General features: G+C 49.3%; 1 protein-coding gene and 1 pseudogene across 3 annotated transcripts; one reads left to right on the forward strand and one right to left on the reverse strand.

The window, feature by feature from the left end:
• Positions 1-7,799: 7,799 nt before the first annotated feature.
• On the forward strand, positions 7,800-24,697 carry MGAT1 (alpha-1,3-mannosyl-glycoprotein 2-beta-N-acetylglucosaminyltransferase). Of its 3 annotated transcripts, XM_045823966.1 has the most exons (3): positions 7,800-8,223; positions 21,485-21,658; positions 22,145-24,697. In XM_045823966.1, the coding sequence occupies exon 3, from the start codon at positions 22,261-22,263 to the stop codon at positions 23,602-23,604; it is 1,344 nt and encodes a 447-aa protein (XP_045679922.1). In that variant the 5' UTR covers positions 7,800-8,223; positions 21,485-21,658; positions 22,145-22,260; the 3' UTR covers positions 23,605-24,697. The 3 variants fall into 3 exon arrangements, with proteins under 3 accessions (XP_045679922.1, XP_045679903.1, XP_045679914.1); XM_045823947.1 differs by lacking the exon at positions 21,485-21,658; XM_045823958.1 differs by lacking the exons at positions 7,800-8,223; positions 21,485-21,658 and adding an exon at positions 12,918-13,043.
• Positions 24,698-24,982: 285 nt separating this feature from the next.
• On the reverse strand, positions 24,983-40,612 carry LOC123813087 (annotated as a pseudogene).
• Positions 40,613-70,924: the final 30,312 nt, after the last annotated feature.

A 70,924-nucleotide genomic window follows, 5' to 3' on the forward strand; every position in this document is an offset into this window, starting at 1 on the left:
AAAACACCTGCAGCACAGGTAACAGCATTCTACCTTCTACAAAGAGGTCTTGCAAATGAAGGAGACAAACTGGAGTTTAAACGGGCAAAAGAGAGGAGCAGCAATTCACATACACAGCTGATGACTAAAAACAGGTTCAACTTTACTAATCATCAGTGAAGTACAACTCGAGACAGCAATGCAAAACCACTGTTCTATCAGGTTAACAAAGATGGCAAAGAAGGACTAAGATGGTGCCGGCAAGGTGTGGAAAGAAGGACCCTCCTCCCCCTAATGTCAGAGCAGTGCCAGCTCTTGGTCGGGTGGCAACAGCGTGATTCAGAGGCCTTCAGCAGTGAGCACGCCTTTGCACACCAGTTCTGGAATCTCACCGTGAGGAAAGAATTAGAGCTCTGCATAGAGATATAGCTACAAGTCATTGTGCAAACATGCAAAGTTGCAAACAACCCACATATACAAAAACAGGGACAATGATGGTGCACTTGCATAATGGGACACAAAGCCGTCATCAAAAATGCCGAACAAGTACTTTCTCTGACATGGGAAGATGCTCGCAATATATTAAGCAATAAAAGCTGGTTATGATATGACCCCCAAAATGCATATATATGAACAGAATAAATCTGGAAGACTGACTTCTGGCTGCTGGGTTTACAGATGGTTTTTGTTTTTCATTTATTCGTGGCTAAATTCTTTTCTATAATGAATGTTTCTTTCTTAATAAGTTTTATAAACTGGCAATTACATGAAGGTGAAAGGAAAGGACACTAAAAAATCCTGAATTCATGGGAATTAAACTGTACCAGATCACTGATAAAGAAGCAAATCAGCCCTGACTGGTGTGGCTCAGTTGTTTGGAGCACTGTCCTATACACCAATGGCTGCGGGTTCAATTCCCAGTTGGAGCACATGCCTGGGTTGCAGGTTCGGTCCCGGCTGACGTACATGCAGGAAGCAGACCACAGGTGTTTCCCTCTCTCCCTCCCTTCCTCTCTCTGGAATCAGTAAATATATCCTCAGGTGAGGATTTAAAAAAAAAAAGGAACAAAGGATCATAAAGCATTAGCATTTACCTTGAATTAACTGGATTTACTTTTTTCCATCAGAGGGAATGAGGCCTAAATCAGAAACTGACTCGAGTTGTAGAAAATAGAGTTATAATTTGGGCATACCTGTCTTTGACCTGCGAAACTTGTACCTGTTACATGTGTATAGAAAATATTTGGAAGGATATCCACTACATTTTAAAATGGTTCCCTTCACCAGGGTAGGATCAGAGGAGAAGGGAAGATAACTTTTCCTTTACACAAGTCAATATTGTTGGACTTGTTATAACAAGCATGCAAAAATCTAAATACATTTAAAAAGCAAAAAATGGTTGTAACTATGAAAACACTCAGGAACACAGTGGTCTCCATGGTTGGATGATACAAAATCACAACACAGAATATGTGCACTACGCTTACTATGTCCATGCATCTGCACATGAGGGGAGGCCTGGCTGGGAGCACACTCTCGTGAAAGTAGTTGTTCACACTCATTCATTTAGTCCACACATGTGTGTTGTGCACCTAGGATGGACCAGACACATGGATAGCGCTGCTCTAGGAACCTGGGAGTCAGCAAGGAATCGAGCCACCCAACACGATTCCCTCGTGGAGCCTACGTTCCAGCAGGGATAGACAGCAAGTCATAACCATGGCAGGTATGTCAGCAGCTGGTGGGCACTACAAAAAAAAAGAAGCAGGGTAAAGGAGACTGGTCCCGCAGTGGATGAAGGCAGGGTTCAACTGTTAATCAGGGAAGGCCTCATTGAGGAGGTAAGGCAAAGATTTGATAAGAGGCAAGGGAGGGAGTAATGCAAACAGCTGGAGTTTCATAACCAGAGGGAACAGCCAGTGCAAAGGCCCCCAGGTGGATTTCCGGAGCAGTGATGGGGGCAGGGAGGCCAAGACAGAGTCAAGAGTCAGCAAGGACGGAGCAAGTCTGAGGCAAGCAGGCCAGGTATTCAGTAATGAGTGTGGGGTTCCATAGACTACTGTTCAAACTTTGGCTTTTATCCCAACTGTGGGGTTTTGAGCACAGAAATGCCAGGATCCCTCCAGCTGTTGTGTGGAGACTGGGGTACTGGGGTTGGGGTTCCGGGGGTGGGGACAGAGATCTGCTTGTCCAGGTGAGGGATGACAGTGGCTGAGGGGATGCTGAGCAGTAGGATCCAAGACACGGTTTTGAAGGTAGAGCCAACAGGAGTTCCCACAGAGTGGGTAGAGGCTGTGAGGGTGAGGGGTGCAAGGATGGCTCTTGGGGTTGTGGCCTGAGTGAGGGAAGTGGAGTTGCTACTCATTAGGCTGCCGTAGGTTTGGAGTTGGGGAAGGGCCAGGAATTTATCTTGGACCTGTTATGTCTGAATGTAGCAGCAATATAAATTTTGCTTGCAGAATGTTTTGAGGAAAGAGTCTGGGTAGCAGATATATAAAATGGAGTAACTTTAACCCGGCTTCTAAAATTACTAACATTATTGTAACTGAACAACTAGTGGGGTCCCATCACCTGCCACCCACAGGCAATAACTCTGGAGACAGTCTGGTGGAAAAGAAAATGGAATGTTTTATTTACTTAAAAATATACACCGCAGATTTCTTGATGCCCCACCCCCAGAGGAGCAGGCATGTGGATGGTGGGCCGCCACTGCAGCATAGGGGAGGAATATGGGACGTGTCACATGGCAGCCCCACCCTCCCCACCTCCCAGGACCTGCCAGCCCAAGCCCCAAGCTCCAGGCCCACCCTACAGCCTCAGCAGCTTCCCACATGGGGATGGGGTGTGGGGTTTGCTGCCAAGCCTCCCTGAGGCTCTCCTAATTGAAACCTCCTGCCCTCCTGGACAGGCAGGTCCTGAGGTGCTATGGCAGGGGGGCTGGGAACCCCTCTGGTAATGCCCCCAGCTCAGTAGCCTCTGCCCCCAGCCGTGCACCTACAGCCAGGAGATGGGGGAGCAAAAACAGGGCATTTGTGCATGCTCTGCATTTAAAATACTCACCATTACTCCCTGCTGGGTAGAAGTAGATGGGAGGGTATGTCCCTTCCATCCAACCACCTTCCTAGGTTTTGGTGTCAGCCTTGCACACCTCTTCTGCTGTGTCATGCTCATGTTCTCCAGGTTGCCAGGGAGACACACATCTTCAGTGCCTCTCCACCCCTCCCCAGGGCCGGGGAGGTAGTTCCCCCATTATATTGTGAAGACTGGGGCATGAGAAAAGACTATTCTTGTTCTACATAAGTAGCCTGGGAACTTAAACTTCTTGAACTTTCCAGTGCTGTGTCACTGCCTGGGCACACATCTGGCTACACACTAGAGCTCCGACAACCCTCTAATGACCCTGAGAGACTCACGTGTGCAGGCCACCCAACACCCTCCTGCCCAGCTGCTAGACCGCCTGACACCTGACAGCCACCCTGGGCCAATCCTAGGGCTGGGAACGCAGGACTGCATATTCTCAAGAACACACTTTTTAGTGTAAAAGCTCTTAACTTTTCCTTCTTCAGAACACGTCTGAGTTTTTGCCTGGGTTCCTAGTGTGCAAGCTCTAAGACTCTTGAATAAATCTATCCTTTATTTCTAGTCAAAGCCTCCAGGTTCCTCTGAGTTTGTTCAACAGTTCCTAATGATGACATCTTCCAAATAAAAGTAATTTCAAGACTCCTGACCCAGCAACTGTTGCATTCCTAGTACTGAAAATATGCAAGTCAGTCACTGCTGGTGATATGGAGAAACCACGGGGATAGAAGACAGGCCAGAACACTCTGGAGTCTGGGCCCCAGTTTTCAAGGGACGGGGGAAGGGGACAGAGGCTGCAAACGTGTCCACACTCCTGGAAAGATTCCACATGTCACTAAAGGGATGACACATGAACTCTGGAAGTTAGTAGCAGCTCCTTTAGGACCCAGCTTGAGGTCAAGAGCAAGTGAGACCAATACACGGGGTGGGCAACGGTAGGTTTACAGTTGTTCATATGGAAAATAATACAATAGTAAATAGAACAAGAATAAACTCACATACTAACCACTGCAACCTAATGTCCCACCTGGTAACTACTAGAAAAACCTAGTCTCTCCTCCTGTGTGTCTCCTTTACTACTCACACAGAATACTTCGCTCTGACACCAGCTCGCTGTCTTACAATTTAACTCAATTCTGACCCCATCTACTTGGAAACATCTACTGTCAGATCCCTCAGGGTAAGAGCTCAGACCCGTGAGACTCTGCTCCCCACCCCAACTTCAGCTGCCAATCCCAAGTAGTAGTTCCCCAGGTTATTCATAACTTTTGTACAACGTGAATACAAATCAAAGGTTCCCATGACCCCCACCCCATTGAATTTGATGACTTGTTAGAACAGCTCACAGAACTCAGGGCAACAGTTACACTTCCAGTGTATCAAAGGGTATAGTAAGGGATGCAGATGAACAGCCAGGTGAACAGACACAGGTTGAGGTCTGGGAACATCCTGACCACTGCAGATCCTTCCCGGTGGAGCTGGGTTGCGTCACCGTGAGGGAGCTGGGTTCCCTCACGTACGTTGATGTATTCACACAAACTTGGTAGATCTCCAAACCTCGTGCTATCAGGATTTTAATGGAGGTTTGATAATTGACCCCATTTTCTGCCCTTCTTTCTCAAGAGAATAGAGAAAGGAGAAAGGGGGGGAAGCTGAAAAATATTGGGTTGGCCAAAAAGCGTATTTGGTTTTTCTGGTAAGATGGCTCTAGTAGCACTTTGTTGTCTTCAACTTCATTTGAAACAATTTTGTTAGATTGTATTGTGATAGCTGTCATATCAATGTACCCTCAAAAAAACTCACCAAAACTGGTGAACATTTGTGTAGCAATGTTTTTGGTGTATTATACTCTATTATTTCAAGAAAGGTAAAAACACAACTGAAACACACAAAAAACAATTTGTACAGTGTATGGAGAAGGTGCTGTGTCTGATTGAATGTGTCAAAGTGGTTTGCGAAGTTCCATGCTGGTGATTTCTCACTGGATGATGCTCTATAGTCAGATAGACAAGTTGAAGTTGACAGCAATCAAATCGAGACATTGAGAACAATCAACATTCTACCATGACGGAGACAGCCAACATACTCCAAATACCCAAATCAATGAGGCTATTGGTGAAAATGAAAACTGTGTTTTTTATTTTACAGAAAAAAAACCTAAAAGGACTTTTTGGCCACCCCAATACAGCTTGTAAGCATGGCTGGGTCTTTCCGGTGACAGCCCTGACCCAGAAGCCATGCAAGAGCCCACCCCATCACCTAATCACAAGAAGACACTTCTACCACCCAGAAGCTACAAGGGTGTAAGGAGCATTGTGTCAGGAACAGCAGTTAAGACCAAGTATTAGAACAGATGATGCTCCTAGTGCTCTTATCACTTAAGAAATTCCAAGGGTTTTAAGAGCCTTGTGCCAGAAACAGGAAGAAGGGTGGGTGGGATAGGTGAAGACCAAATACGTATTTCTTCAAATTAATCACATCCCAGAAAATATGCCTGAAGAGTGAGGTCTAGGTTCCAGCTTTCAAAAGGGAGGGGGGTGGAACAAAACCCAAAACAGAGCCTGAAAATCCACTCCTAGTCCTGTCAAGATTCTAGAACATGCCATTAAATGGATGACATATGAACTCCAAAAACTAGCAGAAACTCGCTTTGGATTCAGCTTGAAGTCAAAGGCCAGTCAGCCCCATATATTTAGAAAAAATGCAACCAGGACGATTTCATAACTTGTAACTGCAACTTCTCAAGGAGAGCAAAGGTTTCTTCAGAGAAGACAGGTCTCAGGTGGCGTGCAATATCGGCCCTACTGGCCAGCCCCGACGGGAGCCTCGCGTCCTGCTTCTGGGTTTTCTGGGCAGGGATCCGTGGGCAACCCTGCCTGCGGCCGCGGGAATGGTACCCATGCTCCCCAGCGGCGGGGGAGATAGGCACTTGTTCTGAGCACTCTCACACTTCGCCTTCTCTTTTCACACGTGAGGAAGATCCTGCCACAGCGATTAGTGTAGCAAGAAAGTACGCGATGAACAAAAGAAAACGACCTTCCTCTGGTTCTTCTACAGAGGTCTCAACACACGATGGTAAACACAGGCCTTAATACTTTCTGAATTGTTTTCCGCCGGGAGGCCACCCTCGGGGGAGAAACAGCCGGCCAGGGTCTCCTCCAGCAGCCAGGTCAAACTCGCGGTTGCTAGATGATCTCAGGTCCGAGAGAAATGGACTAAGCTGCCCCGCCCCCACTTCCGCCCTCCTTGCCCCGCCCCTACCCCGCCCAAGTCCCGCAGGGTCGGACCGTCCTAGTATCAACGCACGCGACAGGCTGAAGCGTAGTGACGCACACGCCACGACGCTTCGGCGTGTCGCGGGAGGCTCGACGTGTTGCGCGCTCCCGCTCTCGTCCACACGCTACCCCGCCCCTTCTTGCGCGGCCTGAGCTGTCTCCCCAGCTCTGTTCTCCCCCAGACCCGGCCCTCCCACACCCGGTCTCCAGGCCTGTGGACAGTGACTGTAGAACAATATCAAGGCCTGCAAGACCCACGTCCCATGCTCCCGCGTTGGCGGTGGTGATGGGCTGGGCTTGCGGGGTAGAAGAATAAGGCGGGATGAGGGGAGGTGGCAGTTCCGCGGGCTCACTTCCGGGGGACGGGCGGAAGTGGCTGAGGTGGATGGGGGTGGGCTGGAGAGCGAGGGGAGGGCCGGGCCGCCGGGGGTCGAGGGGGTGGGGCCTGGGCCGGCCGTGGGGACCCGGTGTGGGGCCTTGACTACGATCCTGGGCGGGCCGCGGCACCCTGCTGAGCTGGGGCGGGCGGGATCCAGGTAACGACTCTTCGCAGATAGGGCGAGGGTCGTCTGGGCGGTAGAGAGGTGGGGGGTCAGAGTCTAGGGAGGGTAGCTGTCACCCCCTTCCCGGTGAACCCAGAGCGCGACGATTCCAAGAGGTGGGAGGAGCTAAGTTTTTGGCGGGGGTGGGGGGGCTGTGGATGCCACGCCCCTACAGGAAGGAACTGAGGGCGGGGGGAGAAAGGAGAGAGTGTGAGTGTGTGTGTGTGTGTGTGTGTGTGTTTACGAATAAACTTAGAAGGGAGGGGCGACGTGGTAACGTCCCAGACTGGGGAAGTGGAACACTGTGGTTACTGCAGGCTGAACTGGGGCCTCAAACATTCCAGGAGAGCGCTCTAGGGAGTGGCCCAGGGGAGGAGTTTGGCAGTGATTAGGAATTACATCCCTGCCACGGTTTTGGAAGCGCTGGGAGAGGGCTGGGAGATGAGGGTTAAGAGAAGATAGCAAAGAATGCATGCAGAAGGTGCCAACATCTAGGTCTGGAGTGGATTTGGTTCAGTCGGGAAAGCTAGCAGATTAGAACACTGGACACTTTAAGAAGCTTGGGAGATGTAGAGCAGTTAGTGTGTGGCACCTAACAGAACGAGAGGACAGGATGGGGATGTTCTTTTTCACGTTTCTTAGAAGACAGTCTCCATACACCGTCAGTGCCTGTGGTTACTGTTCTGTCATGAGAGGAGGTGCAGTCCTTTATCCTGAGTCGTGTGTGTGTACACATATTGATGAGGTGACTGTTGTGGGGTGATGTGTGAGTGAAGTAGGTACTTGGTGTATCTTGTGGAGTGTGTAAGGAAAGAGTTTGCATGGTAGATCATCCTAAAGGGATCTTGTTCAGGTAAGGAGTTTTAGGAGTCCATTTGGGAATATAACAGATTAGAAACTGTCATAATGTTTAAATATTCTGCAGGTTAACACAGAACTCAGCCTCTGGGGCCATGCCGGTTCTAAGGCCTGCTGCTTCTCCTGAGCCCCAGCAGAAGACAGAAAGGCTGGTCCTCAGAGTGGATGACTTCCCCTCCCTGATCAAGAGGTGGGGCAGTGCTTGGGATCTGCCCATCACCAGACTCTGGGCTTAATAAGCCAGCTGGATGAAGGCATATAACAGACCCCTGGGAGGGACACGGAAGCCAGCAGTGGGGGGGGAGGGGCCTGGACATACCCCTTCCCCCCCAGACTCCTCCCTCTCAAAGTACGCTGAGCCATGGACTTTGGACTGGCATAAGGAGAGAAGCTGCACTTTGTCTCTGGTTTGGGATTCTCAGTTTTGGAAATGGAGTGCTGGATGGGGGTTTGATGCTCTCCAGGGGAGCAGCTGAGAGAAGAGAAGAAAGGTAAGGTTCCTGCTTCATTTCCCACTTGGTGTCTGGCTGCTCCTGTGTGGGAAGTGTTGAATGGGGTGAGTCGGGGATGCTACTGTGCAACAAGTACCCAGATGAGAACCCTTACCCTGTTGGGTGCTTGAGGACACTTGGCCTCTCCTTCACTCTGAGTGCAGACTTTTCCCCAGTTGCTCCTTACCCAGGAAGGAGTACCTTGTAAGGTTGTGAGTAATGGCAATTATGAGGTTGGGCCGAGGGCACAGAAAAGGAATTCAGCCCTCTGAGGGAAGGTTGGATTAGATTACCTGGAAGGGCCTTTCCAGCACTGAGATAATAGGATTTCGAGTCAGTTGGGGCCAAACTAAGACTCTGGAATGGACCACCCAGGCAGAGGCAGGCTGTTCTGTTTCGGGAGCTAAGTTAACTGCCTTGAGGGGGTGGGTAGGAGGTGATCTGGATATCCTTCTAAGTTTCCTCCCCTCCTTCTCCTAAAAGGGAGTTTAGGCTGAGAAACCTCGTGGAAAGAGCAGAGGGACTGAGCAGGATGGGGCATCAGCAGGACTTGGGTTGTGGCCCTCCCTTTCTGTTCATACAGCCCTAGCTGTGTTTGTCTCCGCGGGGTTCTCTTCGCCTGCAGCGAGGGAGTAACTGGCTTTCCAGGCCCCTCACAGGTTGTTACGAGGAGCAAAGGAAGTGATAGGTTTTGAAAAGTGTCCAGGGCCGTGTATGTCTAACGCAGTAGCATCGACATCGCTTGATACACTTGTGTAATCGTTCCACAGAGGAGAGCTCTGTCTTATTGAATCGGCGTGCTGGCAAAGCCTTAGATGGCCTTAATTAAAAGCCTACCTGAATCTGTCTCATCTTGTTGTTATTAAACAATGCCTGGGATCATCATGTTGTGGAGAGGTGTACGGGTCCAAGAACCTTGAGGGATTCTGGCTCTCAGGACTCTCCGTGACCAGCGAGTCTCTTCAAGAAGGGGTTGGAAAGTCCAAGTACCAAGGCCTCTTAGGGCCAAGCATCCAGTTAGGACATGGAGCTCCGTTTCTTGGGCTGAGCACTGGGCCTTTCCTTCTTGTGCCATGTCCCAGTCTTCTCCCCTGCTCTTTAAGGTGACAGTTTTTTCTGACTGCCATCTCTTAGCCCTTTGTAGTTTCCAGGCTCGCCCCCCAATTAAAGGGGACCTGTTCAGAGTCACCTTCTCGCCTCTGCCTGTTCCTTCCTGGAACTCCAGTTTGCCCAGGCCAAGATGCCTGCAGTCCTCAGTAACGGTAAGGAGAAGGTGTTGGGAGACCGGAGAGGGGCTGGAGCGTTGACAGTATGGAGTGGTGGCCTGGGTGAGGGGCAGGAAACTTAGCTTCTGGCATCTCTTTGTCTCCCAGTAGCTGTGTAAACATCTGGGCCTCACATTCAGTGAGGGGATGGCAACAATAACTAAGGTCATTTGCAAGCTGAAAGTCCTATATTTATGATTTAGTCTCTTTTTCCCCTTCCTTCCTTGCCATCGGAGTCCCTGACTTCCCTGCTGGTCTGAGGGTTGAGCAGGCAGGCTTGGGGTGTTCCTTCCAGGGTCTGATGCAGGGGAGCCCCTTGGAGGCCAGTCTTCTGCTTTAGAAGGTCCAGATTTCAGGGAGGGCATGTCGCTTCTTCCAGCTTTGCCCAGCCAGCTCCTGGTGTCAGTCCGTGCTGAGGCACCGGGACAAGTAGTCCCTCGGGCAGGCGTAGGCCTCGTCCTGCCTGGGGGGACAGGGGCACCTGGAAGCAAGTGAGGCAGCATGGAGCTGCGCTATACCTGTGTGGTGCTTCCAATGTGCACAGTGCCCAGGCTGTGGTGTTGCGGCAGTGCCTGTCCCCACGTTGTCATGTGGAGGAGAGGGAGGGGTTGTTTTCTCAGGTGGGTGTCTAAGGGGAGCTATGGAAACCCTAGCAGGAAGGGAGTGGCAGGCCCAGGATTGCCAGCCGACGCTGTGGTGCTTCTGCAGTGCCCAGCCTGCTAAGGGCCGTGGGGACCCTGCTGCAAACCCCCAGGGAGGGCCACTTGGCCCCTGTCATTTCCACCAAAAGCACTAGTCCTGCCCTCTCCCTGACCCTTCCGCAAGACAGTCCTCTCGATACAGCCATTGGCCTCCCTGCACCGGCACCTTCTCCAGGGCATCAGGATGCGCAGGCCACTTAGCCAGGACCTGTGGTGGATTCCACCAAGTGGGGTGTGTTTTGACTGAACTTACACCCTTCTTTTTTCCAAAAGGTGTAATGAAAAGTCGCACTTCACACACACTTCTCCACAATGGTTGTGCTAATCTTGTCTCCTTTCTTGGATCTCCATGAGTTGAGTTTCTGGGTCTCCGTGGGGCATGGGTATGTTGGAAGGAGGGAAGAAGGGAAAGTAGAAACAACACTGATTTAAAACATCCCTTTTACCTCTTACGGTTTCAAGCCGAGATCTGTCTTAAGTTCAGAGCACTAATTCTTTTCAAATTGTAAAAAAATTCAGGTTATCTTGGGCCTGGTTCATGGAGGGCAGTCTCCTGGAACAGTTTTCTCCTCCTCCTCCTCCTCCTCCCTCTCCGGTCACCTTGTGGAGGGGGTGGAGGTGGGCAGTGTACGGTGCTGCTCCTCTGTTCTCTCTCATCCTGTACCCAGGTCTTCCTGTTTCCTCCATTTTCACATAGTCGAATCTGAGTTTCATCCCCTCCTGGTTGTCTTCTGCCCTTCCCCCATAATCCCTCCCCATGAAACTTCTTGTCTGGAGCTCAGGGCCTCTTCCCAGCTCAGGTGCAGTTTGGCAGCAAATATTTTCTTGCTTCCATCCAAGAATGTAGCCCATCCTAATTCTCTAAAAGCCCTTTCTGCTTGGGACAGTCCTCCTGAAGTTGGTAAATTTGAATGCAGGGCTTCCTGAGAGCCCTGGTATTTGAACAGCGGAAAGTGGCCATGAGAGGTCAGGAGGTGCAGACAGCCCTCCGCCTGGTTCCACTGAACTGCCCTAGGTAGGTTATTGGTGGAGGCGGGGATCTGAAGTCTCACGGGCGGTGGGTCTCCCGGCCTTTCAGCACCCCACTGTGTCCCTTGTCCGGGAGAGTGGTTTTTGCTCCTGATACCTTGGATCTATAAACCACTGTTTCCCAACTTTTTACAATTTTAGGACACTTGATTGTTTTCCTTCTTGCCTTGGCATGGAGTGTGAGTGTGTAGGCCTCCCATGTCCCCTACATAAGGAAAAGCTTAAGAGAGGGCAGAGGTGCAGACACTGGCCACTGGCTGGCCCCTAAGCCAGGGCCCACGTCTCTGGCCAAAGTCCACACAACTAAGCTGGAGACCTCACACACACACACACACACACACACGAAGTGCAGCCTCACTGATGTGTCAACTCTCTCGCTGCTCTGTCAGGGCTGAGCTCCGACGGCTTCTACCAAGATTTCCCAGGTGCCCACTCTGCGCCTGTCAGGCTGGGCACAGACATCTGAGGGTGCGTGAGGACCTCGGCTTTGGAGGCAGGGGTGCCTAGGCCTAAAACCCCTCAGGTGCCCCAGTAGATCTCGAGACCTTCGGCAATTGGCACTTACCCTGAGCCTCAAGTCCCTCGTCTGTAGAACAGGATGGCAATGCCCACTCTGCAGAGCTGCTAGGAGGGTTAAAGGAGAGGGGCTGAGGGAGGGGTCTGGCATGTGGAGGCCTCCGTGTAATTTTGTTTGAGCACCTCGGCAACCTTTGGGACCTTTTGTTTCTCTAGAATCCTGCGCACTTCCGGTTTCGTGTGGAAACACGCTAGCCAGCCGTCTTGAGTAACCTCGCGCCGAAAAGTTTAGGCCTGCTGCTCCATACTGCCGCCCCCGCCCGGGAAGGAGGCGGGCCGGGGAGGGCTTGGTGCCTGCGGAGCGTGTCCTTATCACATGTTAGGTCCGGCCTTGCACTCAGTCCTTCACGGGAGCGTCCTCTACAGAGTAGCGCGTGCCCAGCGCCCCGCCCCCCTTTCAGCTGTAGATACGCACGTCTAGGCTTTGCTGGAGTCTGCCCCCCCCCCCCCCCCCCCCCCGGCACGGGCTACCGCGAAATCCTGTGATCTGGCCCTTTCCTCTTGGGTCTGGTGGTTCTACCCTGGGGACTTGTCTGTCTCGGCTTTCACGGAGGACTAACAGCTCTCATTCCCCACCCCCCACCCCCAAAATGAAAGAGACCACAGCTGGCCCTCTCCTGCTTTTGGCAGCAGGTGTTTCCCCCGCTGGCTTCCTTTCTGGCGCCCTGGTTCCTGTTCTAACGTCCCTGCACCAGGGCCCCTCTGTTGGGCCTGACTCCTCCCCGCCGGAAGCTAGTATTTGGGGGTAGGGGGGTCAGGAGAACTGGCCCCCAGACCCTTGGTCTGGAGTTTGGCGGGCGCACTCCCCAGGGCCGCCCGGCGTCCCGGCCGGGCTCTCCTCCCCGACTCCGCGAGGTTCTGGGCTCCGGAGCGGGGGAGGGGGAGAGGCGGGGGAGGTCCGGGTTGGCGGGCTTGAGGGCTGGGGTCCGACAGCGACCGGAGCGGTTGCAGCTGAGGGCGGAAAGAGGCTTCCTCCGCTTCGCCTCCCGAAGTTGGGGGCCGGGGGGGGGGGGGAACGGGCTGTCGGGGCGAGAGGGCGGGCCCGGGGAGGAGCGGCGGGGGGCGGCCCGCCCCGCCTCCCTGGGGAAGGGCCACGTTGCCCGCCCGGCCCAGGCGTGCCGCGGGGAGGGCCGGCCAGGCGGAAGGCGCCGGCGGCCGCGCGAGCTCCAGGGACGAGCCTGGCGCACCAGGCTTGCTCCCCTCGCCCTGAGGCGGGCCAAGTTCAGAGCCGAGAAGTTGGGGAGACCTGGTGAGTAGGGGCCCAGGGAAGCCGGCGTTCGGCATCTCGGGGCTTGTCCCCGGGAGGGGATGAGGTCCGAGTAAGAGAGGCCCCGCGGGAGTGGTGAGGGCACTGCCCCCTCCGCTCCCCTCGTGTCCCCCGACAGCCCCGTGCCCGCGAGACCCGCCGGAGAGGCCCGGCTGGAGCCGCTGGGCTCCCGCTGCTGCCCACTCCGGAGATGGGAAGTGACGCCCGCGTCCCACGCCGGGAGCCCCTGGCCTCCAGCTGTGGCAGGAAGAGAGGGCGCAGCTGGGAAACTCCGACGCGGGCGTCGTGGGTGCGGGCTGGAGGGGGGTCGCTGGAAGGGTTGACGGCGGGAATGAGAGGTGGCCTTTCCCCAAACCCACCCCAGTGTTCTTTCCACGAGTTATAGGAGTTCTCTCTCCGCAGCCGTGAAGCATAATTAACAATGTGAAAATGTGTAGTGGCAAGAAAACTTTTTCCCTGCTTGCTAACGTGTGTGGAGTAAGGGTCCCTGAGGCCTGCAAGGTCCCTATCTTGAAAACTCTGGAGCAGGGGGACTGTGGCAGGCTGGTGAAGCCCAGGAGGCTCCCCCGAGGTTAACGCTTTCCGCTGTGCTGTATTTAATTAGTCTTTGCTTTAGAATAGCGATTTTCAGACTTTCTCATCTCACGGCACACATAAACTAACTACTAAAATTCTGCAGCACCTCAAACAATATATATTTTCCCAATCTGACAAAAAAATAGGTGTAATTTCGATTCACACTGAATAGCCCTTCTTGTATTGGCTGTTGTCATTATTTTATTAGACAATCAAAGGGAAAAGAGGTCAGTGCCCCTGACCAAACAATCAGGTATTGCATGTTTTACAGATTCTTGCGGCGCACTGGGCTACACACTGGGTGAAAATCTCAGCTTTAGAACATCGCTGGCTGATCGGTTGTCCAGCTCTCTTTTCTGGCCTTTGTAATACCGTACTTGCAGAACACGCAGCCCTTTCTCCCAGATGCCTGTGTCCTCGGGCTCTGCCTCCCAGGGCCGACAGTGCTGCCTGACCCGGTTCCTGGAGGCCATCGGGCTCTCCTGCACCCCTGCTCCTGTGTCCTTCTCCTCGCAATTAAAAGGGTTTTTATTTATTTATTTTTAGAGAGAGGGAGGGAGAGGGGGAAACACCAGTGTGTGGTTGCCTCTGGCACACCCCAGCTGGGGACCTGGCCAGAAACCCAGGCAGGTGCCTTAACTGGGAATGGAACCTGTGACCCTTTGGTTCTCAGGCTGGTGCTCAATCCACTGAGCCGCACCAGCCAGGGCCTTCTTCTCACAGTTAGAAAGCGTGTAGTGTGTCTCCTCTCAGTGGCTTATATGACAGGTTAAACTCATTTCCTGCTTGGGACATTGGGGAAACTGTTATCCTCTTTGTCATCAGAGACCTGGGACCTTGACCACGATCCAGGCCAACCCTCTCCTGTTCAGATGAGGGAACCAGGTCTCCGGGAAGTCAGGTGACTTGCCCTGGGTCACCTGATTTGCCAGGGGGCGGGGGTGGGGGGGGTGTTGCCTTGATCCCTGGCCTTCAGGCTTTTGCCGAGCTAACATCGTGCTCCCACCTTGCCTTTTCTTTTCCAGGGTGAACAACCTGCACCCCTTCTATCCTAGGTCCCATTCTCTAGCCCTTGAATTATTTAGCATACTCTCTGGGACTCCCTTTCAGTTCTTCCATCCTCCTGAGACTATGTAGCCTGGTGCGTGATGCAGGAGACCAGTGGAGGTCTTGCAAAGGACCAGGCAGGCATGCAGTTGGGTCTCCGTTACCTGCGCCATGTTCTACACTTTCTGAGTGCTGTAAGCAGTGGTTTTTAACATGCTCAGCTAAGCAGAGATAAAAGGGAAAGTCTGTCAGTATTCCTTCAACTCCCATACTTTTTAAAAGCTAAATATGTCTTCTCCATTATTGCTCAAGATAAAGTTGAGCAATAGAAAGTAGAAAGTTGACTATCTGGAGTTCTCCCTATTTAAGAAACATTTTTACCAGCTAGAGGGACTGGCTGGAGAATGCTGTGGAATTGGAGTGTTAGAAAGGGACCTCAGCTCCTAGGCAGGCCATCCCCAGATGAAGACACAGAGATCCATGGGGTGGGTGCGCCTGCCCAGTGCCTCTTGGGTTTCAGCTGAGGGTTTTATGTACTAGAAAAGGGCCCTCAGCAGTGCAGGTGTCTTTGTGCTTGGTGATGGGGACCAGCTGTGTTTCACTTCCCTCACAGAGCTACGAAAACTCGAGCAAGTCAAAGCCAACTTTGAGTCTGTGCCTTGCAGGCGGTTGTCATTAATAGAACATGAGAGGCTCAGGTCAGGGCTATGGACTGTTGATCTAGTTTAGAGAAGGAAGGTGTGGCAGACCATATTTGCCCAGCATGCCACACTCATAAATATCCCATTCCATGTGCTGTTACCATTGGACGTTGTCCTCCTTCCACCCAGTGGTGGGGTTTGTGGTTCTCTCCCCAGACCTATGAGGGAGGCACATGAATCAAGGCTGGGCCGTGGAAAGGATGCTTGGCTTGCTGCCTTTTACGGGACTCTCACCGTTGGTCCGCAGCCCGTCCTGTGCAGAGGGAGCCCAGGCCACTCGGAGAGGCCACGTGGAGGGTTCCATCCAGCAGTCCCACCTGCGAGAGAATAATCGTTGTGGGGGGCCCACCCCCCAGCTTTCAAGTGTTCCAGTCAGGGTCGCAGATGTTGTGGAGCAGAGGCAGGCCATCCCCTCTGTGTCCCACTGTCTCAGCCCCTGGCCCGTGGACATGGAGAGGGGACATGGGGTCGCTGCTGCTGTGAGCCACTGTTTCCATTATCGGCAGTGGGGCGCTGGTGAGGAGCAGGTGAGCAGATGCAGGTCCTCCGAGTTGGGGCCTGGGGCCTGAGCACAGAGACCTCTTGCCCTGTTTGTCAAGGCTACCGTAGATTCTGCTTATTCCTTGTATCAGGCACTTACTGCCTTACAACGAATCCCCCAACACTTTGTGGCTTCAAACCACAGAATCATTTCATTCCTGACCCACTACATGGCTCGAACGCCTGGCCTTTGTGCAGGTGCAGTCTGATGTGGCTGAGCTGGGGCCACCCAGAAGCCTTTCTCCAAGTGAAGAGACTCCCCAAGTGACTCGCATCGGAGCTGCGTGTCAACTGGGTTACTTAAATGGGTCCCATCCCTGTGGCCAGGGCTCCCTCTGCATTGGGGTCCAAGAGCAAGCATCTCAGGAGCACCGGATGGGAACCATAGTGCCTTCCACAAAGTGGTTTCACAAGTCACATGTCAAAGAGAGGGGACATAGAGCCCACCTTCTCCACCTCTGGAGGAGGACTTGCGTCACTTTTTAAGAAGAGCCTGTGGCCTAGGACTTGTGGTGATCACCTTTGGAAACTGTCATCCTTCACTGCCATGCTGCTAGTTTGATCTTGTCACACCCTGGTTCAGTTAATAATGCGGTCAGTCCTCTTCCGACCACGTGATAGGCTTGGAGGTCATGGAGCCTTTTCCCTAAGGAGCAGGCGAGAGCCTAAGGGACAGCTCCAGGTTCTGTTACAGCATGGAGGGGAGAGGCGGGCGGGCGGCATGGAGAGTGCAGTGGGCGTGCAGTTGCAGGAAGGCCCGGCTCTGCCAGGGCTGTTCCAGAAGGACTCACCTGGACTGGGCCCTGAGGGACGTCTGAGTGCTCGCAGGGGGTTGGGGCAGCCAGAGCACAGATGTAGCGGGACCAGTGTGCTGATGGCCACGTAAGCCGCCTGTGAGACCAGCGTGGGGGGCCGGTGGGGCAGGGGCTGGGGGTGAGTTTGGAAATGGACATCGGAGTCCGTTTGCTATGAAGGCAGTTTGTGTGTCCTGGGTGTGAGTTTTGTTCTGCAGGCAGTGGCTCCATCAATGATTCAGGCTTAAAATAATACTTTATAATAAGGACAGAGAATTCAGGCTTGATAATGGGATGATGGCTTTGAATAACTGTCTTCCATTTTCATAATTCTGAAATTCTTAGAGCTGGATGTGTTTCAGAATTTAGAATTTTTTATTTTAAAAAAAGATGATTTGGTGCATTTATGATGTAGTGTACAGTCTGGAGCAGCACACCGTAATCCAACATATTTATTCCTGTAGCGGAATGTATGAATAGTCACACTAAGTGGGATAAATAAACGCTATAGATAGCCTCACATTAGATAAGATCAGATTTTACCACATGAATTTAAGGCACATTTTACTGCCAACTGAGTGTAGAAAACTTCTGTTTTTCAGCTCTTTTTGGACTTGAGGTTTGCTGTTAAGGGACTGTGGGTGTGTGGCATCCGCACCGAAGCCAGGTTTTAGGTCACAGGCAAATCTCTTGAACATCGAGGGTCCCAGCACAGCAGCTTGACCCACTGGGGCCGCTGGTCCCTGTCCTCAAGGAACTTGTAATCTAGAGGTTTGACAGATGCTGAGATGAGCGAGAGGTGCTGGGTGCCGCTAGTTTGAAGGACAGGTGGACCTCGCCCAGTCCTGAGACGAGTCAGCACAGCAGGCTGCAGGCCCATGCAAAGGCCCTGAGGTGAGTGTGCGTATTTGGGGCTGGGAAGGAGTCTAGAAGAGTGGAGCAGAGACAGCCAGCAGAAAGGGGACAAACGAGTGACTGGCTGGTATTTCTGTTGTCACGTGCCAGGCACTGTTCTGAATGCCTGACGTGGGTTATCACCCAGTCCTCATAGCAGCCCCATGAGGTGTTTGATGGGGTGAGAAAACTGAGTCCCAGAGACGTGAAGAAACAGAAACATAGGGCAGTGCCGAGTGTTGCCCCAGGCTGTCTGGTTTGCCCTCCTTCCTCCCTGTCCTCCCTATGGTCCCACTGACGCAGAGCAGTGCATGTGCTCCTGTGTCTGTGCCTACAGCGAACCGCTAGCTCCAAAGAGAGAGCGCGGTCTGGCTCTGAGGAATACTCAGGCGAGCGTTGGAAACAGCCTTGGGATGGTGCAAGGCCCCAGTGGAGAAGCTACGGGGCCTGGGAGCGGGTGTGTTGCATTCCTTTGCGGCAAAAGGAGCAAGTTCTGTTTGGGAAGTTACTGAAAAGGGGCCCAGGCTGGAGGGCCCGGGGATGGGGGCCTGGCTGTTCTATGGCCACTGTGTGCTGTGGGCCGTGGGCCTCTCATGTTTCCAGACTTGCGGAAACACCAGCCCTTGGAGGGGCCTTCGGAAGACTGAGCATTCCGTTCCGACAGGGCCTGCATCCTGAGGCAGGGGGAGGAAGATCCTGGGATCCACGAGTCTTTCTTCCAGGAAGCCCTGGATGGTGTATAGTCGCTGACAAAGTGGGAAATCAGTGACACCGTAAAACAGAAGGGGACTCAAGGTTCTGTGAAGACTGGTGGCATCGGGCTGTAGGCTGTGGATGATTTCTGGGAGGAAAGACAGGTGGTGGTGTTGGCGGGCGCCGGGGTTCTCCCCAGGAGGGGACAGAGCGGGTCTGCCTGCTTGTGAGCCCAGGAGCGCAGAGATTCCATCTGGAGCCAAGGCCGTGGCAGGGATTGGGGGACTGGGCTGTGAGGCGGAGGGTACCTGGCAGGGCAGCTGGTGTAGGAGGGCACATACTGAAGGTTTGGGGCGTGTAGTGGAGCAAGACCAGAGGCAGGAAGGCCAGGGAGAGGATCGCACGGTAGGAATGGCAGCTGCCCGAGAGTCGGAGGGAGTGGTAGACCCTTTAAGGTAAGGGGGTCGGGCAGAGTGAGGGCTGGTGGGCCCTTGCTTTTCCTTGTTGGGCGCGTGGCCCAGCCCTTTGCAGAGCCTAGCAGCCGGCAGGTGGTAGAGTGATTGAAGAAAAATTGCAAGAATCAAAATGGCATAAGGACACACCCATCCTTTACTTGAGATTCGTGTCCTGTTAACTGTGGGCTCCATTTGCGCTGTCTCTTCATATACATACACGCAATATTTTTGTTCCGAACCGTTTGAGAAGTCGCATCTCTCGGAGCCCCCACCCCACCTGCTTCAGCCTGTGTCAACGCAGAGTCGGGTGTTCCTTCCCACGCCGCGTGTGGCTGGTCAGGCACCGGTGACACTCGGCTGTCTGCACGGGGCGGGCCAAAGGAGGTTTATGGTGCTTTGTATGGAAATAATACAATGATTCGCAAATCACACAGGAACAAACTCCATGTCTGCCGGGCTCACAATCATGACCCTGCTTTTGCCCGCCCCGCATTCCAGTTTGTCACTGGACCTGGTAATGTCTTCACAGAAAACAGTTTCATTGAGGTATAATTGACATGCAGTAAATGGGACGTATTTACATTTGACTTTAGCCAAAAGGCCAAAAAGTGGGAAGTTCATATTTAAAACGTACGATGCAGTGAGTCTGGACATAGGGGCTTGTCCACGAAACTGCCGCCACACAGTCCCCCGAAGTTTCTCGGCCCCTGTCGGGCTGCCCAGCTGTCCTCACCAGCGCACCTCCAGGCTGATGCGCTTTCCGTCTGTGTGGGCTGCTTCGTGTTTTCCCGAGACACATGTGATCACACTGCATGTGCTCTCCCTTGGGCTTTCGCATCTCACTGACTTGAGACATCCGTGTGTCCCGTGTATACACATCAGCAGGCTCTTCCTCCTTACCGCTGACTGCCCCTCCATTCTGTGGGTAAATCACAGCTGGGTTTTTCGGATTCCCTGTTGATGGACCTTCAGGATGTTTCCAGATTTTGGCAATTGTGAGTAAAGCTGCTACAAACATTCCATGCAGGTTTTTGTATGGGCACGTAATTTCATTTCTCTGGAGTGTATATCTGGGAGCGGATTTACTGGGTCCTGTGGTAACTGTCCATCTAGCATTTTGACAAACTGCTATAAAAGGACATTAGTTCCATACCTCACACCAAATACAAAAATTAACTCAAAGTGAATTGTAAACCTCTGATGTTAACCCTAAAATTAGAAAATTAAAAAAGCAAACAGGGCTCCAGCTGGGTGGCTCAGTTGGAGCATCATCCTGTACCCCTCAAAAAAGGTTTGGGCTGATCCCTGGTCAGGGCACATACTGGGGCCGATGGTTTGATACCCGGTCCAGATGTGTGCAAGAGGCAGTCGATAGCTGTTTCTCTCATGTTGATGTTTCTCTCTCTCTCAAGCCAATAAACATATCCTTGAGTGAAGATTAAAAAAAGAAAGAAAACGGAAAAATCTTTCTGATTTTGGGTTAGGCAAAGACTTTCAAGATTCAGTGCATGATTCATAAGAGAAAAAAACCAGTGATAATTGGACAGCCTCAAAATTAAGAACCTTTCTTTGGTGGCTGCTGTTAAGAGAATGGAAGGACAAGTTTTTGCATTTTTACTGGCCTGCTAGGTAATGGTTTTAATTTACGTTTTTCTTATGAGTGAAGTGGATCATCTTTTCATATGTCTGAGGACCATTTTAGTCTCTTTGCCCTTGCCTTTTAGAAAAGGATTTTTGGCCTTTTGTCTCTCTTCTCCCCCCTTTTTAAAAGTTCTTTGTCTACAGGGTATTGACTCTTTATTTGTGATTTGTGTTGTGAATATTCTCTCCTGGTTTGTCACTTGACTTTTTACTTGGCGTATGTGTTTTTAGCAAATCCACTTCTGGATGTACGCCCCAGAGAAATGGGAGAGTATCTTCTGTGTTACTGGATCTGGGTTTCAAGTGTGCTGTGGAAGTCTTCCCCTGTACCTGGGTTACAGAGGGGTGGACCTTTGATTTCTTCCAGCACTTGTATAGTTTTATTTTTTATATTTTGGGCCCTGAGCCACTTAGAAGCTACTCTTGCATACAGATCTAATTTTATTTATTTTTTCCAAAGAGACAGTTGTTGTAACACTATTACTAAGACAGTATTTTGCTCCAGGATTTCTAAATATTACCTTTATCATATATGAAATTTCTGTGTGTAGCTGGGTCTATTTCTGGAGTTTTAAATTCTAGTCCGTTGAATGATCTGTTTGTTTACCTACCGGCACCACATAGTTTTAACTATGGAGGCTTTGTGACATGTAATGCTTTAGTATCTGAGAGTGCTGGTCCCTCTCCTCAGCTTGCTTTCCTGATTTTCAGGGCTGTTCGTGCAGGTTTGTTTTTCCACATGAACTTCAGTGTCAGTTTGTCCCGCTTCGTGAAAAGGTATTTTCATGGAGAGTTTTCATTATGCTGAGATGTCCTACATAAGAACATGGGATTTTTCAGTCTTTTGTGTCTTTTAGGAATTATAGTTTTGTTCATAGAGGTTTTGAACATTTCTTGTTAAGTTTATGCCTAAGTAGTTTACTGTTTTAATGGTGATTGAAATAGGGTTTTCTCATCCATTTTTTCTAATGAGCTATTTGTGGTTCTGAGGGCTGTTGATTTTTGCAGGTCAGTTTTTATATCCTGCCCCCTCGGTCAGCTCTTCAATGGTTTGCGTTGTGTTTTACCACTCGTCCTCTCAGAATTTCCGCGTGTGTTCTCCCGAGTCAGCAAATGGGGACAGTCGCCTCTGCCCCGCTCCTTCGCCTCCGGTTCCTTCCGTGCTCTGGGTGTGCTGGCTGACCCTCCATGGAGATGGTGGGCGCTTGCCTTTGCTCCTGACTGCTGTGGGAACATCTCTGGTGCTTCCTTACTGGGTAAGGTGCTGGCTTTAGGCCTGAGGTGTGATATTTGACTTTTTAATTTTGTAATCTTGGAGCAATTTGATTTGATAATGGGAAACATGGTCTCATCTGGGCCCTCCCACTGCACCCCAGCTTTGGCTAGAAAATGGGAAGTGAAATCGGTCAGGAGCGGAGGGGAGCTGGGGTTCCTTTGCCTCTTCTCTTTCAGCAACGTGACTGTCCTTCCTCTTTAAACATGTATTGGTTTTCTGAGGACTCCTGAACTCACTTCGGGGTGGGAGGTGCGTTGCCCCATCCCCCCTCCCACTCAGATGACCACCCAGATTAGGGGAGGGTAGCTCCCTTCTAAGAGAGCCCTGCAGCTTCCTCCTGGCCCTGTCCTGCACTTCTCACCGCTGCTGCTGCTGCTGCTGCTGCTGCTGCACCCCCACGGCACCCTCCGCCCCAGGCCTGCCCATGCCTTCATGATGAAGGTTGTCTTTCTCTCTTCTCTCCTAGGTGCATGGCTGCTTCCTGATCCCAAAGCCCAGAGGACACCCTTAGAAGTGCGGGGAGTGAGCCCGGCCAGCAGGGCAGCTTGGAGCCCCCCTGGCACCTCCCCCGCGGGGGCCAGGATGCTGAAGAAGCAGTCCGCAGGGCTTGTGCTGTGGGGCGCCGTCCTCTTTGTGGCCTGGAACGCCCTGCTGCTGCTGTTCTTCTGGACCCGCCCTGCGCCCAGCAAACTGCCCTCAGACAGCGCGCTGGATGACGACCCCGCTGGGCTCACTCGCGAGGTGATCCGCCTGGCCCAGGACACCGAGGTGGAGCTAGAGCGGCAGCGGGGGCTGCTGCAGCAGATCTGGGACTACCATGTGCGGCGCAGCCAGCGGTGGAGGGCACCCACTGCAGTCCCCCCAGCGCCGCCTCACGCGCATGCGACCTCGCCGCCAGCTGTGATCCCCATCCTGGTCATCGCCTGTGACCGCAGCACGGTCCGGCGCTGCCTGGACAAGCTGTTACACTATCGGCCGTCGGCCGAGCGCTTCCCCATCATCGTCAGCCAGGACTGCGGGCACGAGGAGACGGCTCAGGTGATCGCCTCCTATGGCAGCGCCCTCACGCACATCCGACAGCCGGACCTGAGCACCATCCCGGTGCCGCCCGACCACCGCAAGTTCCAGGGCTACTACAAGATCGCGCGCCACTACCGCTGGGCGCTGGGCCAGGTCTTCCATAGGTTCAAGTTCCCTGCGGTGGTGGTGGTGGAGGATGACCTGGAGGTGGCCCCGGACTTCTTTGAGTACTTCCAGGCCACCTACCCGCTGCTGAGGGCTGACCCCTCCCTCTGGTGCGTGTCCGCTTGGAACGACAACGGCAAGGAGCAGATGGTGGACGCGAGCAAGCCGGAGCTGCTCTACCGCACCGACTTCTTTCCCGGCCTGGGCTGGCTGCTGCTGGCCGAGCTGTGGGCGGAGCTAGAGCCCAAGTGGCCCAAGGCTTTCTGGGATGACTGGATGCGGCGCCCAGAGCAGCGGCAGGGCCGGGCCTGCGTGCGGCCGGAGATCTCCAGAACCATGACCTTCGGCCGCAAGGGTGTGAGCCACGGGCAGTTCTTTGACCAGCACCTCAAGTTCATCAAGCTGAACCAGCACTTCGTGCCCTTCACCCAGCTGGACCTGTCCTACCTGCGGCAGGAGACCTACGACAGGGACTTCCTGGCCCGCGTCTACGGCGCCCCCCTCCTGCAGGTGGAGAAAGTGAGGACCAGCGAGCAGAATGAGCTGGGGGAGGTGCGGGTGCAGTACACCGGCAGGGACAGCTTCAAAGCCTTTGCCAAGGCCCTGGGAGTCATGGACGACCTCAAGTCGGGGGTCCCGAGGGCAGGCTACAGGGGCATCGTCAGCTTCCTGTTCCGGGGCCGCCGTGTCCACCTGGCGCCCCCGCAGACCTGGGGCGGCTACGATCCCAGCTGGAATTAGCTGCTTGCCTGTCCCTCCTGGGCCCCAGCGTTGCCGCCTCCCGTGCTGAGAGGACTGAGGATCCCACCAGGGGTCTACATCGCCCTCTCTGTTTCTCTCTTGGGTCCATTTATCTTTTTATTATTATTTTTTTAAATTTCTCGAGTGGCATTCGAGTGCACAGATGACAAGGTGAAGATTATTCTATTCTCAAGATGGTCAAATCAGGGAAACTTCCGCAGTATGTTGGGGGGTATTAAGCAGGAAGTCACTGTCATAGGGCGAGATGGGCTTGCTCCGCTCTCGTGGCCACAGCTTCTGTGTGCCAGGTGTCAGTCCTCCCCGGGCGTCTGCAGAGGTTGGCAGCCTCAGTGCTGTTGACCAGGCCTCTCTTCCCGGTGCTGGCTCTCACAGCCAGGGTATGAGCCCCCTCTCACACCTGACCCTTCCCCTGCATTAGAGGGGGAGCTGGGTTTTGTGAGAAGGGAACATACTTGTGGCCAAAATCAGACTAACCAAAGGGGTTTTACCATCAGGGTCTGGGTACAGCTGCTGGGTTGTCAGGGTCTCTGCCTCCCACCTGTGTTTCCCTCTTCCTCTCTCCAGGTCCCTGACCTCCTCACGCTCTTCCGTCCCCACAGCCCAACAGTTCAGGGTTCTCCGATGAGAAGTTGAAGGGGAAAAGAAAGGCCGAACCTCCGCTTGCCCCTGGCAGTGGGCCTTGGTGCGCAGGGCATTCTCCCTGTCCAGCCTAGAAGAGACTCACTGCCCTGATCCTGGACCCTGTCCTTTCTGAAAGCTGACCCCTTTCCTGCCACTCTAGGCAGGTTCCGGGTGGGCTTGGAGGAAGAGAGCTCAGCCCCTTGTCCCTTTTCCCTGGGGTCTGCTGCACAGGCTCCTGCCTGAGACCTCTCAGGGGAGGCAGGGCAGCCCGGACAGGGTGGTCCAATGTCCCTTCCCATTCCCTAGATGCCTGGGTCCAGTCACTGTGGGATGCAGAGGAGGGTTGGAGAGCACTGTCTGTGTTTTTGTGTCTTGCCTGACCTCAGTTCATGGAAGAAAGTTGAACCTGCAGAACTATTTTCAAAAATAAAAGGCCGAATTGCCTGAGAAACTGGGTGCGTGTGTATGTGTGTAGCATGTGTGTAGTGTGTGTCCTGGAAAAGACGGGGGAGGGGGGTGGCCCCCAAGGAGGTGAAAGGTGGAAACAGAAAAGGAAGGAGGGGAGAGTGAAGACTACAGGAAGGGCTGGGTGGACAGGAGGAAGTGGATCAGTTGAAGGAAGGGAAGCAGTTGACTGGAAGAGGGTTGGGTGGGGCCAGGCCCGGGAGAGCCAGGAGGGGTCTGGTGTGAAACCAAGTCCTGGCTAGAAGGTGGGCGGGGTCCAAGACGACACCCGCTACGGCCAGTCTTCTCTGGAAGTGGACTGTGGGCCCTCCGGGGGCTTGGGCTGCTTGTGCGCCCAGAGAACTAGAGTGGGCAATTGGGGGGGGGGGGCGGGGGCGGGGAGAGTCGCTGCAGGAGTGGATGCAGTGTACAGGGCGCCCTCTGCTGGCGCAGGCGACACTTGGGGCGTCCCGCAGTACCTGTTCCTGCGCTCCGGGCTGCAGAGCCGATTCCCGGGTATGCCCGGACCGTGATGCGTGTGTGGATGGCATTCACAGTGCCACTCGGAACACGTGCTGGCAAACTAGTTACCCGTGTCATGTAGAGTGCTGGTTGTGATCTGCCGACTCGATTTCAGTAGCGGGTTTGAAAACCCCAGGCTGGGTGGCTTTGTCGACAGAAACCACCCAGATGCTACACGCCAGATGGGTCAGCCGTTGTGGGGCAGAGTCACCAGTCACCAGTGGAGCTGCTCTGGCACCTCTCCTGGCCTCAGGAATTCCCAGTGTGCCCAGGGAACGAAAGTCAGACATTCAGTTTCACCTTTCAGGATCTTGTAGGGCTACTTTGGCCTTCCCACGTGCTCCTGGATGGACTGTTTAACTCAACTTTGGGCTAGGGCTATGGACATGACCTGTGGTTTATGGACAGGGAAAGGGGCCTCGTGAGCCCGCAGTGCCAGGGCTGCCAGACTCCGTGTTCTTAGCCACTCTGCATCGATGTAACAACTGCTGGCCAAGTGCACTGCTCCCGCTGCTCCGAGATTAATGTAAACTAATTCAGTCCTCATAGCAGCTGTGGGCAGTAGGTCCTTTTACAAGTGAGAATAGAGGCTGTCCAAGATCACACTTGGTCGGGGTGGAGCAGGGGTTTGAATGGAACCCATGCTGTTAACCACCACCTCATGCTGGACTACTCTTTCCACCCTTCACCTCTGACCCCTTCACCCAGGGCGGCCTCCCTCAGACTCTGGCCTCCCCTCCATCAGGCACCAGAGGTGGTGGGTGGGCGGGACTTCCAAGCCAAGCAGCAGTTGGCCCACGGGGCTGGGCAGGGGCAACAGCCCTCCCAGGTAGGCTGCAGAGGGGGCACAGCTCTCAGATATACAGGCCATCTTCTCAGGGGTCCCTGTATCCTGTTTTCCTTCCTTTGGATGTGGGTCCCCGGGGAGGCTACGTTCACATTTCAGAGCTTCCTCAGGTTTGCTTCCTGTGTGTAGGACAGCCTCCCCTTAAAACTCAGGATTGTCCTATGCAAACAAAGCAAGCGGAAACACCAACAAGAAAAGTACCATGGTATTAAATGCTACAGAATTCTGTTAACCTTGAGTTTGAAGATTTAAAGGCAATTCCATAGCTCACCCAGCCCCTCCAGCTCCCAGGCCAGGTGGGCCCAGACAGAAACACCTGTGACTGGCACAGCCTGTGCTGGTCACAAGTCCCCATGGGTGGAAGGTCTCAGCTGCCTGTAGGTGGTCCAGCAGCAGCTTGGGCCAGCCCACCACTCCATCACCTTGGCCTTGGCACTGTTGCCTTATCTCAGAACCACAGTCCTTCACTACTTCCTGCCATTCTCCCCTGGCTCCCGGCTCCACCCTCACTCCACTGCAGGAGGCTGTCAGCCTTTGCCCTCCCCTTTTACCAGGATAATTCTGATGGGATCTCACCTGTAGTGTGACTGGGGTGGGGTCCCACACCAGGTCCCCCTGGGTCCTTCAGTTCTGTGCCTCATACCTTCCTCTGAAAACACACATCTGTTTTTCATATACAGTCATTTTGCTTTATTTTTACTATTTTCCAGTGGCTTTGTAAAAACCATATTTAATTTTGATAAGGGAGCTTACACAGCAATTTGTGTTTTTAAAAGGCCATTTTCCCCCCTTTAGTTTCTGTGGGCAATGTTCTGAGTATTTACATTTCAAAGACATGAGAGTGTTTATAATTTTCAGAGACACAGAATGTAAATGTTTTTGCATTTATAACATAGCTATATAAATATAATCAAAGGTTTAACATAATTTATTTGACATAAATTAATGCTTCCCATATCATTTAACATACCAAATAAGCCTAATTAGTTTAACTTTCCCCTTTTATAAAGAGAAATTTTATTTGAAGTGATTCAGGAATTATTCTGAAAAACTCCAAAGATCTTAAAAATCTCAAAGGTCAAGAAAAAGACTTTATAATTTTTGAATCTTGGGATGCCCACTGGGCTCACTTCTTTCCTATAACGTTTCTGGAGAACCAGGCAGCCCCGCCTAAGCTCTTTCCTGTTGCTGCTTCTATCAGAGGCCCTTCCTACTTTCACTGTCCCCAGCTCTCATAAACATACCCTCGTAGTCACCTGGACTCGTGTTACAAAATCTTTCCTGCATGAAGTCAAAGACCCACACACTACAAGCTGGTCCGGAGCAGACATGCCTGGGGCCCAGCACCCTTTGCAGTAACTAAAGGAAGAGCTATTTGGGAATCACTGATTCAGGCAGAGACCCAAGTAATGTTCGGATTAGGAGACAAAGGCAATGGGTGTCTGTGAGACGGAGAAGGGGAACAATCACATCCCCGGAAGGCAGGCATTCCTTCTGGTGCAGGTAACAGTGGTGATAATTCTACAAACCGTTTTCAGTTTTCAGCCCAGTTAGTCATCAGTCCCATAGCTGCCTTCTGGTTGGCTCTGCAGAGGGCTTCCCAGGGCACAGTGCTGCTCCAGGTCTGGCGCAAAGGTGATTCTGCCCCGTTCGAACACCGCGAAGGGCTGAGACCTACATCATGCACAGCGGCTCTCACTCAGTCTTCAAGTGGCTCTGTTAATTTATTTTTTGACAAATGAAAGATACCGTTTACATTTTTTCTTTTTACAAGAACAATACACGTTCATTTTAGAAAACCAGAAAGCAGATAACACTACGGTTCCACACTTTCCCTCATCTGTTTCCACCCACCAGATTTCTTTCTTACACACACAGTGAATAAGCAGGTAAGATTTCTTTACAGTAAAACCTGCAAAGTTACAAAGCTTATTTGGCTTTATACAGGTTAAACATTTATATGTACCCTATGGTAAATTGTTTTATAATCTTGTCAAATATTTACCTGTATCACAATTTTAACCATTTATCTTTTTAAAAAATATTTATTTATTTATTTTCAGAGAGAGGGCAAGAGAAGGAGAGAAATGTCAATGTGAGAGAGAAACATTGATTGATCGCATCCTGCACACCCCCAGCTGGGGACAGGGCCCACAACCCAGGCACACACGCACACTGGGAATTGAAACAGAGACCTTTCACCTTGTGAGGTGATTCCCAACCAATGGAGCCACACTGGTCAGGGCTACCTTCTATCTTGAATATCTTTTAACTAACACAAGGGATTTCAGGCTTCCTGACAGGATTTCCATAGGGGTCAGTGGGTTGCTTCCAGCAGGAGCCTGAAAAATCTGTTTTCCACCTACCATCCCCCTAACCTGGGCAAGTCACAGAGTTCATACCCGCAGCAGAGGTAGGGCTCCTGGCAGTGAGGGATACACCTCCTGTCCTGAGTCATAGATACAGGACTGGTGGCTGAGGCCCTACTGTGTGGTGGACCTGAGCTGGACCTGCAGCCATTTGTCCTGCCAGAGAGGCCCTTCCTGGGAGGTGGGACAATAATACTCCCCCCCTCCCCCGGAGTGGTTGTGAAGATGAACTAATACATGTGAAAGCAACAGCCCAAGCCTAAAGAAGTCTGTCTCAGTGCCCTCCTTTCCCTAGGTTCACTTTTGATCCCACCTTCTGCTCCTCTCACCTAGATGTTGAAAGTAAGGGGCTTGGGAAGTCCAAAGGCTATTACCCTTCCTCCTCTGCTTCCTTTGGCTTAACTGAAATTTGGCTCTTACAGTGAGTGGGTCGGATGAGATTCAGCTGTATACAGTAGAAGCCCCAAGTCACAGTACCTACGTAGGAGAGCTGGGTGGTGTGCTACTGGCCTGGTGGTTCCGGCGCCAGGGGCCTCCTTTCTCTCTGTCTCACCCTCCTCAGCTTCCATCCCAGAGGGCACTCCATGGCTGAGGGCGCTCCAGCCACCACACCCATAGTTAAGGCAGAAGAAAGGGCAACAGTGAATGCTGGCTGCGCAGCTCCTTTCTTAGAAGCCCACCAGCAACCTTGCTCCAGCTCCCTGGCCACAGTGCGGTCCCACAGACACATTGATTTGCGGAAAGGTTGGAAAAAGTAATTGTTCAGTGGAATCAAATGACAATTCCCCAGAACTAGGCTTTCCCAGGGTCACACATGACAACCGAAATCCTTAGAGGCCCCAGAACTGCTGATTGACAGGAAGCAGATTATTTTTCCTTCTTAAGTATTTTTGGGAGTATATGTCCTACACCTTTCCTGGACCCTCTTGCCTGCTGTTATCATTGTTGTGGGAGACCCTCCAGAACAAGTCAGGGGCCCTGCACCCTCTGGTCGATTTCCATTCAGTGTTATTGTTCCCATTACTCTTTCTGTCAAAGGGAAAGGGAAGGGATTTACGTTGGTGACCATTGCCTAAGCCACGATGCAAGGTTCTGTGTGTTCATTCCCAGAAGATTCATTGTTTGACCCCGAGAATGAATGGACCTGTTGAGAAGGGCTCCTGGAGGCTAACTGGGCTCAAATGTAAAAACAGAGCCCAGCAGCCACTTCTGCACGAGAGACTCCCACATCAGCCCCGCTTCAGGGAGAAGCTTGAACAGTGTCCCTGCCTTGAGCCAACCCTTATATACGAGTTCCTGGACGCCTATTCAACCAATAGGACTGGGGCTTTCCCTAATGGAGGAGCACAACAATATCCCCATTAGTATTTTCACGGACCAATCAGAGTGGCTCCACCCTAACCAATCAGGATGGTGCCTTTTGAACCAGTCACACTGTGAGAATTTAGAGTCCTCATCTGCATGAATATGGGCCAATCAGAACCCAGGGGAGGGAAGGAGGGAACTTCTGTCTATAGGTCAGCTCCCTGCGGGCTTCGGCAGTCCCGTCCCTTTCCAGAAAGCGTGGAGGCTGTGTCTCCAGGTTCTGCCCTGCTGTTCTGCAGCCGCTCTTATTGAAGTGGAAATGTTTGCACTGCATAAAGTTTTCTCCTGCATCGCACCCCAAACTGGGGATTCCTGCTGGTGTGGCATCTGTGCCAGTGACCATGTTGACGCGTGGTACACCTACGTTACAAGCAGACGACCCTCTTTTGATATGGTATCTGCCTGGCAGCCGAAACACAGAGACCCGGCGTGACTGTGGCCTAAGTAAGACGGTTTACTTCTCATTCACTCAAAAGTTCAGGTGGGGGGTGTTGGGGGGGCTGCTACAGCCCATCCCTACCCACCAGGGACCCCTTCTTCTATGTTGTCATCCTACCGTCTTCCAACAGGGCTCCTAGTTCCCAGGTGGAGATGGTGCCCGGGCCGCAATCCGGAAGGAGGCAAAGAGAAGGGCAGGGGAGGCCTTTTCATTTTAGAATGAAAGGAAGAACGTGAGCAAGGCACCTTCCTCACCCCGCCCACCCCCTCCCTCCCCAGGACGTGGTCTCACAGCCCTGCTTGAGGACCGACTGGGCACAGAAGTGGCAGCCACGTGTTCAGCGACAACTTACTACTAAGAAGGGTCTGCTGCCTCTGCGTTTGATCGATATGACAAAACCTGTCGAAGCTTCTCCTTGGAGGTAATGTTTGCCTTACTTCTTAGGAAAAGGCAGAAGACCCTTCTGGATCCCAAAGGGCTGTGTGAGTGGCAATGAGACCTCGCCAGAGTCCTCCGTGGCTTTCCCAGCCAACTGCCGCTGTGCGGGGCCACCGCGGGAGGGGTGCCCCGGGACTGTGTTGCTGGCCGGTCACAGCCCTCTGACTGAGCCACCATGCTGTCCAGGCCCGGAGCCCCAGCAGGCCACAGTCCGCAAGCGGGTGGTAGCTCCAAGCGACAGCTGATCCGTTGAGCTTCTCCTGAAAGTCTGACTCGTGAATAGGGAAGAAATGAAAATGCCTGTTTTGAGCTGCTAAGTTTTGGGGTAATTCGTTAAATGACCGTGCGTTCTGTCCTTGAAGTATTCTGTAAACAGAAGGGAATGTGTAAACAAATGTTTGAGAATAAGAATTTTTAAACGTTTAGTCATCAGTCCCCAGGGGTGAGAATATTGTTACCCAGGTGGAAGTAGTCCTTGAACTAAGGGATGTGAATACCTTGTTTTCACTCCCAGAACTTTTTTCAGTTTCGTATTCAGAGTATTCCCAAGCTTTTATGGAGAAAAATGTCAAGCCCATTGAGAAGTTGAAAGATTAGTACCAAGAGGACTTCTTATTCCTTCCGCTGAGATGATACAACAATGAATATTTTGCCATAAGGCAAATATATGTAATTTTCGGTACCATTTGGCAGAAAATTGAAGACTAAATGCCTCATTTTTAAATAACAGTTTTCCTGGTCATGCAATATATTTTCATTGCATAATCTTATAAAGCGTAGAAAATAAAACGGAAAGAAGGTTCTTCCAAAACCCAGCTGCCTACCTGAACTGTCCTGATTCTTGCTTGGCTTGTGGAGCGAGCTTCGCCTGTGAACTTGGTTTTCCTTGGGCAGGGCTGCCCTCTAGTGTCTGCTTGGCGAATTCTCAGGAAGTGGAGTTTCCAGTTAAGCAATCTCTTGCGAGCATAGGTTGAATTGATTCCTCAAACTCTTTACATACATATATATGTGTATATATATTCAGATTACCTATATAAATATATATTTATATTATAGTATATAAATGTGATATTTGCATTAGCTTTTTAACCGTGAGGCCAGCATATGTTACTGCAAACGCCGTTAGGAGCTGCTAGCTGCTCAATGGGCAAACAGCCAAAACAGCGGGACTCCTCTCCTCTGCTCATTTGGCCGGCGCTCCTCTAATTGTCTCAGTGTTTAAGGCATCGGCTCTCGCATCACGCTCAGGAATGGGAACTCTTCTATTCCCACATAGCATGTGCCTACCAATGTCTTCACAAGTTGGAGCGGAGCCACGGACTGGAACAACATGTTTGTTTTCAGAAGGTTTTTGGCTCCTGAGGCTTCCCATTTGGTGACATTTGTGCAGAGTCATGTCCATTCTTTGGGAACAGCATGTCACATGTCTGCAACAGTGGCTGGTTCACAGGCCGTGCAGACCCCGCCATCCTGTATCTCTGTAGGAAGTGTGGAAGGGCCGGAAGCCGTGACAGAATTGAGTAATGGGGCAGGGCTGGCTTGCCAGACAGATTCATTCCTCCTCCCAAAGAGTGATCCAGGTGTACCCAGTGTGCTTGCAACCCCGAGGCAGAGCCGGATGTGCCCAACCAACAGCCTCACAGCTATCGCAGGGTGTGCCGAAGGCACCTTGTCATCTCTCCCTCCAGTCTCACTTCCTGTGTTTGCGGGGAGGCAGAGCAAGCACTTCTCCTCTGTGTGTGGACAGAGTCCCCAGAATGAAACGTCGCTAACTCAGGTAGTTCACCATGGGAAGCTCGTGGAGCAGCGGAGAGTACCTTCTTGGCCCCTTAGAATGTGCAGTCACACAGTCCACCGAGTCCTTACAATTTGTAGACTTGATATTGTCAGTTGGTTTGAAAATTGTCCAAGTGCAACATTTCGATAAGTTGTGGCATGAAGATAATCAAAAACAACTTCTTGAAAATTGGTTTCACCTTCCTGCATCTCTCTAAGGATTACTCCACGCTCACACTCAATCTCTGCTTCTCCCAATGTGCTGTTCTGTATTCTATCAGCAAGGATTTCTACAGCTTTTGGCAAATCACTAGAAAATGCTGTGGTATCATATCCAGCCTGCTCTCTGGCAGTATAGGCATTGAGAGGAGCACCCGTGTTTTCAGTCTCAAGTTCCAGATCTCACTGGGGTCTCTTTTTGGTGCCCTTGAAAGCCATATGCCCCAGAAAGGGAGCTGTTCCCTTTTTCCTCTCACTGTCACATCCACTTCCAGCATCCATCCAGACCCCACGGTGCGTGTGCCCAGAATCTTCAGAGGCCACTCGGCGTCCATTCTCCAGACGTGTTACTGGTGTTTCAGGAATATTCAGAACAACCTGTGTATCAGCCGTGTACTTCTCAGTCTTCCCTCCAAAATACGGTGATCACCCGGCAGCACCTCCAACCAGGAACCTCTCGGTGGCCACAGCCGCCACCGCCACCTCTGCCAGGCAGAAATCTGAATTTCTGAAACCACAGAACAGCGTTCCCCAGCCCGCACCTGGGAGTTTATCAAAGTCTAGGGGGAGGCCTCACCTGAAACAGCTCGTCTGCCTTAGCTGCCCTCGCTGTATGTCGCTCCCTTTAAGTGGGGCCCAAAGAGGGGGACGCCCCTGCAGTCCACATTGGCAGCTCCCCGCTGCCCGCGCCCGCCCCCCCCCCCCCGGGGCTCCAGCACATTTCTTCTCCAGCTGAATGCATGCACCTGATTTTTTTCTAGATTCTTTTCCTTCCTTTGGTTCATCTTTCTTACCCTTTTTCCTACACTAACATCTTTGTCTTGTGTACACTTTACACCTTCTAGAACCTCTGGTGTAAACTCACTTCACTTTGTTCTTTTTTCATTCTACCAACTCATGCCTCATTGCAAATTGGTAGATTCAAGTATTCGTGTTCATATAACAAAACTCTATAAAATGTATAGAAGGATCCCCCTGCTCTCTGCAGGAAGTCACACTCTCCTTACAAGCAGTAAATGAATGAGCATTTTAAAGATTTCACGGTTTACTGTTATACTCTTCAATCAGGGAAAATTCCAGGGAAATAGTTTGCCTTTGCCATAAGAGTGTGGGGAGTGGAGGGAAAAGAGGGTAGGGCATTTGAAGATGTGAAACACTGTGAGCATCACTTTGGAGTGGGCCAAAGTGCAATGAAGATGCAGGATCAGTTGCTCTCAGCGTTTTTTGCTAACAGTCTCGTCTCACAGCCTCATGCTGCCTCCTTCTCAAGGAGCTCCAGAGCCTCATTCTATGGAACGTGAAATAGTTTCAAGCCCTCTGCTTTTCTGGCACAACGAGAGAACCATGACGTGACAGCTAGGACCACGACTGACAGCTATGACAATGACGTGACAGCTAGAACAAGGAGAAGCGTGTCTCACAGTGCCCGCCATGTGGGCTAACCTGGACCTGCACTCACCTTCCCTGCACCAGCAGGTGGGAGCCTTCTCACGTACCTGACCCCTGTGGCTGCCCAGTGCCAGACCCAGGTGTCAGCGGAGCCCAGGCAGCTGCTCCACCTCAGGTGCCCCACAACTCTCTGGGCTGCAAACCTGCGGAGATGAGTAAGCTCTGCCCAGACAGGCCTCAGCTCCCAGTGCTTGTTTCCACCACACTCTTCTCTCCTGGTCTACCCGACGGTGACATCCGTAGCCCGGTGACACACACGCGGGACTCCATGTTTGACTCTGAGGGAGCAGTCACATCTACCTTGGGACTGGTGTCAACTCCATAATTCTGATTTTCACGGAACATCTTCAGGCTGTCTGCTCCTGAGTGGACGGACGCTGAGGGTCCACCAGTGAGGTCCCCAGCCCCACCCTCATGGAGTTCGCAGTTTGGTGGGACTGGGTTGAAAAGCACAAGTGAAAATTCTGGAAATTAAAACTATAACTTCAGAAATAAAATAAATAAATAAATGGATGGCTTACGTGCAATTCTATCCTTGGGGTAGAGAAGGATTTCCCCTTCAACGTGCACTCCTTAAAACAGGATGGCTACCTCGGACCTTCTTAACGTTGGCCTCGGTCATCTAAACACACCTTTATGAAAGTGAAAAGGCAAGTCACAGTTGGGAAATGGTCACTGTAGTTCGCAATTGACAAAGAATTAAGCCAAAAAGATAAAGAACTTGCACAGATCCAGAAGAAATCATCAAACAACTCAACAGGAAAAGTACAAAAGACATGGCTTGCAACTCTGAAAAGAGGAAAAGCTTCTAGCTCGTTTGTGTATGGAGTGATCCCCAAGCTCCTTATTCATCAGGAACTGAAAGCCAAAGCCACAATAAGGTAACTTTTATAGGCAATTCATAGGTAAATTAAGATGTTTGGATTACCAAACACCATAGAAGTGGACCCATTGTTGGGGGGTCGAGGAAGTGTGAGCTGGGGTAACCACTTGGTAAGCAGTTTGACACTATTCCCAGCAGTTGAGCATTCACACACTTGAACTCCCAAGCACTGGGGAAGCTCGTGTACATGAGCCCCAGGAGACGTGCCTAGACACTGCTAATCCAGCAAAAACTGGTCATGTGCTCTGTGCCCACTGGTGGGAGCAGGAACATGGAATATGGTGTGTCCTCACCATAGGATGTTTCAGAGCAGTGAGAGGGAGGGACCCACATCTGCAGGTGGCAGCCTTGCTGAGTCTTCGTGACAATGATGAGTAGAAAAATCAAGTTCCAGAAAAATGTACAGAATAATACCATTGTTGTAAAGACCAAATACAAGCCACACTAAGCATGTGGGTGAAGCACACATCTCCCTTTACCTCCCCTCGTTATCTGTGATGCGGGAGAAGGAAAGCACAAATGCCGAGTGGCAGCCACTGCCACTGGGGAGCAGTGGGGATCGGGGAATGCAGAGGGAAGGGCAGGTGCAATAGAGAAATGTCAGTTATGGGAAAGATTGAGTTCATGTGTTGGAGGGTTCGTTACATTATAAACAAACTGATCCACACATAAATTACCAAAGGCCCAAGTTTTATAAATGATTGGAGCCTCGCAGCCCTGTGTTGACTGGTGGCTCTCACTGTTTCCCTGACCAGGAAGAGCCTCCGACTGAGCTCGCGGCTGCTCGCACTGTGCCCTGCGTGTCCAAGCTAAGTCGCCTGTCACAAGGGAGTTCCTTGTTTCATCTTCCAACCAATGGTTAAGGCGGAAAGCTTTCCGTGTTTTTTTTTTAACCACAATTAAAAATGTTAAAGTTCATAGAACCATACATTAAAAATGTGAGCATTACATGTAAGTGACACCACAATAAAGTTGATTTTTTAAAAAGAGAGAGAGATTGTGACCTCACTCTTTGAAGGGCTACTGTGTAGAAGAAGGGTTTTAAATTTTCGTTGTGAATTCCAGTGAATTAAAAAGACAAACTCACTGAAACTTGTGGGGGACTTAATATGACCGAGTGTGAGGAGGACTTCACAAAGGCGAGGGAGAGGCCAACATTACAGGTAACGCCCAGGCAGTGGCAAGCTCCGCTCCTGGAGACACGAGAGGGATCTGGGACCCAGTGCGGCCACATCTTTTGGACTCACGGTGAAATGCAAGGCTTGCATGCATTCTACTGATTTTCACATGTTGACACAAACTGCAGTACGAACGCACCGCTCTGCCGGCCGCACGCCCTGTGGGTGGCTGCCAGGTTGGTCTCCGTATCCAGCGTCAGGTTTCTCCTCCTCCTTTTTTTTTTTCAGCTCTACAGAAGAATGACATTATCTGTAGAAAATGCCTGTTGTTTCCAGATTTTTGAAGTATATGGTTAACACCTTTATTTTCATTAAATATTTTATTTGCTTTTCTTTGAAAATTACAGAAGGCAACATATTCGCACATACCTCATACACATATGTTATGTGACAGCATCATTCATAATAGTCAAATGCCCATCAGCAGTTGAGTGGGCGGGCAAAACGTAGTCTTTCCTGTTAGCCAGTAAAGATCTGAGGCTATAGAACAATTCAAAAGTTTGCCTGGGGTCATAAAAGTCTCAAATCCAGGAGACAGGTTCAGGGGAGGCCTGCAACATACTCCTCAAGGAACTAACCAATAACCTTCATGGAGCAAATGGTTTTTCTCCTAAATGTTGGGTGGGTGAAAATCCTTGTGTGCCAGGTCCAAACAATTCAAGCATGTGCATTAACTTAAAAGAGAGAAGGGCATTATTTGAACTCAGGACAGCGTGTGATAAAATTATTTTGCGGTTATTGTGTTATTCTTACCTTGGTGTGCAGAGAAAACAGCCCCTTGGTTGTATTAGGGGGAGCATACCCCACGGTCAAGCAGTCATAAGGGGCCATCGTACAGATGAGCACACCCAGCCATTGCTTTTTCGTTTTAATTCCAGAGAGGAAGAAAGAGAGAAAGAGAAACATCGATGTGAGAGAGAAACATCCATCAGCTGCCCTTCATATGCGCTCTGACTGGGGACTGTACCTGCAACCCAGGCGTGTGTGCTGACCGGGAATCAAGCCTGCGACCTTCCAGTTTACAGGACCACGCTCCAACCAACCGAACCACGCTGGCCAGGGCTGCCCTTGCTTTTTGCGAGTTATGTCTTGTGGGACCCACCCGCCTGCCTGCTCCACGAGAGCCTGCACTCTCGGGTCTCCTTGGACCCTCTCATTCATGGCAGTGGCTGACTCTCAGCAGAGTTCTGGGCTCCCACAGCCCTGCTGGAGTCGCCCAGTGACTCAGGGTTTCCCTCAGTTGCCCATCTGGGAGAGGAGGTCAGAGGTGACTTCCCTGCATGGAGCAGAGTATGACCACAGTGGCACCTGTCTCCTTTGTCTGCCAGAGCCCAGGGCTGCCTTTGAAGCCTTGCCATTGTTCCTAAGCCTGGTACACCTCCGAGTGGGGTCATAATTGTGCACGCAGGACTTAGAATGGGGGCTTGTCTGCTGGAAAGAGAGGGGGACTGGGAAGAGATTGTGTAGGATAGGCACTCAAGGGAAAAATTTAAAGGATGATTTATTTAATAAAAAAAGAGACAAAAACTTAGAGATATTTCCGTGAATACCAAGAAAGGCTGTTACTGAAAATCAAAAACATTCCTGGACTTTATCGCTTATTTTCCTTTAAAAAATCTTACTGGTTTTACTGGTATCACTTACAATCAAAATCCCACAGGAAATTCCTCCCTGGGTTGGGTGCTTACTTAAGAGAGTGTTCAGGTGGAGGAGTTTCTTTTAACTTCAGAAAGGAAGGGTCAGATAAAAACATCTCAGAACCAGTGGCAAAAGAGAAGACCCCTATCTTCTCAGAAGGGGGTGGTGGTGAAGGAGTGTGTGTGTGTTGGGGCAAGAACAAGTATGTGCATGCACATGCATGTGCTGGGTGGGGGTGACAAGGGGTTCACCATTTGGGGTGTTCTATTAAAGAATGAGATGTAATTGTAGGTAGTTTGATTTACTCAAGTGAATGAGCGAGTGAAGGAAGCACTGAACTCGTATCCAAAGCCCTGTCCCTGGGAGGGAGGGTTAGCCATTGCTTATATACACTATTTGGTTCATTACGTGTTGATTTCTGCTTTGCAGTTGGCTACCTTATCTGGTTGGGTTCCTGCCAAACTCATCCTGTTTACAGCTGCGTCTACAAGATACTGTGCTACATTTTAACATTTAGCAAGAACAGCATTTAGTAACTACCACCCAGACCTTGAGACCCGTGTCCTATCTAACAAGGACACCGAGCAGCAGGAAGAGCCCCTAGGTGATGTTCAGCACTAGTCACATTCTTGTTTGTTGAATCTCCATCCTTTTTCATATGTGCAAGGAGGTGGCTGACCCCCTCCCTCAACCGCATTCTTGCATCTCGATGCCCAGATATGCCTCACCATTAGCCATGATTTGAGCAAGGAGAACCAGAGTTGTATTTGGCTGTGTGGAGTCCTCACGGCAAACACTCCAGGATTTTTTAAGGTTTTTATGTTTCTAGTTCTGTCTGGGGCTGATGTGAGAGCTATGGTGCTTCCTTTATCACACCCCAACCCCGTGTTTTTGCTTAGACTTGCCCGTGAGACCTGGGCCCACTGGAGGGCAGTTCTCTCTTTGTCCCTTCGACTTCGAGATAAAATTGACATGCAGCACTATGTAAATGTAAGGTGTACAGCATCATGACTCAGGTACATTGCAAAGTGATTACCACAATAAGTTTAGGTAACACCCATCAGCTCATATAGATACAAAAAGAAGAAAGAAATCTTTTTTCCTCGTGATGAGAACTTTTAGGATCTTAGCAACTTCCAAACACACCACACCTCAGTGTCAACTCGAGTTGCATGCTGTACTTTCCATTCTCAGCACTTTTCTACCTCACAAGTAGACACATGTGTACCTTTCTACCACCTTCATCCAATTCCCCCACCGCCCACCCTCTGTGGTAGCCTTTAATCTGACCACTTTTTCTATGATTTTGTATGGCCCCGGTTCAGCTGGGGGGCAGGCCCTGCACCCCCTCCCCAAGCACTCTGGGCCTGACCAGGAGTGCTGGGGGCGCTAGGCTGGTCAGAAGGGTGGAGAGGAGGCTTGGGCCAGCAGGTCCCAGGAGGTGGCACCGCCAGGCAGCAAGCCCTGCGCCCCTCAGCTATGAGCAAGGCTATGGAAAGCCACCACAGCGGCCTCCAGCCCACCACCTATGTGCTCCTCTGGCAGGGGTGGGGGGCCATCAAGAAACCTGCTGTGTTACATTCTAAATAAAAAATTCCATTTCTCTTTCCACTGGACTCTGTCTCTGGGGGTGACAGGCAGTAAGGCCCCCCTAGTTGTTCGGCTACATTGAGACTCCAGACATGAGGGAGAGAGTTTGTCTTTCTCTGACTCCACTCCGAATGATGCCTTCAAGGTTCACATGATCCAGCAACCCCACTTTGGGGAGTATGCTCAGAGGAAACAAAACCACTGCATTGAAGAGATATTTGAACCCCCGTGTTCACTGCAGCATAATTTGCAATATCTTAGACACAGAGACAACCTAAGTGTCCAGCCACAGATGAATGGATAAAGAAAATGCCATATATATAATATTATATATAAAATATATATGGAATATTATTCAGCCATTAAAAAGAAGGAAAAACATGTGGGGATATCTCTTTCGCAAGGACATGAGAAAAGAGGAAAATATCTAGAAAATGATGAAAACAATGGAAAGCATTGTAAGAAAAGGTGCAGGGACAATTTGATTGTATTCTTAATATATAAATATGATTAAGGGGTAGGAAGGTCCGTGGTTTTCCCTGCCATCTGGCTACAGGGAGAGATTGTGACCAAACAACTGGTGGGGCCCTACCACTCGTCGCCAATAGGCGGAAACTCTGGAGACAGAGCCCAGTGGAAAGGAAAGGGAGTCTTTTATTAAAGTAAATACAGTTTGAAATAACGGCAGGTTTTTGCCTCAAAGCCTGTTTGTCTAAGAAACCCAAAGAAAAGCCACCGTGCTGCCCTCTGCTGGCTCAGTTCGAGGTTGCCCAGGGACCCTTCTCCCATTCAAAGGCGCCGCCCTTTAGGAAACACGCGTGGCTCGGCTGGTTTCCAGTCACCGTCTGGTTTCAGGAGCCCTTCTGAGTCTGTGTCCAGGAGTCCTTCTCTCAGTGTACCGCCCTCTTCCTCCCGCTGCTGCCCTCTGGCGCGTCTGTGTCCCTCACTGGGCAGGCACCGCGCGATGTGGTGGAGCTCCTGGAGGAGCACAGGAGCCCAGAATGCCCAGGGCAGCTTCCCACACGAGGGAGGGGCGTGGGCTCATCGCCAGCGGTGCAGCTCCTAGGACCCAGGGGCCCGAGCCTCCCATCTCCCCTCTTACCAGACTAGCATCAGCAGGGCTCCAGGCAGGCCCTGGGGTTTTGGAGGAGGGGTGCCGGGAGATTCCCAGACCAGGAGATCCTCGGGGATGGGGCCCAGGGACTCCATTTCCCGGCGGCCTGGAAAGAGGGGAGAACACCTGGCGGTTCTTTGCGCTCCCCTTTTGAAGGCTGTCATCAGAACCCCCTATGCGCTGGAAGTAGTTGTGTCATCACCCTGTTGTGTCAGTAGTTGTGTCAGGACAACGTACACTGGTTCAGTGGTAGCCATTTACCTGCCTCCTAAGCACTTCCCCACCCCTCCCTTATTTATGAGGGGCAGGGTCCCCGTGTTACAACATAACCTTACAGTAAAGCGGGCAGCTGGGCACTGAATGTAGAAATGACTTTGCTGTTAGGGTGTGGTGACCCTGAAATCATAAAAGGCCTCTGTGGAGTCTTCTTTTGTGGCATCTCTGTGGTGACCACAGCTTGTGGTGACCACAGCTTGTGCTGCCCAGGAAATCTCTTCCTCCCCTGGGACCCCTTCTCTCTAGAGCCACTTGCTAGAAAAAGTCACAGCCCCTCTGGTATGGGAAAGGGCAGGGCAGGGCAGGCTGCTGGACAGCAAACAGAGATTTTAGAGTTCCACCTAGAAAGGTGGGCACTATCATTCCGATGTGGCTTATGGGCATGAAGCAGTTTCCAAGGAACCCAACTAGACAATTGGCCTTGGTATTGATGTGCATGTAAAAGGGAGCTAATAAAGTCACTAGTTTGATATCATTGCCAACAGCATTTGGGTAGAGTTGCCCAATATTTAACTATGGTGAATAATGTTACCTAGCAAGTGCATCCAACACACCTTGCATGAGTGAGTACCACATGCCAGGAACTGTTGTTGGAGTTTGGGACCTGGACTCCATCCCACCCCCTTGGCCCAGGGTTCAGCATTGTTTTCTAGATGTATCATGTGCAACCAGTCTCTCCTGGAATTTCCGAAAGGGAATTATATTGCCCAGGATTAAACATCCTGTGGCACTTGTTTGATACATTTTCATGACCCTGGGAAGACTGGTCTTATTTGAGTGAAAGGGTTCTCAGGCTTAAATTATTGTCACTTCGGCTGATCACGCAAGATTTTGCCATCACGGGAGCCCTTACAGAAAGGGACTACTTTGTCCTCATCACTCTGGCTTGTGATCACCCTTCTCCTGTTTGTCAAGTGCTATTGTCCTTGAGCTTCTCAGCTTCTTGAAGAAAGTGTGAAGATATGTCCTCCTGCAGGTGGCTATACAACCCCACATCTGACCTTATTTGGCAACAGGACTCTGGGTACCTTCCAACTGTGTGATTTGAAGTGTGCAGGCAATCCGTAAAACTTTGGTGAGAGAGAAAAGCAATGGAGGGTCACCTGGAGACCATTTCTTTCTTCTGTACCTGCACACCTGTCACCTCCCCTCTGAGCTGGAGTCCACACCAGCTTCACTTGCTCCTTGCTGAGCTGCTTTTACCAAATGGAGCTGTGCTTCAGCAGCAGACCAGCAATACACGGTGAGAGAAACAATATTATAAAACTCAAGGCTGTGTTTGCTGTGAGGACATTGAGACCCTTTTAAGAAGACCTAGAGGAAACTATTCTCTCTTGTGTCATTGCTAAGAATATGTATGCATTTATCTTTTAAAATATTTTATTTATTTTTAGAGAGAGGGGAAGGGAGGGAGAGAAAGAGAGAAAAACATCAATGTGTGAACAACATCATCAATTGCCTCTCAGATGCACTCCGACTGGGGACCCAACTCACAACCCCTCAGGCATGTGCTCTGACCAGGAATCGAACCTGCAACCTTTTGCTTGCAGGATGACACCCAACCAACTAAGCCACACTGATCAGAGCAGAATATTTATGCATTTAAGAAATCTTTTAAGTTCATGGACACTGTAGTTTATGTAGAGAATATTATCTCCTTCTACATTAGAATCTTTTTATAATAATTTTTTATTTTCAATTACAGTTGATGTACATTATTATATTAGTTTCAGGTGTATACCAACCCAGTGGTAAGTCATTATATAACTTACGAATTGATCATCCAATATATCTCATACCCATCTGACAACATATGAGATACGTAGTTATTAGAATACTATTGACTATATCCCCTATGCTGTATCTACATTCCTGTGACTATTCTGTAACTACAGGTTTGCACTTCTATATCCCTTTACCTTTCATCCACGTCCAAAGCCCCCTCCCATCTGGCAGTGGTCAAAATGCTCTCCATATCGAGGAGCCTGTTTCTTTTCTGCTTGTTCATTTATTTTGTTTTTAGGTTCCACATACAAGTCAAGTCGTATGGCATTTGTTGTTCTGTGTCTGATTCCTTTCTTTTGAACAATGTCCTCTAGGTCCATCCATGCTGTTGCAGATGGCAAGATTTCATTATGTTTTGTGGCTAGGTCGTATTCCATTGTATAGATGCACCGCTTCTTTCTCCACTCATCTACAGGTGGACACTTAGGTTGCTTCCATAACCTGGCTGTCATAAATAATGCAGCAGTGAGCATATGGATGCAAAGGTCTTTTCAGTTTAGTGTTTTGGTTTCTTCAGAAATACCCAGAAGTGGAATTGCTGAGTCCTCCTAGTCTCTGGTTATAGCCTTTATTTTAAACTATATTTTGTCTGGTATAAATATTGCTACACCAACATCTTTTTGCATTTCTAGTTTCATGAAACATCTTTTTCCATCCCTTTACTTTCATTCTGTGTGTGTTTCTATCTCCTGTAGACAGCAGATGTAAGGCTCTTGTTTTGTTATCCATTCAGCCACCACATGCCTTTTGACTGGAACACTTAAACAATTTGCACTTAAAGTAATTGTTGATAATTGTATTTATTGCCATTTCATTATGCATATTTTTTTCTTCTTCTTCTTCAAAAACACTCTAACATTTCTTGAAATACTGGCTTGGTGGTGATGAACTCTAGCTTTTTCTGTTCTAAGAAGCACTTTATCTGTACATTAATTCTAAGTGATAAGTTGCCTGGGTAGACTTGGGTATGGGTCCTTGCTTTTCATTACTTTGAATATTTCTTGCCACTCCTTTCTGGCCTGAAAAGTTTCTGTTGAGAAATCAACTGACAGTTTTATGGGAGCTCCCTTGTATATAACTAATTGTCTGCCTCTTGCTGTTTTTAAGATGCTCTCTTTGTCTTTAACCTTTGGCATTTTTTTTTAATCCTCACCTGAAGATATTTTTATTGATTTTAGAGAGAGGGTAAGGAGAAGAGAGGGAGGGGGGAGCAGAGAGAGAAAGGAAGGAAGGAGAGATAGAGGTAGAGAGGAGAAACATTGTTGTGAAAGAAAAACATTGATTGGTTACCTCCCATATGCACCTTGACTGAGGATCAAACCTGCAACCTATTATGTGCCCTGACTGGGGATTGAACTCACAACCTTGTGGTGCACAGGAAGATGCCACAACCGACTTGGCCACTTTGGCCAGGACTAACCTTTGGCATTTTAAACATGATGTGTCTTAGAGTGGGCCTCTTTGGGTTCGTCTTCTTTGGGACTCTCTGTGCTTCCTGGGCTTGTATGTCTATTTCCTTCACCAGGTTAGGGACATTTTCAGTCATTATTTTTTCAATTTGGTTTTTAATTTCCTGCTTTCTCTCTTCTCCTTTAGGCACCCCCATATGAGTATTGGTACCTTTGAAGTTGTCCCAGGGTCTGTTTATACTATGCTCATTTTTTTAGATTCTTTTTTCCTTTTGCTGTTTGGATGTTTTCTGCTTCCTTATGTGCCAAATCACTGATGTGATTCTCTGCTTCATCTACTCTACTGTTAATTCCCTGTAAATTATCCTTCATGTCAGTTATTGCATTCTTTACTTATGACTGGTTATTTTATGTGTTTTCTATCTCCATTTTTATGTTCTCTATCTCTTTCTTGACATCCTCACTGACATCACTGAGCATCCTTATAGCCAGTGCTTTGAACTCTGCATCTGGCAGATTGCTCATCTCTATTTTGTTTAGTTCTTTTTCTGGAGTTTTGTTGTAGTATTTCCTTTGGGACATGTTTCTTTGTCTCCTCATTTTGGTAGCCTCCCTGTGTTTGTTTCTATGTATTAGGTAGAGCTGCTACATCTCCTCAGCTTGGTAGAGTGTCCTAATGTAGTAGGAGTCCTATAGGGTCCAGTGGCACATCATCTACTGTCACTGAAGCTGGTCACTCCAGCTGCACCACCCCCTGCTCCATGTGGGCTGTGTGCACCCTCCTTTTGTAGTTGAGGCTTGATTGCTGTTGGCACTTCAATGGGAAGATTTGCTCCCCAGGCCAATCGACTGTAAGGACTGGTCATGACCACTTGGATAGTCTGCTGTTCAGACCCCATGGAGCAGGACTGGCTTCAGCTGGGCTCTGGTACTCACTGAGTGTCCCCTTGACTATGTTCTCATGGAGGTGGTAGAGTGGTGTTTCTGCGTGGTCTGAAGCTATACACTGGGTGTGCTGGCTCCGGGACATTCTGGTGTTTTGAACTCTGTGTCCTGCCTGGGTCTACTGGTCCTGAGAATAAAGCAACTCGCAGGTGGCTGCTACTTGTTCTTGGCTTGGAGGTGCCCAGGTGAGGCCAAGTCATGAACAAAGGCCAACTGCTGCTAGTGTTGGGCCTGGGGCAGCTTAGTGAGAAGTATGCAGCATGCTGAGCTGAGATGCTGCTTGTTCAAGAGACTTTAGGAAGGTCTGAAGTATGAGCCAAGACAAGGTGTTTGCATGGAAAAGCCACTAGACAAGGATTGGGTGGGCACACAAGTTGGGTGGGGGTCTAGGGCAGGGCAAAGAGTGTTAGTCTGGTTGATGGTGACTCATAAGGCACCAGCCTGCCAGATCTGTTGGGGGAGGGCTCAGCAAAGGAACATTGGGTTTTGTCAATACTTCTGTCTGGGAAAAAGCTGCCTTTCCAGCCCTCTCTGGAAAATTTGGTTCTTCCCCATATGTCTCTGGAGGCTTTGAGCCACTGGGAGTCCAAGTAAATCCCTGTGTGGGCCCTTTGAGAGCAGTGCCTGGGATCCAGAAACCCTCTGCCTTACTCAGCCACAATCCCACTGGTTTTCACAGCCTTAAGTTATGGGGTTTCTCTTCTTGATACTGAAGCATTGGACTGGAGGGCCTAATGTGGAGCTGGGACCCCCACTCCTCAGTGGGGGGCCACTACAGACAATATACCCCTCTCAATTTTAACTGCTATACAAGGATGTGTGACCAGCCTGTTCTGCATCTCTGCCCTTCCTACCAGTTTCCACAGGACTTCTTCTGTATATTCATAGTTATGGGAATCCTGTTTAACTAGACTTCATGCAATTCTGAATAATGATGGCTGTGTAGTTTAGTTGTAATTTTGATGTGGTTGTGGGAGGAAATGAGTATAATGTTTACCTGCCCTGCCATCATGACCCCAGTCCTCCACATTGGAATCTTGAAATCCAAGAGGTGAACTCAGATCCCATGTCTGCAAGTGTACAATACCTTTTGGGATATTGTTCACTGTCATGGCTTCATGTCACCCTGTAACCCTGATTCCCAGTTTACCAGTTTTCCTTACTGTGAAGTAACAGAATATATTTCTGCCCCTGATTCCTGGCATAGGGCTTCTAAAACTTTTGTAATTTCTTAAGTGATAAGAGCACTAAGAATATCTTTTATTGTAACATTTGTTCTAATGTCAGGAATCCTGGTTCCTGACACCAAGCTTCTAAATCTCTGGAAATCTCCTGGGTGACAGCAGCATCTTTTGTTCTCATACAGTGACTCTTGGTGGACTCCTGGATGTGGGCTGGGCACCAGAAAAAACCAACCATGATGGGAAGCTTGGCGCTTGCAGCCCGAACCCTCATTATCTGCAGAGGGCCTGGGAATTGAGTCACTGATAGACCATGCCTAGATGAGGAAGCCTCCTTAAAAATCCCAAAGGTCTGTGACTTCTGGCAAAGATGGCAGTGTAGGTACATACCCTTTGCCTCCTCACATTCCAAAAGAAGGACAACAACAAGTTTAAAAACAAAAATAAACACAATGGCAAGAAAATCAAACTGTATGAAAGTCCAACTACTGAGGAGTTAAAGAAGAAATACTCATTCAGACCAGTAGGAGGGGCAGGAATGGGCAGCTGGGGTGGAGAGGATGTGTGACAAGGCAGCAGCTGGTACACCAGGTAGTCCCACATATGTGTGTGGATAAACTGGGAGGAACAACTGGGGGGCACAACCCAGGATTCTAGTGCAGGAAAATAAAGCCTCAAAACTTCTGACTGAAAACATCTGTGGGGTTGCAGGGGTGGGAGAAATTCTCAGCCTCACAGGAGAGTTTGTTGGAGAGATTCACAGGGTCCTAGAATGTACACAAACCCACCCACATGTGAATCAGCACCAGAAGGGCCCAATTTGCTTGTGGATAGCAGGGGAAGTGACTGAAAGCCAGCAAGAGCTGAGTAAGGCACATCATTCCCTCTTGAATCTCTCCCCCACATACAGCACCACAATGCAGTGACATCGGTTGCACCACCCTGGTGAATCTGCTACTTAAAACATAACACATGTGCTGAGACTAAGAAATGTGACCCAAATGAAAGAACAGATCAAAGCTCCAAAACCAGAACTAGTGATGAAGAGATAGCCAACCTATCAGATGCAGAGTTCAAAACACTGGTAATCAGGATGCTCACAGAAATGATTGAGTATGGTCAAAAATAGAGGAAGAAGTGGAGACTATGCAAAGTGAAATAAAGAAAAATATACAGGAGCCAACAGTGAAGGGAAGGAAACCGAGACTGAAATCAATGATTTGGAACAAAAGGAAGAAATAAACATCCAACCAGAACAGAATTAAAAAAACAAGAATTCACAAAAGTAAGGAAAGGCTTAGGAACCTCTGGGACAACTTCAAACATTCCAACATTGGAATCATAGAGATCCAGCAAGAGAAGAGGAAGAGCAAGAAATTAAAAAACTTATTTGAAAACATAATGAACGACCAATCTGGCAACAAGGACCAATCTTCTTCCAAGAAGTCCAGGAAACTCAGAGAATCCCAAAGAAGCCGGACCCGAGAAAGCACACACCAAGGCACATCATAAATACATTACCCAAGATTAAAGATAAGGAGAAAAATCTTAAAAGCAACAAGAGAAAAGGAGACAGTTACCTACAAAGGAGTTCCCATAAGACTATCAGCTGATTTCTCAAAAAAACCCTCACAGGCAAGAAGGTGCTGGAAAGAAGTATTTAAAGTCATGAAAGGCAGGGACCTACATCCAAGATTACTCTATCCAGCACCATGATCAAGTGGAATTCATCCCAGTGATGCAAAGATGGTACAATATTCACAAATCAATAAACATAATACACCACATAAACAAAAGGCAGGACAAAAACTACATGATCATATCAGTAGATGTTGAACAGCCATTTGATAAAATCCTTCACCCATTTATGATAAAAAACACTCAGCAAATTGGGAGTAGAGGGAGCATTCCTCAACATAATAAAGGCCACATATGAGACACCTACAGCCAACATTATACTCAAAGGGCAAAAATTAAAGCTTTCCCACTTAGATCAGGAACAAGACAAGGATGTCCATTTTCTTTTTTTTTTTTTAAGATTTTATTTATTTATTTTTAGAGAGGAAAGGGAGGGAGATAGAGAGAGAGAGAGAGAAACATCAATGTGCGGTTGCTGGGGGTTATGGCCTGCAACCCAGAAATGTACCCTGGCTGGGAATCGAACCTGGGACACTTTGGTTCCCAGCCCGTGCTCAATCCACTGAGCTACGCCAGCCAGGGCTTAGGATGTCCATTTTCACCACTGTTCTTCAACATAATGTTGGAAGTTCTACCCACAGTGTCAGACAAGAAAAACAAATAAAAGGCATCCAAACTGGAAAAGAAGAGGTAAAACTGTCATTGTTTGCAGACAACATGATAGTATACATAGAAAACCCTGTAGTCTCCACCAAAAAACTACTCAACCTAATGAGTGAATTTGGCAAAATAGCAGGATACGTCGTCAATATTCAGAAATTGATGGCATTTTTTGTACACCAGCAATGAAATATCAGAAAGAGAAGCTAGGAAAAATTTCATTTACTACAGCAACAAGAAAAATAAAGTGCCTAGGAATACATTGAACCAAGGAGGCAAAATCTTTAAACTAGAGACCACTGAAGAAACAAATTAAGGAAGATACAAATAAATGGAAGCATATACTGTGTTCACTGATAGGAAGAATTAATATTACTAAAATGTCCATACTACCCAAAGCAATCTATACATTCAAATCAATTCCTATTAAAATGTCAATGGCATATTTCACAGGTCTAGAACAAATATTTCAAAAATTGATATGTAACAAAAAAGACCCCCAAAAAGCCTCAGCAATTTTGAGAAAAAAGAACAAAGTAGGAGGGATCACAGTACCTGATATCAAACTGTATTATAAGGCCACTGTAATCAAAACAGTCTGGTGCTGACATAGGAAGAGACACATAGACCAATGGAACAGAATAGAGAGCCCAGAAATAAACCCATGTCATTATGGTCAGTTAATATTTGACAAAGGGGGTAGGAACATGAAATGGAATAAAAATAACCTCTTCAGTAAACAGTGTTGGGAGAACTGGAGCGGTACATGAAAAAGAAAGAAAGAAGAAAGAGAGAAAGGAAGGAAGGAAGGAAGGAAGGAGGGAAGGAAGGAAGGAAGGAAGGAAAAAGGGAAAGAAAAGGAAAGGAAAGAGGGAGGGAGAAAGAAACTAGACCACCAACTTATACCATAAACCAGAATAAACTCAATATAGATAAAAGACTTAAATATAAGGACTTAAATATAAGGATTATAAAAGTCTTAGAGGAAAACATAGGCAGGAAAATTTTAGATATCCTACATGGCAATATTTTTGCCGATATGTCTGTCTTCTAGGGCAATGGAAATAAAGGAAAAAAATAAACAAATGGGGCTGTATCAATCTAAAAAGCTTCTGCATAGCTAAAGAAGCCATAATCAAATGAAAGGGAACTGATTGTATGAGAGAACATATTTGCCAATGACACATCAGACAGGGGTTTGATCTCCAAAATATATAAAGAACCCATACAACTCAACACCAGGAAGGCAAACAACCCAATTTAAAAAGGGGCAAAAGCCCTGGATGGTGTGGCTCAGTGGATTGAGTGCCAGCCTGCGAACCAAAGGGACACTGGTTTGGTTCCGAGTTGGGGCACATGCCTGGGTTGCCAGCCAGATCCCCAGTAGGCAGCACGCAAGAGGCAACCACACACTGATATTTCTATACCTCACTTTCTCCCTCCCTTCCTTTCTCTCTGAAAGTAAATAAAATAAAACCTTTAAAAATATGAGCAAAGGATCTAAATAGACATTTCTCCAAGGAGGACATACAGAGGGCCCATAGACACATGAAGAGATGATCAGCATCACTAGTCATCAGAGAGAAGCAAATTAAAACCACAATGAGATATCACCTCACACCTGTCAGAATGGCTACCATCAATAAATCAACAAACAGCAAGTGCTGATGAGGAGTGGAGAAAAGGGAACTCTGGTACACTATTGGTGGGAATGCAGACTGGTACAGCCATTGTGAAAAACAGTATGAAGTTTCCTTAAAAACAGTATGGAACTGTCTTTTGACCCAGTCATTCTGCTGTTGGGATTATACCCTAAGAATCCCGAATCACCAATGCAAAATAACTTATGTCCCCACTATGTTCATAGCAGCATTATTTACAATAGCCAAGTGCTGGAAACAACCTAAGTGCCCATCGGTAAATGAGTGGATCAAAAAACTGTGGTACGTTCACACAATGGAATTCTATGCAGCAGAAAGAAAGAAGGATCTCCTACCTTTTGTGACAGCATGGATGGAAATGGAGAATATTATGCTAAGTGAAATAAGCCAGGCAGCGAAAGACAAATACCGTATGATCTCGAAATAAAGTAATGAACAAAATAGAACCACAGGCATGGAAACATGGAACGGACTGAAAGTGACCAGAGGGGAGGGGTGGGGGACTGGGGGAAGGAAGGGGAAGGGACTAGACAAAGAACATGTGTGAATGGCATGGACAACCCGTGGGGACTGACTGTGGGGGGACGGGGCGGAGGTGGGCAAAGGGAGAAAAATTGGAACAACTGTAATAGAATAACAATAAAAATGATTTAATCATAAGTTCGCACACTAGATTTTTTAAAAAAGAAATTTAATAAGTTATATTTTCCTGGAACATTTGCATTTCATCCAAATTTCCAAATATCTTGACAGAAAGTTATTTTTGTCTTTTCATTGTCTTAGTATTTGTTTTGATAGCCCTTTTATTTCCAATATTGGCTCTTTTCCCCTTCTCTCTTACTTTTTCTCAATAAACAATTACTTGTCGATTTTAATAAGCTTTCCAAAGAAAATGACTTTTTGGCTATTTATTCTTCTATCTACTCGATGCTTTGTATTTTTTTTTTTGGTTATACTAGTGTATTCATTATTTCACCCTTGATTGTGGATGTTTTACTCACCTTTTTTAGCTTTGTTTCCATGGAAATGTTAACATTTAAAGCTACAGATTTCTGCCTTAAGTGCTTTTTAAGCTCTATGCGATGCCTTCATCGTGTATTCGTTCTGTTATCTGCAGGAGGCGCGCGGGTGGGCCGATGCCGTGCGGGGCCTCGGAGAGCGCAGAGCGTCCGCGGGGCCCCACGCTCGCGGCACCGAGCGCCGCGCCCGCCCGCGGATCCCCAGTCCGTCCTGGGAAGGTGACGGCGGGACGCGTCACATTTCCCGTCAGGAGTCTTAGAACTCAAGTGCGGGGTGAGGGCCTGGGAGCCACACATCAGGGTCAGTTTTCTGCAATTGTATTTAGTCTGTTTTGTCCTCTCCTCCACCTCTCCCGCACTGCCACGTCTCCACGCAGGTCGCGGACACAACTGTTGGCTCCGTGAATACTGCCGACCGCCTGTTTACCCGCCACAGCTTCCCGAAGAAGACGCGCTGCTACGGAAAGAGCGTCCGGGGAGATGGCGAGAGGACTGTCGCAGAGTTCCCGCCGGAGATCGCAGTCCCCGTGGGATAAAGCGCCTACTATGTGAAGGGAAGCGAGTTGCCGCGGTGGAGAAAGGCGTTTAGGAACAGGCAGAGGCGGGTCAGGCAGGGGCCGCGGGCGGCCCTCCTGCTGTGAAGGCCTGGAAGTGGCGGAAAGCATTCGGCTTTCGGAACCCCCCCCCCCCCCCACCCCCGCCGGGCACAGGCCGCGCAGTGGGAGTGCGGAGACCACTCAGAAGGCGACGGGATCGAACGCTAGGACTGCGCCCTACAGGTCGTGGGGGAAGACTGCACCATCTCAATAAGGTGGTGTTCAGATCAAAGTTTGTTTGTTTCTTTGTTTCTTTGTTTGTTTGTTTGTTTTCCAAAGTATAATTTCTGTCCATGCAGAGAGTACTAAAGAGGAGAAAGCTACACAGAGAAAGAGAGCCCCAGGGGTTTGCTCAAAGTCACCTGCAGCCGCAGAGGAGGTCTGGCCGCGCTCGTGCTGCAGATCCCCCCCAACCCCCCCACCCGGAGGCCAGTCTTGTGACAACCACCCCCGGAGGCGCCAACCAGTCAGTTCCCTCCGCCAGGTCGGACTGCGGAGGTAGGAAAGACCTCTTTAAGAATCCGGGCTCTTCACTGTGCAGAACAGCGCTGTGGTTCCCCCCAAATCTAGCAAACCAAATTCCGCGTGTACACCCAGAGGTGAAAGCAGGAACTCAGACAGCTGTTTGCACATGTAAGTTTACAGCAGCGTGGACCTCAATAGCCAAAGGATGGAAACAACCCAGATGTCCACCCCCAGATGAGCAGATACACAAAAGGTGGCGTGTACAATGGATTATTAAATTTAAAGAGAAATAAAATTAGGATACATGCTACACCAGGGAATAAATGTGGACACATTATGCTAAGTGAAGTAAGGCACACTCGAACAGACAAATGCTGAGGTGATGAGAATAGTAAAGCTCATTGAGACAGAAAGCAGAATAACAGTTACCAGGGCCTGGGGGTACAGGGGGTGGGAGTTTCTGTTTCAGGGGGACAGGTGTTCAGTGGGGGCCATGAGAAAGCTCTGGAGATGAGGGTGCAGCGGGCTGCACAGCTGTGCAAATGTGCCTCTAACACCGCTGGGCTGTGCACTATAAACCGTAAAAATGGCAGGTTTTATGTCATGCATACGTTACCATAATTTTTAAAAATATGGGCATTCAGTACAGAAACCAAAAGGGCCTGGCCTTAGCAGCGAGACTACATTGAGCCTAAGTCCACGTTATTCCCGACCTACCCTCATGAAGCATGAAAATAAGACTTGAAAAGATAAAGGTAAACGATTCCCTTCACAGCCTGTCCAAACTAAAGCTATATCACTCTTTACATAAGAGTAAACAAAACTCAGCCCCCGTGAGCTATCAGCTCCACCTGCAGGACCGACCCCCAGTCAATGCTCTGGCCTTTGAGGCTCGAGTGGCTTCCACAATGGCATCACTGCTTACGTGGTGGCGCCTGTCGCTGGGAAAGAAACAGGCACTGTAGGCAAAAACCCACTGGGAGAGGACAGCTGGCAGCCTTGTGCCTGGTGTCCCTGGGACACTGCCCTGCCTGCCACCTTCCCTCGGCTGATTTTCACCTGCGTCCTGTCACTACCAGACGCTGCAGCCACGAGAGCAAGGCTGCACTCCGCCGGGCTGTCCTAGTGAATCGCTGACCCTGACAGGGGTCTGGGAGATGCTCCAGCAAGGTACCACAGTGCCCACAGTGTGCTTTTGCACATCCCAGGGAAAGACAGGGAAACAAAGAAGGGGTCAGTATTGGTCAGCAGTATTGATACATTTTAAAAATTGGGTGATGTCAGCATAGCTTTCATTATTCTGATGTACTCTGCAACAAGGAAAACAAAGTAAAACGAATAAGGCAAAATAATAATTGTTAAATCAACATGTAGACGAAAAGGGGCCACACACTAACCCTGACACACCCGGGGGAGGCCTACAGACTCAGAGACCAAAGTGACCACAGAGGACGGTCTGCACGTGAAAATTCTTCCGTAAGAATGGGTCGTGGTGGGTGGTCACGTCATAGGCCTGTGACTTCCTTGACAAAGGTCAGTCTTCACCTGAAGTGAGCCCGCCTATTGTCTTTCTGCATCTCAGATAACATTCCTTAGAAATGTCAGAGCCATCTCCTCTCCAGACCCTGCAGGGCCAGAGACCACAGTTGCTAGCAGCTGCAAATGTGAATTATTAACTACCTCATACCCAATGTCAAAGAAGGATGTGTCTCCCTGTTTCCTTTTGCCCCAGCCCCAGACATTTCCCCACTTTGCTATCTCCTGCCTCGATTCTAATGTGTAAAATAAGCTGCAAAACTGCCATTCTCCAGAGCATTTTCTCCATCCATGGAGATTTTTATTCCCAGCAATTGTCAGTTTGACTCAAAAAAACTCATAACAATTATCTACAGGTGTGGATAGTTCTTACATTGACAGAGGCGAAAATTGTGGCAAAATAAGAAATGTGTTTGGTCTTTGTCCCAGTTCAGATGCAGAGCTCCTAGAACCCCAGGGGTGGCCTGGGGGGCAGGAGTGTCTTCTGTTTTTCACAAGGGATCCCTTTAGAGACCACCTCTGTTTATGCTCGTGAGCTGGCTTAGGCTGGGGCACTCAATAGCCACAGTATGGGGCTGAAGGTTAATCTCTATAAAGGCTCTTGAACAAGATTTGATGAGCTTCTGCTTTGGTGGGGACTTGTACCCCACTCACCATTCTTTTGACATCATTTCTGGACGTGCCAACTCTGACTGACATGTAGCTGGTGGATGAACAGCGTGTTTGTATAAGAATTCCAGGAACTAACTTCAAAAGATACAGACTCCTACCCTCAGTCATCTCAGCTCCGGGAAATTCGCTGACCTTCGACATCAAGCTAGGGTGACTGACGCATGCCAGACCATCGCTTGACCAGTGTCAAGTTCCTCCACCTAGACCGTACTGGTGGTCTGCAGGTGGAGACATTTCCAACCCCTGTCCCCTCAATCTCTTTGTCCTGCTTCCCCTCTCCCTCCTTGTAAACACCTCTGCCTGCTCTGGGATGAGGAGAAGGGCTTTGGGATGAGAATCCCCCATCTTCTCAGGTGGCTGGCACTTGAGTAAACCACCTTCCTTCCCAGGAGCACCTGCCCCCCCCCGCAGCACTGGCATTTGTTGTGGCTGGCAGCCAAACCCGAGTCTCCAGTACAATCACACAAGGTGCTGGCAGGGGGCACAGGGAGCAAGGATATCCCTGTCCCCCTGTCTGTCACACCTGACCCCAGACCCCTCCCCCATTGGGTCGTTCCTGACTTGTTGTATCCTTTTATAATAAGTCTGAAATGTAAGCAAATGCTTCCCTAAATTCTGTGAGCCATTCTAGCAAATTATCAAACCTGAGGAGGAGGTCAGATTTATACCCTGTAACAGGTATGTTACCTGTACTTCTGTGAACTTGCAGTTGACACTTGAAATAAGGAGGACATTCTTGTAGGCCCAAGCCCTGTGAGAACTGACACTATCTCCTGGAAGAGAAAGGATTTAGTTCAATTATAGGACACCCAGTCTGTGTAGACTGAGAATTAAAAAATTGTTTGGTATGGAAAAAAGTCCTGGAACTGTTGAGAGGTTCATCCTCGAGTTATGTGTTCATACTATCCTTTCTACTTTTCTATATGTTTGAAAAATCTTCATTACAAAGAAGTAAAAAAAAGGACACCTTTTTTAAGAGTTTCAAGGTAACATTATTTAGTATGTATTTATTTTTAAATTTAAGGATAGTTGGTATACAACCTTATGTTGCTTGTGTTAGTTTCAGGGGCACAATGTAGTGACTCGACATCTCCATACTTCACGACATCATCTCTCCACCAAGTCCAACAAAAGTGCACATTTTTAACAGGCTAATAGGACAAGGAAAACATTAGAGCAATAACAAGAACCTATGAAGACAGTAAGCATGGAAGTTTTCAGGGCTATGATCATTTCAAAGGAGAAGACAAAACCTGCCATTAATTTGGCGATATTGAGGTTATGTTAGGTAAGGTAAAACTGAGGCATAACTGAAAGGGTCAGAGAAAGGAATAAAATTATGAATCTTCCAGAAAAGGGTGGGGTCAGGACCTCAGACCAGTGTGGCTCCCTGGCTCCACCGGATCCCTAGGACGGGGCATGCACAGCCCTCGTGGCTGCAATTTGTTACAACAGCAAGAGGGCGTGGAGCAAAGCCAGCAGCGGAAGGGGCACCTGGGGTGAAGCCTGGGGACACCAGGCTCAGGCTGCCAAAGAGTCCTTTCTCATGGAGTCACACAGGACATGCTTAATGTCCCCAGCAATGAGCTGTGATGGCATGTGTGGCATGTTGCCAAGGGGAGAAGTTCATTGGAACCTCAGTGCCCAGGGTTGCAGCTGGGGAGAGTGGAAGGCGCCCATTGCCTAGTTTGTACCAAAATTTCAGACTCCCAGAAAAACAAACGTTCAGCCTAAACCACCTTATACATACAAACCGCTTTGGCACAGTGAGCCACTTTTACCAGGGAGTGGGGGTCCCTCACAAAATCCAAATCCCCAGACCCAGCCAAAGTCCATGTGTGGGAGCAGACCTTGCAAAAACAGAGTGGTCAGGCTGGCTGTGTTGTTTCCTGTACAAAAGCCAAAAGACATTTTTAAAGGAATTTATTTATTAAATTTTCTTATTCTAATTATATAAATAACATCGTAGCATCAGAAAGAATCCTGAAGGTGCAGACGTAGACCAAGCTAAAAGTTGAGTTCCCCTTTCGGACCCTTCTTTACTTCTATTCCACCCCCGTGAGTGTCTGCTAGTGCTTTTTGGTATTTTGTTCATGCATTTTCGTTCATACCCTTGCCTTCCAAACACACAGTGTTCATTCTCGTAGCATGTGCTGCTGTGCAGTTTGTTATATCCATCTAACCCACATGGCTGCTGTCCTGACGACAGAACCCTGCAGAATGAGGCACAAGGACACTGCAGTGATTGCAGTAACCCGGATAGGAGAAGGTGGTGGCCTGGGCCTCGGTGCAAACAGTGGAGGTAGCCAAATGTAGCTGAACTCTGGACTTCCTCATTGGACATGCGATGTGAGAGCAAGAGTGTCAAAGCTGAAGGGTGCACTTGGTCCTGAGTGGCTGGCAGGGTGGAGTGGCTGTCTCCTGGGCTGGGGGTGCTGGGTGTGGAGCAAATCTGGGGCAGAATCAGAAGGTTGGTTCTGGCCACGCAGGTTTGGTTACCTGTGCAACATTCAGAGATCACTGCTGCTGGGTGTATGTGTCTGGAGTTCAAAAACACGGCCTAACCTGAGGCCTTGCAAAGCCCTGAGAGTGGGCGGGGTCACCATCGGAGAGAGCAGAGAGAGAAGAGGTTCTGAGGCTGATGCCTTGCGTGTTCCACCGTTAGTTCTGGAAGAGAGTGAGCCAGGAACCAGAAAAGAAGCTCGTAAGTGAGGAGGGAAACGAGGAGAGTGCGGTGATCTGGAAACCAAGTGAAAACGTGCTTTAGGAGGATGCTGGGATCTCGGGATCAGGTGCTGCTCAGAGAACCGGCCAGACACCAGCTGAGAGCACCAGAAGCTGCCGCATGGAAAGGCCTGGGGACGTGGACAAGAACAGTCCCGGGAGCAAGGCAGGAAGGCTGCAGGAGCTTGACTGTCACGGGGTTCGAAGACAATGCCAGGACCTGAGGACGGCACACGCAGACCGCTCTTGCACGGAGGTTTGCTCTGAAAGGGAACAGGGGAGGGAGCTGTAGGGGGAAGTCGCAGGCCCTCTCTGCTCGGAAAGGTTTCATGCAGTCCCAGCCCCCTGAGAGTGGCCCAAGTCCCCTTTCCAATCGGGTTTCACCACCTCCCACATACACGTCCTGTTCCCCCAGGACGACTGCTAGAGTCAGAGCTGTCGCCAATTAGTCCACCCAGGCCCCGCCCAGGCCCCACCCAGGCCCTGTGTCGTGCACCCCGGGGAACCAGACAGGGTCCCCCGCCCTCACAGGGAAGCCTCCTGGCCCAGGGTTTTCATCAACAGAGTCCTCTTGGCAGCAAAGGAGACAGACTGACTCTGCGCAGAAGATTCCTGAAAGCTCCGCACTGGGGTAGCCGGGGCGCTGAAAACTACAGCGCTCCTTGGGCGCCTCCTCTGTGCCAACGCCCCTCCGCCCGTCGCGCCTCCTCCCGCGTCAGCTGGGCCCCTCCGCACCGCCGCCCCCTCTCCTGCAGCTGTCGGGGTCACGCTATTACTATTCTGAAAAAGCTGAGAGAAAGGGAATAGAGACTACAGACCAGAAAATATTAAGAGGTTAGTGACTAATTATGTCGGATGTGATCACAGCATTACAGTTACATTTTAAAAAAAAAACAAAACAACAACTTTCCTGTTGAAGATGCGTGATTACAAATCAAATGATGCAAAGCCTGGGAACTGGTTCTCAAACGCCTGCGGAGGAGGACGAGCTGGGGTCCGGCAGCCGCCAGAGCAGCGCACTGCAGTCCTGCCAGGCGGGGTCAGGTGGGCTCAGACGCTGTTCCTGCTGTGTTCGTGGGTAGTTTAACATGGTTTCTACCTTATTTTTAATTGTTTTTGGTTACACTATTACAGTTGTCCCCATTTCCCCACTTCGTCCCCCTCCAACCAGCACCTTCCACTCTGTCCAGGATTCCGCCCCTCCGCCCACCCCCACCCCGCAACCTTAGTTCTTGTCCAGGGGTCTTGCATATAAGTTCTTTGGCTTCTCCATTTCCTATACTTGCTCTTAACATCTTCCTGCCTGTTCTGTAACCACCAGTTTGTCCTTCTTCAGACGTGCGCCTCTTCCCCCAGACTCCCCTCCCCACGGGCCACCATCCCAATGGTTTCCACATCTGTGACTGTGTTTCTGTTCTGCTGGTTTGCCTTGCCTGTGTTTTAGATTCAATTGTTGATAGTCACACACTTATTGCCACCTTAATGTTCATAGTTTCAATGTTCTTTTTCTTGAATAAGTCTCTTTAACATTTCATACAATAATGGCCTGGTGATGATGAAGTTCTTTAGCTTTACCTTGTCTGGGAAGCACTTTATCTGTCCTTCCATTCTGAATGATATCTTTGATAGAATAATCTAAGTTGTAGGCTCTTGCTTTTGATCACTTTGAATACTCTTGCCAGTCCCTTCTTGCCTGCAGAGTTTCTTTTGAGAAATCAGTCTTATGGGAACTCCTTGTAGGTAACTCTGCTTTTCTCTTGTTGCTTTTAAGATTCCCTCTTTATCTTTAACCTTTGCCATTTTAATTATGATATGTCTTGGTGTGGTCCTCTTTCGGTCCAACTTGTTTGGGACTCTCTGTGCTTCCTGGACATGTATGCCTATTTCCTTCACCAAGTTAGGGAAGTTTTCTTTTATTATTTTTTCAAATAACTTTCCAGTGTCTTGCTCTTTCTCTTCTTCTTCCAACACCACTATAATGTGAATGCTGGAATGTTTGAAGTTATCCCAGAGCCTCCTTACACTATCCTCAGTTTTTTTTTATTCTTTTTTCTTCTTGCTGCTCTGTTTGGATGTCCTTTTTCTCCTTATATTCTAAGTTATTGATTTGATTCTTGGCTTCATCTACTCTGCTTTTGATTCCCTGTAAATTATTCTTTATTTCACTTAGTGTCTCCTTCATTTATGCGGTTGAAGTACCCAGTGAGTTCCTTGAACATCCTTATAACTAATGTTTTGGATTCTGCATCTGATAAATTGCTTATCTCCATTTTGTTTAGCTTTTTCTGGAGTTTTGATCTGTCCTTTCATTTGGGCCATGTTTCTTTGTCCCCTGTTTTGGCAGCCTCCCTGTGTTTGTTTCTATGTATTAGGTAGAGCTGCTCTGACTCCGTGTCTTGGTAGTGTGGCCTAAAGTAGTAGGTGTCCCTTAGGGCCCAGTGGCACAGCGTCTTCTATCTCTCCCAAGCTGGGCACTCGAGGTGCACCCTTCATGTGGCTGAGTACACCCTCCTCTTGTAGATGAGTCTTGATTGCTATCATCAGGTCAATGGGAGGGATTCACCCAGTCCAGATAGCTGGTAGGACTGGCTGTGAGCCCTGGCCAGCAACCACCTTCCTTTGAGGTTTGTGGAGGTGGTTGGGTGGTGCTCCAGCAGACCTATAAGTATTCACTGGGTGCCCAGGCTCTGGGTTTTCCCGGATAGTGCAGGCCAAGGTCAGCCACCACCTGTGTTCTGTCTGGGGCCCCTTGGCTAAGCTATAAAGTGATCTACAGATGGCTGCTGCTGGTGCTGGGCCTGGGTCTGGTCAGTGGGAGGTATGGGGCTGGGCTCAGCTGTTGCTTGTTTGAGCGGATCTAGGAAGGTCTGAAGCCTGTGCCTAGTTCAGCTCTGCATGTAGAAAAGTCGCTGTAACCAGGGTGGGAGGGCTGCTTGGGGGGGGGGGGCTGTAATTTGGACGGGGTGGGCCCTTAGGTAATCCTGGTGGGAGGGCTGACCATGTGAGGCAGGTCGATGGAGACTCAGGTATAAAGCTGCCACATTGTGGCTCTGTGTGTGAGAGGGCTCACAAAAGGTACGATGGCCGCTGTCTGCAGTTCTGTCAGGGAGGAAGCTCTTGCCCTGATGCCAGACACTTCACTCCCTGTGCTCCCCACCCCGCCCCATATGCCACTGGTGCCCTTCAAGCTGCTGCCCTGGTGCTGGAGCCCAGAGGGAGTGAGTCTGAGTAAGTGCGTGTGTGGGGCCAGACCCTTTAAAGAGGAGAGGCCTGAGAATCCCATAGTTTTTTCCAGCAATCCAACCCCACTGGTTTTTATAGCTGGAAGTTTTGGGGGCCTGACTTCCTAGCACTGGAATCCTGGGCTGGTTGGTCTGGTGTGGGGGTGGGATCCCTCACTCCCCAGACATCCCTCTGTTTTATATCCAACACACGTGGGTTTGGGACCAGCTGGATCCACAACTCTGTGTCTTTACCTCTCTGCCCTCTTACCCATCTGGATGGATGTGGTTTCTTTAATTCCTTAGTGGTCAGACTTCCACACAGCTCGATTTTCTGATGCTTCTGAGTGATGGCTCTTCTCTATTTTAGTTGTAATTTTGCTGTGGTTATGAGAGAGGCAAGCCACCTTTACCTACGTCTCCATCTGGCCATAATGTTTCAGCGATTGAGTAACTTTGCTCCTCCCCCCAAAAAGAGAAAGTAAAATTAGAAAAATGTTTCATTGCTGAGTTTTAAGGAGGGAAAATTTGAAACAGTGGGTGGTCTGGTGCAGACCTCGTGTTGAGGTCTGTTTGAGTCAATATCACAAAGAAGCTGAGACTGAGGACCAGAAAAAGCCATTCATTTTTGTCGGCATTAAATGTGCAAGGCAACTTGAAAAATATAGGTCCTTTTTAGAAATTATATTAACACTTTGGAGGGGAAAAAGGCAGCTAGCTCCGAATCCTGCTTCCCCGACCCTAACTGTGTTGTGTTGTACAATGAGAGTTCCTTTATCTTGCCAATGAATCACTTTGTCCTCTGGAGAAGTCACCGAGGAGGAGGCAGTGACTTCGAGCCCACCCAGCGCTGGCTGGCGACCTGGGGCTGCTGCTGCGGGGACAGTGTGAGAAGGGCTGGGGCATCATTTCCTGTGAAGGCCCTGGGAACTGGCCTGTTTCCTGAGGGTCAGCTCGGCCTCCACGCCCTGGATGGGGCACCGCAGGGCACAGGAAGTCAAGGACTGTCGAAGGCAATCCACCTGCCATGTGGACACCACAGGACCACAGCAGATAAACGGCATGCACCTGAGAGTGGGTTGTGGGGATGCGCCACCCAACAAGCTGTCTGCCCAGGAGCACAGGAGCCTGAGAAGGCTGGCCTGGGGAGGGGACAGGATGTGAGCCACAGGACTGTATCTGAGTTTCCAGACTCCAGGTGGGAAATCTCCAAGTCCCACCTTGGGGGTGGAGGTGCAATAGAGAGGTCAAAGGTGTCAGAAGAACTTCAACAGAAGGAAAAAGCCCTCCACAGCTTCCAGGAGGGAGTTGGGGCTGTGCATGAGAGCACAGCCTTCCCTGATGTGCTGGGGAGAGCTGAGTGTTCCCTTTGTGACTCCAGTACCTTCAGGTGGACTGAGGACAGCATGAGTTACCGCTCATCAAGGACTCAGACTCCTCAGTGACCTGCAGGTTTGGCCTCATCCAGGCCTCACAGCAACCCCATTTATCCTCCTCTTTTCACAGATGGAAAAGCCGGGCACTGCCAGGTTATGCATCTTGCTCAAGGTGGCTCAACCAGAAAGTGGCTCAGCCTGGGCTTTGAACTCTGGCTGTAGAAGGCCAGGCACTTCACCACTGGCCTGGCTCTAAGGGGTATAATGATGCTCAGAGGGTTTCCTCAGATAAAGCTGAGGGGTTTGGATGCAACAAGATTGGCCATGCGTTGATAAGTGTAAGATCTGGGAGATGGGTTTATCAGGGTACCTTGTATTATTTTCTCTGCTTCAGGGACTATTTGAATTTTTTCATAATACCAAGTTAAAAATAAAAGTCTCAATGCCTGGCACCACCCAGAGGTGCCTGAGTTAATGAATCAAGTGTTAGCTAACAGCCACCGGGGGCTTTGACAAAGAGGCCTGGACCCAGCAGTCTGTATCTTACATCCCCCAGGCGCCTGCCCCCGCCCCACAGTCCTAACCCTGACAGCAGGCAGCTAAGACCCATTGCAAACCCTCCCCCTCCCCCCAAAAAGGCAAACCAAACTGGCCATATTGGCTTCCAGCTGTGGACCCTGAGAAGGAGATATTTACCAAGAATAACTCCTGATGGCTAACTGGGTTCAAATTTAAAACCAGAGCCCAGCCCTGGCTGGGTATCTCAGTCGGTTAAGAGTATTGTCCCCACACGTCAAGGTTGCAAGTTTGATTCTTGGTCAGGGCGCATACAAGAATCAACCAATATCCCTGGCTGGTGAGGCTCAGTGGATTGAGTGCCGGCCTGTGAACCAAAGGATTGCCAGTTCGATCCCCAGTCAAGGCACATGCCTGGGTTGTGGGCCAGGCCTCCAGTTGGGGCCACGTGAGAGGCAACCACATATTGATGTTTCTCTCCCTCTCTTTTTCCCTCCCTTCCCCCCTCTCTAAAAATAAATGAATAAATAACAAAGGCAACAAATTGAAAACAGTAATAAATATGCTTGATATTAATCAAATTATATCAATAAGTAATTTCAATGTCAGTGGTCTAAATACAGCAATTAAAAGAAACTGTCAGAGTGAGTAAAATGACCACTATATGGGGTCTACAAGAAATCCACTCTAAGTATAAAGACACAGATAGGTTAAAAGTAAAGAGGGAGAAAGATAAGCCATGCTAACACTAATCAAGGGAAGCCAAAATAGATATATTAATGTCAAACAAAGCCAACTTCAGAGCAAGGAAAATGACCAGGAATCCAGAAGTTCATTATATAATGATAAATGAGTCAATTTTCCAAGAAGACATAACAATCTTTAATGTGGCTAACAAGAGAGTCTCAAAATACAGGAGGCACAAATTAATAGAACTGCAAGGAAAAAGAAATGAATACACTATTACAGTTGGCGACTTCAATACCCTCCTACTGGGACCCAGCAGGCAGAGAATCAGCAAGGACAGAGCTCAGCTGAAAGCACTACCAGTCAGCGTGGTCGGACTGACATTTATGAAATGCTTCATCGAGCAACAGCAGAATACCCATCCCTCTCAAGCTCACGTAGCTTGTTCACCAAGACCGACCACATTCTGGGCCATAAAACACAGCTCAACAAAGTTTGTAAAATAGAAGTCACAGAAAGTATGCTCTCAGACAACCAGTGGAATTAAACTAGAAATGAACAACAGAAGGGGAGCTGGAAAATCCTAAAATACTCAGAGATCAAACAACATACACCTAAATCACACACCAAAGAAGTCTCTAGAGAAGTTCACAGATATTTTGAACTAAATGAAAATGAAAACACCTTTGTTAAATTCGTGGGTGAAGTGAAAACAGTGCTTAGAGAGAAACTTACAATATTGAATGCATACATTAGAAAAGAAAAAAAAAATCTAAAATCTATAACCTAAGCCTCTACTTTAAAAGCTAGAAAAAGAAAAGTAAATAAAAACTAAATTAAGCAGAAGAAAAAGAAACAGTGAAAATTAGAACAGAAATCAATAAAATTGAAAACAGGAACCACGTAGAGAAAAATCAACAAAACCCAAACCCAAACTGATGTATTGAAAAGATTAATAAACTTAATAAAATGCTAGCCAGGTTAACTAAGAAAGAGAAAAGAAGATGTAAATACTAATATCAGAAATGAAAGAGGGGCCATCCCTGTTGATCCCATCGACATTAAAAGGGTAATAAAAAGCCCCAGCCAGTTCGCTATGTTGGTTGGAGCATCATCCCATGCACAAAAGAGGTCGTGAGTTCGATTCCCAGTCAGAGCACATACCTAGGCTGTTGGTTGAATCCCTGGTTTGGTGCATACAGGAGGCAACTAATCAATGTTTCTTTCTCTCTAGTATCAACAAACATGTCTTCAAGGGAGGATTTAATAAAAAGGATAATAAAGAAATATAAAGTGGTCCAATTTTTCCTTGAAAGATACCATCTACCTAAATTCATGTAGGAAGAAATTAAAAAATGTGAATAGGTTTATATCTATTAAAGAAATTGAATCAATAACTAATAACTTCCGGCCCTGGCTGGTGTGGCTCAGTGGACTGAGCCCCCATCTGCGAACCAAAGGGTCACTGGTTCGATTCCCAGTCAGGGCACATGCCTGGGTTACAGGCTGTGTCCTTGGTAAGGGGTGTGAGAGAGGCAACCACACATTGACGTTTCTCTTCCTCTTTCTCCCTCCTTTCCCCTCTCTCTAAAAATAGCCCAAATGGGCTTCTAGGTGAATTCTATCAAATATTTTTTAAAAATTCTCTACATTCTCTAAAACAAGAAATAGAAGCAAAAGGAGTACTTCCTAACTCAGGCTATGCTAACATCATTACCCTACCGCCAACACCAGACAAGGGCATTACGAGAAAGGAAAACTACAGGCGAACATCTTTCATAAACATAGATGCAGAAATATTCAGCAAAATATTAGCAAATCAAATCCAAGACTCTAGAGAACACCTTGGGTCGCAGTCCCTACATCTAGAGAGGGGGCAGCACCCCTGTGGCAGCTGGTGTTTGCAGGAGCGAGGAGCGTGGAGGAGGCTGGTGCTGCGAACCCACCTCCCAGGGGCCTGGCTCCGTACAAGAGCCAGACACGGGTCGCCCCAGGGGCCTCTGAACTCCCGATCTTGGTCTTCCCTTCACCGAGGTACGCGAGCCGGCCACCAGAGCAGACGCGGCGGGGGCTGCGCGGAGCAGCGGTGCTGTAGCTCCCAGTTGCCGTTTCCAGGTGAGGCGGAGCAGGGGTGGCAGGAGCCACGCATTTCTCTTGGCTGCTGGTGGCTCCGCTGCTGCCGGCAATGCAGGAGCCGTCCGCTGGGCAGGAGTCCACGGAGCAAACACGAACGCCCGTCCTTTAGCGAGGCCACTGTAAGGTGCCGCTGCAGTCAGTGTTTTGCCCCTGGGAGGTCCAATCCAGTGCGAAGGCCAAAGGCAGGGGAGACCTGGGGGCAGCAGGCGTCCTCCACCCGCAGCCAGAGTTCTGAACCGGGTCTCGGTTCCAGGCCTGCAGGTCCCACTGCGGAGGGGTCCCGCAGGACTTAGGAGGGGCAGCCCTGCTCTTCCCCTAAGCCCCTGGCCCCGGAGCTCTGAGCGCCGGCCCTCCAGGGCGGGTCCGGGAATCCCTGCCCCTCCCATCACCCCCGCCCGCCCGCCCGCCCTCCCGCCTGCCCCCAGGCAGCACTGCATCTAGGCAAGGCCTGGCTTCCCACAGCCCCCCATCCCCTGGCCTCTTGAATGCCCCTAATAAGGGGATCCCCGGACGCTCCAGGAAAGGCTGTCTGCGGAGCCCGCATTCACACCCAGGCAGCCTGGCTCCAGGCCTCGCGGCTGCACCGACAGCAGCCCAGAGATTCCCGCTGCCCGCCTCAGTTTCCTCGGGCCTGCAGCGGGGCTCTCCGGACACTGCGGGTGACCCGAAAACGAGCGACGGGAGCCAGTGCCCTCAGTGACCCCCAGGCAGGACGACCGGCCTAAGCGTTACCATGCTGGTGGCGCCGCGGGAAAAGCGGTCGGAGATGCGGGAGGGGACGCGCCGTTTCCAGCTGGCAGGTCTCTGGTGGAGGGCCAGCCCGCGCGAGACCCGAGGGGGGGGGTCTGCGAGCCCCGATTCCTGGGTGCCGCTGTGCAGAGCTTGGGGGAAAGCGCCCACAGTGGTGGGGCGTGGAGGGTGGCTGCGCCCGGTGACCCGGAGACCCTGAGCCCGGGCGCCACCAGGCCGCCCACTAGGACTCTTAACTCGGGTTCGGCTCCCGGTGGAGCGGCCTCGTGGGCGCCTTGGAGAGAAGCCTAGCGGGACCAGGGCCTCGAGGGAGGGAAGGCGCTGGGTGGTCCGGGTGGGAACGTCTAGGAGGGGAGCAGAGGAGGAAGAGGAGAGTACGCGGAACAGGAGGGGATGGGAAAGGAGGGAAGCGAGGCGAGCTGGGTTCCTGCCCTCTCCCTGGCCCGCGGGAGGAAAACTCCTCGGGTGGGCAGGCTGGGACGCCAGCGGCCCCGCTCACTCCCTTACGCCAGGGGAGAAGGGAGCCCACGAGCCCGGCGCTGGCACCCGGGTCCGTCCACAGCGGTCTGTTGGTCCCTGTGCCTCTGTGAGGCAGCTCCGCCGGGCGCCCAGTGGCACAGGCGGCCCCGCAGGCTTCTGTGGTTCACAGAGAGAGGAGATCGCAGAGAGAAAGCTGGGGAACCACGGCTCAGAGAGGAGCCCGGCCACTGTTCAGGGCCTCCAGTGTCCTGGCGTGAATGATCATGTTTAGCGCAGGCGGTCCCAGCGCGGTGCTCCCGAGGTCCTTTCTCGAGAGCGCCTTTGCCCGGCCACTGGCCTTGGCAGGAGCTCCCTGCCCCTCCCAGCGACGCTCTCCTAGGTGGTCTCCAGGGTCCTGGTGAAGGACCCAGAAAGTCCTCCCCGGCAGCTTGAATGATGGGCCAACAGATATGTCTTTATCTTAAACCCCAGAACCTGGGAACCTGTTACCTTCAGTAGCAATAGGGGACTTTGTAGACGTGATCAGTTACGAATTTTGAGACGGGCAGATCACCCTGGATGACCTGCATGGGCTGCGTGACCTAGTAAGCAGGAGGCAGGAGGCGCACACACACACACACAAGAATTGTGTATCTTGAATCCCACATCCTATGCTTTGCGAGTGAGTGAAAAATAATGATATCTTCAAACACAGAAAAACTAACACAATATATTGCTAGCAGACCTACCCTTAAAGGAAGATGTCCAAACAGAAGAAAAATGTGAGAGAGGGAGACTGAACCTTCAGAAAAGAAATAACAACAAGGCGGCAAGTCCAAGTGCCCAGGGAGAGGGTGCTGAGCTCCCCCCCAACCCCGGGGAAACACAGAATGTGCACCCGGAGGGATTCCTCCTGTGAGAGGAGTGACTGAGAGACGACTGCACAGCTTCTGAATAACATCCAGAGAGAGAGAGAGAGAGAGAGAGAGAGAGAGAGAGAGAGAGAGAGAGAGAGATCATCTTTGTCACTTAATAATTCCTTTCTTAATTGTCTCTCTCTACTCACACCCAGAACCATGCCTTCAAAAGTTAACCACTTATAAACTTTCCACAAAACATGGAAACACAGTTTGGTCGAGTTCTTGGCCACTTTATAACAAGGCCCGCCTTTCCTCCAGTTTCCAATAACGTGTTCCTCTTGTGTCTCTGAGACTTCCCCAGACACGCCTTTAAACTTCATCTTTCTACCAACACTCTGTTCATGCTGATTAAATATATCTGTGTGTGTGTTGCAATGGAAACTTTCTCTACAGCTTTCTTTTCTTTCTGAGCTGTCACAAGAATCACCTTTAATGTCCATGTTTAGTCTCTTCAAGGAGAGTCTCTCCAAGCTTTTCTAACATGAACCTCAAGACTCTTCCAGCCTCTACCCATCACTCAGTTCCAAAGCCACTTACACACACTTAGGTGTTTGTTACACCACTTCCCAGTATCAAAATCTGTTTGGCAAGGGCTTCTATAACAAAGGGCCACTGATTGGGGGTTTAACCCACAGAAATTTATTTTCACACAATTCTGAAAGCTGGATGTGTGAGGTCAAGGTGTTGGCAGGGTTGATTTCTACTGAGGTCTTTCTTCTTTGCTTGGAGATAGCTTTCTTTTCCCTGTGTCTTCAGGTGGTCTTTAATTTTTTAAAAAGATTTTATTTATTTATTTTTAGAGAGAGGGGAAGGAAAGGAGAAAGAGAGGAAGAGAAACATCAATGTGTGGTTGCCTCCTGTGCACCCCCTCCTGGGGACCTGGCCCACAACCCAGGCATGGGTTGCTATTGTGAACAATACTGCTATGAGCATTCATGTACAAGTCTTTCCAGGGACACATTTTTTGGAAGGTACTGTAAGGTAGTATAGTAAATCTACATTTAACATTTCAAAAAAACAACTGTTGTCTCAAAGTGGTAGCTGCATTTTAAATCCCCATGGGCAGTGCATGAGCACCTCCATTTCTTCCCGTCTCCCCCACAGCTCACTGTCTGCCTCTGTGTACAGCCCTGTTGGTGGGTGAGAAGTGGCATTTCATTGTGGTTTTAATTTGCATTTCCCTGATAAGTAAGGACATTGAGCATATTTTCATGACATGACTGGCCATTAAAATTTCTTCTTTGAAATGTCGATTCTATTATTTTGTCCATTTTTAAAGCTTATTTTATTGATTATGCTATTACAGTTGTCCCATTCTTTTTCTCTCCCCTTTGCCCCCCTCCACACAGTACCCCCATTCCCTCCAGCATTCCCCCCTTAGTTCATGTCCATGGGGCATGCAAATAAGTTCTTTAGCTTCTCTATTTCCTATGTCATTCTTAACATCCCCGTCTATTTTGTACCTACCTATTATACTTCTTAATCCCTGAAAATTTCCCCCCATTGTCTCCCCTCCCCCTCCCCACTGATAACCCTCCATGTGTTCTCCATTTCTGTGATTCTGTTCCTGTTCTAGTTGTTTGTGTAGTTTGCTTTTGTTTTGTTTTTAGGCTTGGTTGTTAATAGTTGTGAGTTTGTTGTCATCTTACATTTCACAGTTATGATCTTCTTTTTCTTAGATAAGTCCCTTTAACATTTCATGTAATAAGGGCTTGGATATGATGAACTCCTTTAACTTGACCTTATCTGGAAAGCACTTTATCCACCCTTCCATTCTAAATGGTAGCTTTACTGGATAGAGTAATCTTGGATGTAGGTCCCTGCCTTTCATGACTTTGAACACTTCTTTCCAGCCCCTTCTTGCCTGCAAGATCTCTTTTGAGAAATCAGCTGACAGTCTTATGGGCACTCCTTTGTAGGTAACTGTCCCCTTTTCTTTTACTGCTTTTAAGATTCTCTCCTTATCTTTAATCTTGAGTGATGTAATTATGATGCACCTTGTGTGCTTCCTTGGGTCCAACTTCTTTGGAACTCTGAGCTTCCTGGACTTCCTGGAAGTCTATTTCTTTTGCCAGACTGGGGAAATTCTTCATTATGTTTTCAAATAAGTCTTCAATTTCTTGGTCTTCCTCTTCTCCTTCTGGCACCCCTATGATTTGGATGTTGAAACGTTTAAAGATGTCCTGGAAGTTCCTAAGCCTCTCCTCATTTTTTTTTTTTTGAATTCTTGTTTCTTCATTCTGTTCTGTTTGAATGTTTCTTTCTTCCTTCTGCTCCAAATCATTGATTTGAGTCCAGGTTTCTTTCCTGTCACTGTTGGTTCCCTGCACATTTCCTTTATTTCACTTAGCATAGCCTTCATTTTTTTCCTCTATCTTGAGACAATATTCAAAAAATTCTGTGAGCTTCCTGATTACTGGTGTTTTGAACTGTGCATCTGATAGGTTGACTATCTCTTCATCGCTTAGTAGTATTTTTTCTGGACCTTTGATCTGTTCTTTCATTTGGGCCATATATTTTTTTTTTTGTATCAGTGTGCCTGTTATGTAGTAAGAGGTGGAGCCTTAGGTGTTCACCAGGGTAAGACAACCCATGTCACTGTGTTGTGGTGTTGTCATTAAGGGAGGGGTCCAAGAGGGAACAGTGTTGCTTGCTCAGCTCTCCTCTGGCTTTCGGTCACTACCTCCACTACCCACAAGCACATTGGGCCCTTGTGGTGCTGATTCTCCGATGGGTGGGTTTGAGTACATTCTAGGACCCTGTGGGTCTCTCCAAAGAACTCTCCTGTGAGGCTGGGAATTTCTTCGACCCCTGCAACCCCACAGGTGTTTTCAGTTAGAGGTTTTGAGGCTTTATTTCCCTGTGCTGGAACCCTGGATTGTGCAGTCTGTCTCGCTCCCCAGTTGTTCCTCCCAGTTTATCCACACGCAAATGTAGGACTGCCCACTCTGCCAGCCGCCACCTGGCCTGCCCTGGTCCTTCTTCAACTGCCACCTTGCTGGGAGTTCTCTCCACTCTGGCTGGCTATCTCTGTCCCTCCTACTGGTCTGGATGAATGTTTGTTCTTTAACTCCTTGGTTGTTGGACTTCCATACAGTTTGATTTTCTGTGATTTCTAGTTGTTTTTCATTTTTAAGTTTGTTGTTGTCCTTTTTGCTGTGCAAGGAGGCACAGTGTGTCTACCTATGCCTCCATCTTGGCCAGAAGTCTCAACATTTTTAAATACTATTGATATTTATTTCTTACAGGTAGACTTAGATTTTTCATTTCTTTTGGAATTAGTTTTGGTAATTTGTATCTTTCTAGGAATTTTCCATTTCATCTTAGGAGTCTAATTTGTTGACATAAAGTTGTTGATAGTACTCTCTTAAAATCCTTTTAATTTTTGTGAAGTTGGTAATGATATCCCCCCTTTCATTTCAGATTTTATTAATTTGTGGATTCTTGGTTTTCTTGGTTAAGTCAGCTAAATATTTGTCAATTTTTTAAATGGTTCAAATAATTAACTTTTAGTTTTATTAATTTTCTCTACTTTCTGTTTCCTATTTAATTTAGTCACTCTATAATCCTTATCATTCTCTTCCTTCTGCTTACATTGAATTTAGTTTCCCTTTTTTTTTCTTTAGGATTACAGTTTAGGTTAGAGATTTGAGACCTTCTTTTCTAATATATGTGTTTCAAACTATAAATTTCCATCTAAACATGTTTTATCTGCATTCTATAAATTTGGTTGGTTGTATTTTTTATTTAGTTCAGCTCAACATCTTAATTTCTA

This window comes from Phyllostomus hastatus, unplaced genomic scaffold, assembly GCF_019186645.2.
Source record: "Phyllostomus hastatus isolate PE091 unplaced genomic scaffold, TTU_PhHast_1.1 phas_contig_150, whole genome shotgun sequence".
NCBI classification, from domain to species: Eukaryota; Metazoa; Chordata; class Mammalia; order Chiroptera; family Phyllostomidae; genus Phyllostomus; species Phyllostomus hastatus.

Bases quoted from the DNA above. Each gene is read 5' to 3' on its own strand.
- MGAT1 (XM_045823966.1), top strand. From the start codon at position 22,261: ATGCTGAAGAAGCAGTCCGCAGGGCTTGTGCTGTGGGGCGCCGTCCTC.